The sequence below is a fragment of the Peromyscus eremicus genome, chromosome 8a, assembly GCF_949786415.1.
Source record: "Peromyscus eremicus chromosome 8a, PerEre_H2_v1, whole genome shotgun sequence".
Classification (NCBI taxonomy): domain Eukaryota; kingdom Metazoa; phylum Chordata; class Mammalia; order Rodentia; family Cricetidae; genus Peromyscus; species Peromyscus eremicus.
In genome coordinates this window covers 9581257-9653345 of record NC_081423.1, presented here as the reverse complement: position 1 = coordinate 9653345, position 72089 = coordinate 9581257, and positions in this window count along the sequence as shown.

The following is a 72089-nucleotide window of genomic DNA, read 5'->3' as shown; positions in this document are numbered from 1 at the left end:
GTGTCTTCTCAGCCTCATGTGCCTGCCACAGTCTGTGTAGCGCCTATGCACTTAACAGGTGATTGGTTGGTGCCGTCTCAGGCACAGGAGTTGCTGAAAGGTCACACAGTGAAGGGAAGGAGAAGCTGTGTGTGTTAGTGGTGAGGAGGAGCTCCTAGGAGAATGAGGGTCTCTTGTGGGCATTAACAGTATTTGTGGGAGATTGAATGTATTTGGCCCCGTTAAACTCATAGGGAGTGGCACTATTGGGAGGCGTGGCCTTGTTGAAGGAAGTGTGTCACTGTGGGGGCAGGCTTTGAGGTCTCTTGCTTAAGCTTTGCTCAGTGTCATAGACTACTTCCTGTTGCCTTCTGATCAAGATGTAGCCAGCACCATGTCTGCCTGCAGGCCACCATGCTCCCTTGCCATGATGATAATGAACTAAACCTCCGAACTTGTAAGCCACCCCAATTAAATGTTTTCCTTTATAAGAGTTTCTGTGGCTATGGTGTCTCTTCACAGCAACAGAAACCCCAGCTAAGACACAACACCCCAAGGATATGCACACATATACCTGCACACATATGCATCTGCACATGTCACATAGTCCTGCACACACACGTTCACTGTACACATGCACACCTATACACATGTGCACATATGTGTAAAAACTCACACACATACCCCTGCAGACATGCATGCTTGTACACATACCTGTGTGCACTCACATGCCTACACATACACATGCTCTCTCACACCTGCACGGTACCCACATAGGTACCCCCACACACCTGTATATACATATGGACTTCCACACACTCCCCCTTCCACACACTTACACACACACATAATAAAATGTCACATGATACACCATTCCAAAAAAAAAAAAATCAGACTTTTCAGTCTTTGGCTGGGTGCTATTTTAAATAATAAAAGCTAACATCTATTTAATGTGTGCTGTGATATAGAAAATAGAAACACTAAGAAATAAAGTTGAAAATAGAATTTATTTGCAGAAAACTTACGCCAAGTCCTTTAAGTGGTGTTCACCTTATCATGTACCTTACTGTGCACAGAAAGAAGTATTTCTCTCTGGAACCTGACACACTTACTCTTTGTAATGGCTTCATCTTTAAGTTTTGTTCTTCAGTGACATGGGGACTTTCACACACAAGCCAGGCTCAAAATGACAAATGTTGCATGACTTCTCTCATTTGTGGAACCTGAGGACTCTGCAGTCGGGGGAGTTGAGGACAGGAGTGGTGGCCAGGTAGGGGGGCCAGACACAGGTTGGTCAGCAGGTGCACAGCTGCACTGAGGTGGGCCACTTCTGCCACATGACTGCATGGGAGGGTGAGCTTGGCACGCGGCTTTGTGTTAGGTGCTAAACGCTTCTGACCCTGTGACTGAGCACTCACAGGGTGTGAGGTGGCTCTCAGGGTATGAGCGACTCTGACATCACCCATGGAGTGCTCTGCCCCTGCCTGTCTCCTCGGCTTGATGCTGACAACTCATGCTCTGTGGTGCAGGCACGTGGAGGTGGTGGGTCCCATCTGATACCCACATGACGTGTTTTCTCAATGTCACATGACTCTCCCTGTTTGCAGCACTTTTCTCCTGTCCACCCTCTTCCCTGCTTCTCCTAAGACTGTGAGCTCACCTCCAGGGCTTGCTGGAAGCCCCTCTCTCATCTGGATTGCTGTAAGGATAGGTTCCCAGGATCCCATCCTTCTCTTCCTTACAGGGTGCATTGTCCACATCCATTCTGACTTTGCTCTTTTCCCATTTCCTGGATGCCTTGATCACCTCTCACTGCAGGTCCAGCCCATCTCAGCGCTGAGTGTTTTAAGGCTGAGTGGGTGTCCATGTGGGTGGCCTGCTGCCCAGTCAGCACAGCCTGCCTTCCTGCCTGTGGCTCTCACATCACCCTTTCACCCTGAGATGGCCTTGTGTACTGTATCCAGTGTGTTCAACTTCATTTAAGTGATACAAATGATCAGTTTAATAAACACTGTCAATAAAATCTAATGATTCATCCATCCATGCAGCCAGCCAGCCACACAGCTATGCATCTAACTATCCCTTCATGCAGTCATGCATTTAGCCATTCATGAATCTATGTCTCTATGCATCTGATACCAGGCACCTACCACATTATCCATGCATACTTGCATGCATCCATCTGATATCAGGTGGCCATCACATATCCTGTGTGCCTGTTGAGGTGGTTATATGACCCATAATGCTTCTAAACTCACGCTCTTGGTGCCTTCAGCAAGCAGTAGTCATAAGTGGATTTCCCTGCTGGTGTATGTCTACACACATGCCCCACATGGTGGACGGTGACTCTGGAAAAGACGTATATTACATTGAAACCTGGCTCAGATGGTGGAGACATGTGAGCTTCTCCCAGTGGGAACACATGAGCCGAGCTCTGGAGTTACACAGAGGATTGGGCATGTGCAAAGACCCTGCACCCTTATTACTGGGGTCTTCTCAGAGAACAGTGAGAAGCCTGCCAGAGTGCTGGAGCTCAGAGAGGGAGGGAGGGTATTCTAAATGATGCCAGAGGGTCCGTAGGGCCAGGCCATTGTGAGAATGCCGCCTTTGTCCCACAGCACAAGAAGGGCTGCAGGCTGTGGGAGCGGTCATCTTGTTTACATTTTGCCTGAAGCTGGGTTAGGAGGACTGGGGCCCCGAGAAGGAAAACCCATCAGTGCAGGGGATGTCCTTCCAGGCCCAGGGTGCCAGTGCATCTATGCAGCTCTAAGTGTATAGCCTGGCATAAGCCTGATGACTTCTTTATGAGAATCCACGTGTGGGCTCCAGTGTCACCCCAGCTTGTCATGTGCACGCAGAGTCTCACACCCACTTTCACACCTACCCAGTGTATCCATTGCATCACACCTACCCAGTGTATCCACTGCATTAGGCCACAGTCCAGGTTGCTGAAGGTTGATGGTTTAAAGACAGCAGGAAAGTATTCCAGCACAAGGGGCAGTTTCCTCCCTCCATCCCTTCCTGAGTGTTTGTGTTCGTGTGTATGTGTGTGTGTGTGTGTGTGTGTGTGTGTGTGTGTATGGGTGTGCATGGATATGTATGATGGTATGATGGTATATGGAGGCCAGAGTTCAATCTCAAGCATCATCGTTTTTTGTTTTTTGGTGGTTTTTTTTGTTTGTTTTTTTTTGTTTTTTTTCAGAGAGGGTCTCTCAGATTTCTGGAACTTACCAAGTATTTCATCCCAGGGACCTGTCTGTTGTTGCTTCTCCAGGTCTAGGATTACATGTACATGCCACCATGTCTGGCCTTATGCATGGGTTCCAGGGAATCGAACTCAGGTCCTTTGTGTTTGCCTAGAGCACACCTTACTGACTTACCTCTCAGTTTTATAAGAGGCAATATCCATTTCTAGATGATAAGGAACCCAGGATATCAGGCCTAGCTCCACAGATGCCAGGCTGTGGTTGTGTGGCAGGTGTCTATTGGATACTTGAACCACACTGGGGTCATGTGCCTGGGCCTGGGTTCCATGCCCACTGGTGAGACCATCAGGCCTTCACACTCGGTTGCTTCCTTGCACATGTTAAAGTCTCTGACTCGTCTTTATTTTGCTCTCCAAATCTGGAAGATGGAGTCTTGTCTCCAGCCGGTATCAGATAGTGAGTTCCTTAGATGGGCACAAAGACTCTTCCCCATACTGCCCATCTCCATTCTCCTGCAGAAAGCCTTGGCCCCTGCACCCTGCTTCTACTTTCCAGGTTTAGGAGGGCATCTCCCTAGCTCACACTCAGGGGGCAGTAGGAGGGTGTCCCAGGCCTTTTCTTTTTAGAACTCCTCTTCACTCTTCCTGAGAAAGTGTATCTGTGGTATGCACCATGGTGCTTTTGGGTAAATACACAGGAGTAGCATAGCTGGGTCATATGATTGTATTTTTTAAATGTTAAAAATACCTTGTAATTTTTTGAGACAAGATTTCACACAGCCCATGTTGGCATTGGATCCCTGTTCTTCCTGTCTCTGCTTCACACACACCGTGGTTACAGGCAAATCCTGTCATGCCAAGTTACCGTGGTTGGGGTCTGGGATGAAACCCAGTGCTCTGTGTATGCCAGGCAAGCACTCCGCCCCCTGAGCTGTGTCCCCAGCCCTGTTTTTAATGTTGTAGGGAGCCCTTGCGCTGATGTCCACAGTGGCTGCGTCTGGTCACACACACAGCAGTGAGCTGGCCTCTTCTCACCCCACATCCTCCCAGAGAGCACTGGTTAGCTTTTCTCGAATGGCTCCCTTGGGTGGGAAAAATGCCCACCGACTCTCAGTTTACCCTCCTCTAAGACTCTGGTGGAGAAGTGGGGCTCGGATGTGGGAGGGGCGCCTGTTGGCTTCACACAATCTGCACAAGGTGCTTTTTTTGCTGGTTTGTTTTTTGTTTTTCTCAACAACTGGGACTGCAGACCTGTTGAATCCAGAAGAAAAAAATATCAACTTTGGCCATGAGTTCAAAAGCAAGTTCATATCCTTACAGATCATCCTTGGGGGTTGGGCAGGAAGCTCTGGGCATGTGGGAGGCTTTCCTGGGCAACTTTCATCTTTCTGGTGTTCCTCTCCAAGCCCTTGGAGGGTTCGGAAGCGTTGTGTTGCTCAATTTCAGTTCAATGGCACCGAGTCGTTCTGATATGTTCTAATTACTTAGACGTTTGAATGATTCTGGATGCGGCCTGTCTATCAGTCGGCCAGTGGAGAACTCCCGGGACTTTGATGTTGTACTTCATTGATTTCTTCTAAGGCTCTTCAGAGGTGTATTATCATCCATCAGCCATCTATCTCCCTGTTCATTTGCACCACGATTTCAAAACACTTTCACTTCCTCGTTGTCAGCATTCCAACCCCCAACCCCTGTGTGCATCCTGTACCGACAGCAAGAAGACACGTGTACAGTGTTTGCCGAATGCAGGTCCAGGTGCTGGATGCTATGGGTGAGTGGAGCTGCGCAGGTGTGGTTTAAAAGAACACATATTGCTGTCAATGGCACTGTTATTATTTAGACAGGGGATGGTGCCCACACGGAGGCCCATGTTGTGCTTGCCACAGAGAAGAATGATGCAGGGAAGCCATTGGAGTTCGGACCGTGAGCTGCAAGAGGAACTTACTTGGTGGAGAAAATGGATGGGAACCGGGCTTGGTGGTGGATGCCTGTAATCCCAGCACTTGAGAGGATGAGGCAAAGAATAGTGAGTTCAAAGGTAGCCTGGGTTATGTAGTGAGTCTAGACTACAGAAAGAGACCCTGTCAGGGAGAGAGACAGACAGGAGTGGACAAGGATGGAGATGGGTGGGGTCAGCACTTGGTACCCAGGTCTCTCAGATGATGGTGGTAAGGCAGGCCTGGTTGTCAACTGGTTTTCCTAACAGGATGAAGAAGGGTTGCCCATTTTGGCCGGTGAACTTGATCATCTGTTAGGTATCAAAGGCGAGTGGTGTCTTCTGATCAAGTCTTCAGACCCCGAAGAGAGTCTGTCTGTCTGGACAAATGCCTTCCTTTATGCCTTTAAAAATCTGTGCTTCCAGCCATGGTGATGGGGGTGGGAGTGTGTGGCACTGCCAGTTTGTCGCTTTGACCAGGCTGCCAGCTGCTGTCCTGGAACACAGAGGGAGCCCTAGTTGACCCCATGCTCACAGGTTACCTAAGGCTGTGCTGCCGCCTGGCTGGTGGGGCATTGTTGTCTTCATGTTTAAAGTACTGTGTCTGGGGGCCTCCTCTCCCCAGGCTTGTGTCTGAACCTTCAGAGAACTGATCTGCACCTGTTCCTGAGGCGAATCTGGCTGAGATGCCCAGCACCTCCCTCTCCTTGGCCTCATCTTTCTTTGCAGGGTGTCTGTTAGGCAAGCCCTGTAAAGGACAACATGGATGCCTTCCTGAGTCCATGTCCCCACAAGCTTCTCTGTGGTCCCTGCTGTTGTCTTCAGGTCTCCTCAGAGATGGGACCTTTCTCTCCTGAAGTCTCCAGCTTCAGTCTTTGGAAAGAACCTAAGGGAAGACAGGGAGCATTGCCACCTGGTGGTCATTCTCAGGAACTGCTGCTGCCTCCAAGAGGGAGCCGGGCACAGTGAGTCAAACAGGTCCTAATGCTGTTATTCTCTGGCAAAGCCTGGCTCTGCTCAGCATCGGGCTATGTTGGTACAGGAGTCAGTGCCTTGATGTTCCCTTCAACTTCTTTACCTGTGAACACACTCTCCAGCTCCTGGCACACCAAGCCTTGTCATTCTGGAAGCCTCAGGTCCTGTCCTGGTTTTCCTGCTTTCTCTGCACTCCCTAGCCAGGGCTGGGAGTGGGAACACAAGTCTCATTGCTTGAGGAGCTGTTACAGAGTCCAAGTTAGGTGACCTGCAGTCATAGGAGAGCGGCAAGGGAAGGGTAGGGTCTGTTTTCCTTGGCAACACTGCAAGGCTCAGCTGGGGTGGCATCATGGGAGGTCATGCTTTTCTCTGGCACCTGCCAAACTGCCAGCAATGAAGTGGGAGTGCCCAGCAGGTACTCAACAAACAGGTAACGGGTTTTAAAACTGAGATGCAATGTGCATACCATAAAATACATGCACTGGGGCCTGGAGGGAGCGCTCATTACTCTTCCAGATGACCTGGGTTTGGTTCCTAGTACCCACATGACAGCTTACAAACATTCCTACTCAAGTTCCAGGGGATCCAGTGCCTTCTTCAGGCCTCCACAGGTACCACCAGGCACATGCGTGATACATATATATATATACATATGTATATATGTAAAACACACACATAAAATAAAAAAAATTTAAAACAAAACAAAACAAACCCTAAACCACATACCTGCAGTACACAGCAGGATGGGTTTTGTGTCTTTACTCCTGGGTCTCCCAGGCCAGAAAGGCTCCCTGCTGTCCCTTTTGGTCAGGACCATCACCACAGCTCCCTGCTCAGTGTTCCTCCTCTGCAGCTCACTTTCATCTGTCTTTGAACTTTACATAAAGGAATCCCTGACTTGATGGTGCCCCGTGCTTGGATTTGTGGCTCCCTCAAGTCGATGCCTTTAAGAGCCACAGCCTCCTGCACATCAAGACCAAACAGCAAGCCTCACCCTGCAGGTTTTATGCCAAACAAAAAGGAAAAAGAATCCTTATCATTTCACTTGTTGCTGTGCCACAGAATGTCACTCACAGAATCAACTGGTGACAATTCCAACTCAGAGTCATAGCTCAGTCACTGATCGTTTTCACAGTCTTGGTTTGAGTCAAGTTGAAGGCAGCTTAGGAAGGTGAGTTGTGTTGTTTTTTGCTGAATAATTTACTTTTACATCACAGAGTGGCCTTTAATGCGGACCCTGCTGGTCTTGGATGTAAGTGCATGGTGGATCTACCGTTCAGCCTCTATGGTTGTTGGGAAGGGTCTTGGGAACAGGGGAATTCCACATATGTGTGCGCAGGGAGGGGGTGGGCTCTGGGCTGTGAAGGATGCAGCGGCTTCAGTTATTTGGTTTCAGGGAGGCCAGGCTGCTTGGACAGAGTCTAGCTGCCACCGCCCTGGACGGGACAAGATGCTGGCATGCCTCCAGCTTCTGTATTTCTCTCTCTCTCTCTCTCTCTCTCTCTCTCTCTCTCTCTCTCTCTTTCCTCATACCTCTATGTGTTTATGTGTGTGCATTTGCATGTGCACATGTGTGCATGTGGATGCCAGAAGTCACCCCCTGGCATCTTTTCTCAGAATGCCATCAGCCTTGTTCTTAGTGCCAGAGTCTCTCAGTTTTACCAGGACTCACCAATTAGGCTAGACTCCCTTCCTTTCTCTGCCTTCTCAGTCCTGGGATTATCACCGGCACATCCAGATTATTTTACATGAGTTCTGAGGATCACAGTCAGGTCTCCTGCTTGCCAAGCAAGCGCTTTACGGACTGAATTGTCTCCCCAGCCTTCTTGAGCGGCAACGGCACAAGAGTGACACACGGAAGCTGCCCAGTTTGTAAGCTGTCCAGAGAGGCCCCCGGTGAGACTGTGAGTCCTAGGCAATGTTTGTTATTGGAAATGGCCTTGGCCTCAGTGTCTCCCCACTGCAGAGTCTGCCGGACACTGACTGACAGGCTCCAGCCACTCCGGCTGCCCACAGCAGCATGGGGGTTGGCCCATTAAGGACAGATGGCCTAAATTCCTAGACAGCAAGTGTCTGGGGATGGGCATGTTCAGCACAAGATTAACAGGCTTGAGAGAAGGGCCCAAGAACACGGGGCTTGGACTAGATTGCTTTGCAAGGTAAGCTCTTGATTTGATGACCTCATCTCTGGCCCCAACCCCAGGACTTCACTCATAATCCAGCTAGTTAACAGGAAGCGATCTTATCCTGTTAGCCTCTTGCTCTAGAGGGATTGCATTGAACATCTCACAGTGCCGCCTCTGGATGGAGCTTTTCTATCAGCTGTGAGTGACCAAATTGCAGCGAGAACTGCCTTCCTTCACAGGCCATTAACCAGTGACAAAGAAGGGCTCCTTGCCTGTCTGGCAGCTGTCAGAAACTCACAGAGGACTTGGGCTAGGAGCTTGTGGTATGACCCGTGATAAGACCTGAGCAAGGCACTTTACTCTGTGTCCTCGGTCACCTCTGCGATGCATGGCATCATTTGCTGGAGTTTCCACAAAGACAGTCAGCCCTGGGCAAGTCCTTTAGAGACCTGGGCTCAAACATTTCTTGCAGGCTCAGGGCTTTAAGGAACATGCTTTAGCTGGGTGTAGTGGAGCACGTCTGAAATCTCGGCACTGGGAAAGGGGGGGGGAGGCTGAGGCAGGAGGGTGGCAAATTTGAGGCCATCCTGGGCTACCTAGTAAGACCCTATTTCAAAAACCAAAGGGAACATGCCTTTCTGCAGTCATGGTAAAGTGTGCCCCTGGCATTTCTTTCCAAGCCCTGTACAAGAGGGTTTAGGCATGTCAAAGCAACGACATCACTAAAAATGGGGGGCTGGGGAGACGGCTCAGTCAGTAAGTGCTTACCTTGCAAGCAGAAGAACCTGAGCTTGGTCCCCCAAATCCACATAAAAAGACAGGTGTGCTGGTGCCTGCTTGTATTCCTAACACTGGGAAGGCAGAGGCAGGAGGATCTCTGGGTGTGCTGGGTAGTTTTATGTCAGCTTGACACAAGTTAAAGTCATCTTGGAGGAGGGAGCCTCATTAATAAAAAGCCTCCACAAGGTCTGGCTGTAACAAAACCTGTAGGGTGTTTTACAGATAGAGCTGTCTGCCCAGTTCTCCTTCAATGTTTAAACATTTTTTTGTTCTTGTAATTTTTGGTACACATTTATGAATAAGTAGGAGAGGCTGGAAGCCCTCAAATGCCGAGCAGTGGTAAGATCTACGGCCCAGCTGCCCCGCTGCTGCCTGGGTTCCCTGCACATTGTTGTTGTCTAGGCCCTCCTGTGTTCCCACTAATAAGCTGAGCTCATCCCTGCCTCCCCCCACCTCCTGCTCTGAATCTGGTTCATAGCTGACTTCTAGCCCAAGATTGGCAATAGTGTCATAATTTGCACACTATGCAGCTTGCCCATCAGAAACTACAGATTCAGCTCATCCTAAATCGGGCAAACCCCATGGTGGACTTTGCAATCTTTACCTCGCAAGAAAGAAAGCCAGCACCAAGGTAATCGCCTGACTTGTGTAGCTTTTTCCTAAAGACCATCCTGCCTCCCTAGGAAGCTGGGCTCTTATTTCACATTGTGACAATCTGGTCATTGCCCAGGAGAGTTATTTCCTTGAAGTCCTGGGAGCCTTCCTTCTAGAAGGATAAGGACACACAGAAACACACTATTTAGTTTTGCTGTTGTTACTAGTTTTATTTACGACAATCTATGGCTCATCCTTGTCTCAGGTCAATTCCCTCCCCCAAACCCCAGCCTGGAATAGTCACTGATTTTCTCTCTGGGCTTCTCTCTCTCTCTCTCTCTCTCTCTCTCTCTCTCTCTCTCTCTCTCTCTCTCTCTTTCTCTCCATGGCTTCAGGTAACCTAGCCTCACAGTTGCTACATAGCCAAGGATGGCCTTGAACCTCTGTCTTCCTGCCTCCATGTCCCATGTGCTGGTATTACAGGATTGTACTACCATGCTGGTATTTGTGATTATGGGGATGGAAGCCAAAGCCTTATTCATACTAGGCAGAGTCCCACCCAGAGACTCTTAGAGTCCTTGTATAAGCTGGCAAAGGTCGTAGGAGCCTTTCATGTCCCTCACTCTCACTGGGAGGCACAGGGACAATCCATGGCTGAATTTCTGATGCCAGCCCCGTGCTGGGGACTCCTTTGGTTTTCCTTGCATGTGCATCAGCTTGGCTGATTGGAACAAAACTACCAACGTGGTTGAAAGGGTTTGAGGCTCACCTGTGGACCTCTTAGGCATCACTGTGCTCTAACAGGGGACAGGAGGTATAGGGAATCTTTTGTTCATGGCTCTGAGAGAAAAACTGAGCCATGGAGACTGACCAATGGCAGTTTTACCTGGTGCCAAATAGCAAAGTGAGCCATACGCAGGGACCCCACCCTGGTCTGGAGCAGCATGACCAGGGATGATGGGGTGCCAGAGAGCCTGGTATGGGGGGGTGTGAGCAACTACCTTTTATAGGTGACTCTGAGTTATCTTCAACATGGGATGGATCTAGGGAAATCACATGTGGCACCTGGAACTGGGTTGAGCACACCACCTTGTATTCAGTCACCTCTCCTTTTCTGTCTAGCATCATGTGACTTCCTTTTGGAAAAGAACCTGCGAGGTGGGGCAAGATGCTTTGCCCAAGTCCCTTGTCTAGATCAGCAAGAGGCACACAGGGAGCTGAGAGTATGCATTGAGTAGATGAAGCCAGATGGTGGTTCCTGGTGTCATTTGCCTTGACACTTACTGCAGGCCTCTGATGAGGACACTGAGGTACAGGGAGGCCAAGGAACAAGCTGGGAGGGGGATCACACTGCTTCCTGGGAGTCTTGTTGGGATTTGAACTTGCTGATAACTTTGACCAATGAACCATCCAAATTATGTAGAGCAGTTTGGATAAATGCTCTTTAAAATTTATTTGTTTGTTTGTTTGTTTATTTATTTATATGTGTTTGTGTGTGTGTGTGTGTGTGTGTGTGTGTGTGTGTGTGTGTGTGATGTGTGTAAATGTGTCTGTGGAGGCCAGAAAAGCACATTGGATCTCCTGGAGCTGGAGTTATAGGTGGTTTTGAGTTTCCTGATGTGGGTGCTGGAACTGACCCTGGGTCCTCTGCAAGAGCAACAAGCACTCTTGATCACTGATCCAGCTCTCCAGTCACTGGATTTGCTGTTTAATTGCTTAGTTCCAATGTCTCCATTGGAAGAATGGCGACTGAGATAATGGTGCCTTATTTGCTCCTGGAGGGGCAGGGAGCCTTGACAAAGAGCTCATCACAGACCCAGATCTCCTAGAACCACAATATAAGGGAAAGAGAAGCAGGAGATGCAGAGGGCTGGTTGAGACCTTACAGCGGTCCATTCTAGCCTCAGTGACAATGTGTCATTATCCATAGAAATGGACATCTCACATTCTGGACCTCAAGGGTTGGCAGGGCTGGTTCTGGGTGGCCATCCTCCTTGGCTTACCTATGACTAGCCTCTTGCTGTGTGTTCACGTGACCTTCTGTGTTGTCTCTGTTATTATCTCTTCTCCTGATAAGGGCAGTGTTAGTCTAATAATACAAATGTGTGTGAGTGTGTGAGTATGTGAATGTGTGTGAGTGTGTGTGTTTAGGTGTACGTAGGTGTTTAGGTGGGCATACATGTACGCATGTAGCTGTTTACATGGACATTATATATGCAGGACCACATAGATGCCATGGAACAACCTCAGACACTGCTCCTCAGGTGCTTTCTGTTTTAAATAATAAAGATTGCAGCCAGAAAGAGGGCTATGTTGGTAAAGGCACTTGCTACCAAGCCCAAAGACCTGAGTTTGGTCCCTGGGACACACATGGTGGAAGGAAAGAACACATCCCTGTAAATTGTCCTCTGTTACACACACACACACACACATACATATAAAAATGTAAAAGAATAAAGGAATAAAGATTTGGTTGAGATAGAAAGATGTGCAGAGATAAGTTTAGGTGAAGCATCCTTTTGTAATGATGGCCACCCGCAGCAGGGGAAGCTGGGTTAGGAGATCCTACAGCAATCCACAGTGCATAGGAAGTTCCCTTTGAAGATTCATTATTTTTAATACTTTCTTTCTTTCTTTTTTTTTAAAGACTTATTTATTTATTATGTATACAGTGTTCTGCCTGCACGCATCCCTGCAGGCCAGAAGAGGGCACCAGATCCCATTATGGGTGGTTGTGAGCCACCATATGGTTGCTGGGAACCGAACTCAGGACCTCGGGAAGAGCAGTCAGTGCTCTTAACCATTGAGCCATCTCTCCAGCCCTATTTTTAAATTTATGTGTATATGGGTGCACCTGTGTGAGTTTATGTGCCCCATATACACAAAGAGCCCATAGAGACCAGAAGAGGGCACCAGGTCCTCTGGAACTGGCATGGCAGGCAGTTGCGAGGTGCTATTTAGACATTGGGAACCAAATGTGGGTCCTCACAAGAGCAGTAAGCACTCTTAACTGCTGAGCCATCTCTCCAGACTCTAAAAATTTAGAGGAAAAAGATATCTCAGCATAGATAGGAGGGGTCTATAAGCCTAGTGGGAAGGGATCTCTGAGTTTAGAAGATTGGTGAAGGTACTAAATAGGGAATGAGGTAACTCAGGGTGACATTCTTATTGTCCGCCACTACCTTGAGCTATTCTAGGAGCATAGAGGTCGAAGGAACTAAATAAAATATCGGGTGGCTGGTAGCCTTGTAGGATCTAATATTTTAGATTTTAAAACAGGTAGCATGGAGTAGGCTGCTGGCCAGCAAGCCCAAGAGATCCTCCAGCCTCCATCTCCCCAGTGCTAGAATTACAAATGCATGTCACCACACATGGCTTTTCAGATGTGGAGTGTGAGAATCCCTGTGTCCATCCATGTGGAGTGTGTGTCCATCTGTGCGTGCAGGCCCAACTCTCTCATAACCTTGAGTACTCAGCCCTGGACTGGGGACTTCAATATATAGCCTTAGAAATGGGTGGGACTCACGACAGATCCTAAACCAACCCCCCCCCCCATGAGAGTTAGATGTCCTGTGTGTCCATGTGCTCCCATGCCCCCACACTTCCCTAGCTGTGAAGAGCTGATTGCACTAGATGGCCAAGCTAGAAACATGTCCTTTGTTCTCTTGTGAGAGCTCTCTTGGGACCTAGACTGAGGTTTGAACCCAGGTTAGCAGCAGCAGCAACACCAAACCCTCCTGTGTCACTGTCCTGGGTGTGCTTCTGAGCACGCGTGAGCATCTGTTTTCCCTGGCTCTTTTTTCCTCCATAAGAAGACTTGTCTAACTGGGCTCCTCCGCTTCTGTGTTCCCCTTAACAAGCAAGCGTCTCCATTTCTGCTGGGATTGAAAGCCCCAATCAGTTCAGATAAATCAGCTCCTTTAAACCACTGATCTTGGAGGGAATAATGATCTAACTTCCTTTTGGTTAATTACTTTTAGGTGAATTAGACATGCTGGCTTTGCTGTCTTCACTTTCCTCAGAAGTATTTAAGCCCTCAAATCTATTTAAACCTTTTCTTTTACTCAAATTAAGATGCCGAAAAATTCTGCTATTAGAAATAATTTACGTTTTTTTTTTCTTTTGTAAGTTCAGCTTCACGGCTGTGTAATTTTAATAATTTGAGTTGAAATTGATCCTGTCCTATCCCACACAATGGCACCAGACCGCCATTTTCCCTGTGACATTTTCTCACCTAATTGGTGCATCAGGCTTAGTAAACAAATAAAGGTAACAGAGAGGTGATGGGAGCTGCAAGAACAAGGCAGATTCTGTACCCCACCTGCTGGGTTAGTCTTCGATCACATGACAGAGCGCCAGCGATACCTATTGTGAAAGGAGAAAAGGCTGATCCAGGCTCACAGTTGCACAGTCTGGTCACATGGTCCTGGGGAATTGTTTGGGAGGCATGTGTGGCAGAGGAGGCTTGCACCTCATGGTGGTCAAGAAGCAGAGGGAGAGGGTGTGAGTGGCTGAGGACTTACTATCCCCTTATTTTTAACTCCATCAATTAGATCCCACCTCCTGAAGGCTGTGGAGGGGGCAGGGGGAGGTCTTCAAAGCTTTAACACATGGGCGGGACTTCCAGGACATTTGAGACTGACATGCTGGCGTCCATATATATGGATTATGTCCCTTACTTTTTTCAAAATTTATTTTCCTTTTTATTTGTGTGTGTGTGTGTGTGTGTGTGTGTGTGTGTGTGTGTGTGTGTGTGTAGGTAGGTAGGTGTATGTGAGTGCAGGCACCTATAGAGGCCACAAGGGGGTGTTGGATATCCTGAAGCTGGAGTTGCAGGTCAACTGCTGTGGGTGCTTAGAACCAAATTCAAGTTCTCGGAAAGAGCAGCAAATGCTCTTAACTGTGGAGCCATCTCTCTAGCACCCCCTTCAAAAATTACTTTTACTTTCCTGTGTGTGTGTTTGCAGGGATTATTGTTTTTAAACATAGGTATTATGACTCATGATGTGTGTGTGTGTGTGTGTGTGTGTCTGTGTGTGTGTCTCAACAAAGGGGAAAATAATCATTTATAAAGCTCTGAAAAGCTAGAGCTTTGAGCATGAAGCAATAGATCACAAAATAGCTATTTTGATAAAAATTCCTAATTTTCAGAAGTGAAGCAAAATGCCATAAATAACGACGTTGTTAAGAGGGGAACGAAGGGATGTGGACTGTAGCTCAGTTTGTAGAATGCTTGCCTATCACACATGTGCACTGGATCCCCTGACCCCAGCATCATGTGGTGGCTCATGCCTGTGGTTCTAGCACTTGGGAGGTGGATAAGGAGAATGAGTAGTTCATGGTCATCCTCTGCTACACAGAGTTGTCAGTGAGTCTGGGTTACATAATCCTGTCAGAAAAAAGGGGGTGATTAATATTCCCAAAGTGAAGTTCAGAGTTAAAACTCCAAAGAAGTGGCCAAAACAGTAATTTGGAGCATTTTCATAGCCTTAGGTGTTATCAAGGCTCTCTTAGTATCATCAGGGAAAAGAACCCCTTACGTTTTGAGTAATAAGGAAAGTGGTGTAAGAGGCTGATGGTTTTCCTGCCTCTGCCACCCCTCTGCTGACAGTGGGTAGGAACTGCTCAGAGCCTCAGTGTCTCACTGGATAGTGGCCTTCAATGTGCATGACAATGCAGTGCAGCCCGGTGGGCGAGTGAAGGACATGAGGGATGCAGGCTCTGGGAATGGGCAGGCTCTTGGTGGGAATGACCTTACCTGGGCCACCAACTCTTGTAGGCTACCTTTCTCTTGCTCTCTGTTTTATTTCTCTTCATTCCTGACCCCTGGGGGTCTGGGCACATCCCTATTAGGGTTCTAGTAAGAAGGGGCTCCAAGTTCTGGGGAAGAAGACCGGTTGATAGAGTTTGGGTTTCATTGACTTGGACTGAGGAAAAACAAAGCCTTTTAGGTTTGTCAAGCAGAATTTAAACCCTACAGATGTTCCTGGATCTGAAGCCTTGGATGCCCTTGAGGTGCTGCTCAGTTTTTATCTTCAGTGGGAGTAGAGCCCCCTACTCACCATGCGAAAGGACCTTCATCAGAGAGAACCGGCAGAGAGTGGCAAGGGAGACCTTGTCGTTACAGTCCTCAATGCCAAGTCAGGGTTCCTGCCTGCCAAGCTCTATAGAAGGGTTGTATATTCTCTGAAAATACTGAGTAAAAGCAACCTCCCAGGGGTTAAGAGTCGCATGGGCCCTCACAATCTTTTGCAAACTTGATGAGTCCTCATTCCTGTCAGTCAGTAGAACAGCCCTTGCCACAACTTCCATAGTCATAGTGTGTCCTGTATTCCATGGAGGACTGCTGTATTGTCCCTGCCCTTCAAGACTTCAGCTGCAAATTCTCAGAAGACTCCCACAGTGGTAGCTTGAATGAGAATGATCCCTATGGCTTCATATATTTGAATACTTGGTTCCCAGTTGGTGGAAATGTTTGAGAAGGATTAGAAGGTGTGGCCTTGTTGGGGAAGGTATGATCCTGGGTGATAGGCTTTGAAGCCTCAAAAGGTCCTTGCCATTCTCAGCCAGCTCTCTCTTCCTATGCTTGTGAATCAGATGTGAGCTCTCAAAGGCTGCTCTAGCACCATGCCAGCCTGCCTGCTTCCACACTCCCCAGCACGATGATCATGGACTCTAACCCTCTGGAACTGTGAGCCCCAAATTAAATGCTTTCTTTTGTAAGTTGGTCATGGTGTTTTGTCACAGCAATAGAAAAGGAACTAAGATACTGACAGTCTCTATAGACTCCAAGCCACTCCACAAAGGGATTCATGACTATCTAAGGGCCAGCAAGCTCAGTTATGGAAGAACATGGTCCAGCATCAGAATACATGAGAGGAGCTGGTCCCACTGAGGACCAGAGCCATGGTCATGGCCTCCTTGTACAGATGCCAGGGCCAGTTCTCAATTTCAGCAGAGACACCCAAGCTCAGTGTCCAGGCCTCTGTGACAAGATACCTACAAGAAGCAGGGTTATTGGGACTCTGGTTTCAGTCCATCATGATGTCCCCATTACACAGTGGTGGAAGCATGTGGTGGAGACAGATTTACAAGGTGTAGACCAAGAGGCAGAGAGCTCAGGCCAGAATCAGACCCAAGGGAGTCAAATCTTCCAGGTCCCACCCCTAGTGATCTACTTCTGTCTGCCAGGCCCTACTTCCTGAAGGCTCCAAAGTCCCCAAATTGGCACTACAGCAGGGTACTGAGAGTTTGAAATCTGAGCCTGTTGGAGAAGGTGAGGAGGGGGCATTCGAACTCACTGAGACTGGGCCTGGGTCCTGACCTTGGTTCCTTACTTTAAATCCTGGTAAAGTGAAAGAGCCTGAGAGATGAGATCTTAAGGAGGTCCCAGGAGTGACTGCTGACCAGCCCTGACTCGACAGCCAGCACCATGCCTTACTCATGTGGTTGCAGGGTGGGTCCCCTAAGTCCTAGGGAATCTGCCTTGTAGGAAGCTGATGAGGTTCCATCCCAGGGCCCTCTGTTCATCTATGCTTAATACTTTTCCTGTTGTTGTGACCACAAGATTAACAAGAAGCCACTTGAGGAAGAGTTAATTCATTTTCTTTCTTTCTTTACACTTTATTTATGTGTGTGTGTGTGTGTGTGTGTGTGTGTGTGTGTGTGTGCATGTGCACAAGTGTATGTGTGTGTACATGTGTCATGGCACACATGTGGAGGTCAGAGGACAATTTGTAAAAGGTGATTCTCTCCTTGCCTTATGTGGGTCTCAGGGACTGAACTGAGGTCGTTGGCCTTGATGTCAACGCCTTTACCCACTGAGCCATCTTTGTGACCCACAACTGTGATACGATTCATATGCAGTGTCCCCAGGCTTCATTTACTACTCATCTCGGGACTGTCAGCAACCCAAGAGGTGGCACATGTGACATTCCTCAGCGGTCGTACTTGGTCTCTATCTTGTTCAGCCTTGTTTCCAAGACAAATGCATCCATACTGAGTTTCCTATCCTGCTATACATCATGGGATGTCACATATGCTCAGACAGGGTCCAACCAGGCCCCGACTCTCACCCTGTCCCATCAGTTGTTGGAGGAAAAGTCAGGAGGGAAGTAGAGCACATGGACAAAGCGGTCCTTGCTGAGAGGGGTGCCTTGAACTTTAGAGGCTTTTTTTTTTTTTTTTTTTTTTTTTTTGCTTGTTGATGTTTAATGACTAAATGTGGTTTTTAGTTAGTTCCTGATGTTATTTTTCTACACCTGTTGAAAAATAGTAGCAGAATGGCGGCGATACTTGACATTTAAGATAGGGAAAGGAGGGTGGTGGAGTTATTTTGCTTAGAAAGGTCACATTTTCGTCTAGAGCTTGCCCATGACAAATGGCCAAGCCAGCTTCCAAAACTGTGTCCAGTAGCACTTGGGCACACTGCAAGTGTGTTTTAAACAAGGGAGAGGGGAAAAAGAAACAGAAGGAAACACCTCTGCAAAGCCAGACATCATGTCTCACACCTGTAACTTCAGCACTTGGGAGACTGAGGTAGGAGGATCTCTGTGAGTTCGTGGCTGGCCTGGGCTACAGAGTGAGGCTTGTAGTGTATACAGAGCAAATGATATGTAACAAAAGTCAAAAGCTGAAGAAGGTGGGGGGGCTGGTGCGATGCGTCAGTGTGGAAAGGTGTCACACTAGGTGTGTGGAGCTCAGAAGACAACTGCCAGTACTTGGCTGTCCCCTTCGACTGTGTGGGTCCCACAGAGTGGATTTGGGTGTCAGACTTGGTGGCAAGCTCCTTCATACAGCGAGCCGTCTCGCCAGCCCGCTCTTCTCCAGCTCTTGACTTCTGTTACATCACGTGCACTGTGTGCTCCTTTTGTTCTTTCGTGGTTCTCACTTTGCAGTGGGGGGCTCATTCTAGAGTGGCCCCTTTCCACCTTTGAATCCAGGTTCTGGCTTTAGCTTTTAGCACACTGTGGGCACGTGGTAGGCACGTTTTTAAATGCATTAGAGTTTGGTGAAAGGAAGTTGAGCACCACCAGGGTGAACTCTTTTTTTGAGGACCCAGAGCTTCTCCCTGTTTCCTGAAATGGACATAGTGAACCCTTAGGGACCGGTCAGTGACAAGAGCAATAGCCAGGGTCTATGCATTTCTTCAGAACAACAGCGGCTTAAGCTCTACTCTGCCTAGGACTCCCAATCAGGAACTCCAGCTGACTGCCTCAGTGAGACTTCCCTGTTGATTTCTGCTGGATGTTGTAAGCTCCTGATTTGATGATGGTACCTTTTCCTGGCTTTCTCAATTGGCGTACTCCAGTCACCTTGGCTGGATGTGGTGAACATTTGATGCTTTCTATCAGCTGCTGTTCTCTATTGTGTGTGTGTGTGTGTGTGTGTGTGTGTGTGTGTGTGTGTGTGTGTGTCAGTCCTAGAGGACTGAACTCAGGTCTTCCTGCTTGCACCACAAACCCTTCACAGACTGAGCACCTCCCTGGGCTCCCAGGCCTGCACTCTCAATGACTCCTTTATTTCTGTGTAAGTTTCTTCTCCCCAGAACTACACACTTGGGTATCTTTTCTCACCCTGTGAGTATAGATGGGCACACTGTTTTTAATTGCCAGTTCCTTACCGGGTGCAAACCTGCCTCTGGATGCCATGGGAAGTGTCCTGTTGGCTGCCCCGATGGCAGGAACTGAAATGATCGACCTCAGCTGCAGCTTCTGAGGTCTCACCTCCAAAGTGCCCTTGTTCTTTATGTCTTACAGATGCTCACTTCCTTGAGCCGAGTAAATTCAGACTTAATATACATTAGTTGGCAAATTGACACCGGATGATTGCATGCTGGTTTTGCCTGCCAGCTACTGGCTCAATTCTGGCGAAGCCTGTAATCTCGTCCTCACTGCAATGCTCAAGCAATTACTGGACCATTTTATTCCACTTTCTCTCTTAATATTTTATAAAGAGGGGAATACGGGCAAATTAAAGTCCTGATACAAGTGATAAAAAGCAAGGGTCTCAGATACAAGTGAGACAAAAATAGGGACTATCTGGCTTTAATTGGATCCGTTTTAAATTTAAGCTAATTAATCATTTTAAGCAGCAAAGGGAGAAACACAAAATTAAGGAACTTGTACAAAATGCTAAACATATCCAATCGAACAGCTAAGTGTGATTAAAGATATATACCTGTGCTTCCTGGAGGAGAGCCATCGCAGGCCGGGATGCCTTCAGTGGCAGTGGGGGACTTCAGATTAGTCACACCAAGGGAAACCTGTTTGGTCCCAGAGTTGCAAAGGATCATGGGTCATTCATAGGGGAAAGATGAGCTTTACAGATCAGGGAGCTGGAAGATGGAGCTGCCAGCATACACTTGTTTATTTCTTGTTTCTGATTGGCTCCATTTTTCAGATTCTACCCAGACAGTGTAGGTGGCATTATAATCTCATATACTGAGCAATGTCTCTAGACAGAAAATCTTTTTCGTATGCATGTGTGTGTCTTTATGTGTGTCTGGGTGCACATGTACATGAGCATGCATTATGTGGAGGAGAGTGTTATTTCTCATGTCATCCATCTTTGTTTTTGAGACAGGCTCTCTCACTGGCCTAAAACTCGCAAAGTAGGCTGGGCTGGCTGGCCAGGGAGCCCCAGTATTTGGCTGGTTCTGTGTCCTCCATGCTGGGATTACAAGTGCATGCCACCATGCCTGGCTTCTTTTACACAGCCCTGGATAGTTTGAAGTTAGGTCTTTCTGCTTACAAGGGAAGCACTGTATGGCCGAGGCTTTCTCTCCAGTCCTGAGAATCTCTTGCTATATTCACGTAGGTATCTCAGGAAAGATCCTGATGGGCTTTCTTTGGATCCTTCACTTTTCTCCACCAATTACTGTGTTACTGTGATTGCTCAGGAATGGGTCACATGATCATCTATGTGGTCAGGACAACCTACAGTCTGTTACTAGAAAAAAAGGAAAACAGAGGGGAAATGGACCAGGCATCCTGAACTGTGATGGTCACAGTCCACTGCTGAGCCTCACTTCCTTCTCACCTTTCTGAAGAAGGAGCTAAAATGAAAAAAACTATACAAGAGCCAATGATCCCTGGCTCTTGTGTAGTTTCCTTTTATTTTAAAGAGGATGTTTGCCTGGGTGGGCAGCCCCTGGATGAAAGTCTCACACTACTCTACGGTATCAACCTCACTGCGTACATTGACTAAGTGATTGATTGATGTTCTGGGCATGGTCTGTACAAGTACTTTTGGCATGGCGGGAGTATGCATTTTCTTAGCTCTTCTGTCTCTGAAGAGATCTCCCCAGGCAGCAGGGTCATGGCACATGTTTGAAATTCCTGGCAGCCTCTGTCTTGCAAAGAGTTAATCTGAGAACTAAAGAGGGTGCAGGGACTCTGCAGAGCTGGGCCTTCTGGCTTTGATTGACAAATGTGTTGAGATGTGAAGGAAAGAAATATGCATCCCATACTGATTTGTTTTTCATGTAAATGAGTGTTTTAGCCCCAGACTTTCTGGTATCTTATTATGCAGGTGACTTGTCATTGACACTCATGCCATTTGCATGGACTTCTTCCTTGGCCAGAAACTCAGACTGTCACTTGGCCACATGACATGCTTTGGTGCAAAGGAGAACCTGATATTGCACATGTTTGTGCATAATATGGAGTGGATCTTGCCTGGGCAAGACCCAGGTTCTGTGGGTTTGTAGTATTAAATACTTCGAGATGTTCTGTTAATCTCAAAGATGTGAGAAGAAACACCACTGACCCAAATCACCATGGCCAAATTAATTAAAGCAAGCATTTTTGTTTGTGTACACGGGCTACCTCCCCTTAAGGTGGGGTTCAAGAGGTCAGTCTTGGATGTGAAGAAGACAAAGTTTTTATAGCTCAGGGGTAGGTGGTTTGCAAATGGGGTTTTGGCAGGCAAAATAGGCAGGGTTGCCGGGGCAGAACATAAACATAACAAGTTAGTCATAATGACCTCCTGAAACAAAGACATGTTGTAAGGGGGTCATAGCAAGGCAGTCATAACAACAGGTAGTCATAGCAATAGGTAGTTATAGGTGGTCATAATAACCTTTTGAAACAAAGATGTTGCGCCATTTCCTGGAACAGGCAGTACAGAACCATTTGTAATTAAGGTTTCAGGTGGGACATAACACAATCCCTGAAAAACAGAGGTTTAATCGTAAACCTAAATGAACCTAGTTGTCTTTACTATAAGATGGCTTTCAAGCTCAAGATGGAGGCAGGTTCAACAGTTCCTAGAGGATTCTTTTTGTTTGATCTTTAGCATGTGGCTCATTTGTTTCTCTGGTCTGTGGATACAGAGGTGATATTAGAACTGACAACCAGAGAGATGGCTCAGGAGGTTTGCTGCACAAGCATTAGGACTTGAGTTCAGATCACCAACACCCAAGGTTGGTGTGGTGGCATGAGCCTGTAATCATAATGTTGGAGAGGTGATTATAGGAAGACTTGTTGAGACTTTCTGGCTAGTCAGGTGTGATAGTTTGAATGTAATTGGCCCCCATAAATTCATAGGGAATGGCACTATTGGAAGGTGTGGCTTTGTTGGAGTACGTATGGCCTTGTTGGGGGAAGTATGTCACTGTGGATGTGAGCTTTGAGGTCTCACATATGCTCAAGCCATGCCCAGTATCTCAGTCCATTTCCCGTTGCCTTCTGATCAAGATGTAGCCAGCACCACATCTGTTTGCATGCTGTCATGTCCTGCCATGATGATAATGGACTAAACCTCTGAAAATGTAAGTGAGCCACCCAATTAAGTATTTTTTCTTTTTAGAATTGCCGTGGTCATGGTGTCTCATCACAGCAGTAGAAACCCTAGGACACCAGTCTAGCTGAAATCGTGAGCTCCAGGTTTGGTGAGAGATCCTGTCCCAGAATATTAGGTGGAGGGCTACAGAGGAAGACATTTGATGTTGACCTGTGGCCTCCATATGCTCACACATGCCCACTGGTGCAATAATGGTACAAATGTCATGGGAGTAACCAACCACTTTCTGATTAGATTTATGACCTGCTTCACAAGCTGAAACCCATACCTGACACTGATCATCAGGGCCAAGAACCTGGGATTGGGAGGTTGTAGGCCTCATGGTAGAAACTACCACCATTACTCTGCTAAGTGAGCACAGTATTATAACAACTTCTAATGAGTTATCATTATATCCATAGATTAGTGCATCTTGCAATCCTCATTACAGAATTTTTTTCTTCTTAGTAGCTGGTGATTAACACAGAGGCCCACAACTTGTCAAGGTGCAGCTAATAATAGACTGAGGAATGCTTAACCCTAAGTCAGACAAATTTGTATCACATTCCTCTTCCCAACACTAAGAGATTATTGTAGATGAGGGGGCAGAAGGATGATAGGGTCTGGAAAGGTGGTGGATGCCTACAGGGCAACAGGGTTTCCCAGACACATCAGGGCAGGCACATATATGAACTCACAGTGGTGTGACAGTATGCACAAGACTTTCACAAGAGAGTGGGGAGGTAGACACAATGTCCCAACCTTAGTTACAAAGTGCTTGACAATTGATAGCTGCTGGTAGAGGGAGAATTGGTTTTTTTTAAGGGTATGACCTCTGGTGGGTTGACCACACTCCTCCGGTGGAAGAGCACACATTCAAGGACATATCAGCAGCACAAATTACACTCCATGGGCTTAAAATAGAGCAAAGGAGACACACAGTTGGGTGGGAAGATGTGATAGTTGCTTTTCTGTTGCTGGGATGAAACACCGTGACCAAAAGCAGCTTATGGAAAGAAAGAGTTTGTTTTGGCCCATAGTTCTGGAGGGGTAAGAGTCCATCGTGACTCTAGGGAGGCAGAGCAGCAAGTGGCAGGTGTGACAACAGGAGCTGGAAGCTGAGAGATCCCCTCTTGAACTGTGAACACAAGGCAGAGAGTACAAACTGGAAGTTGGGTGAGGCTATAGGTTTTCAAAGCTCACTGCCAGTGGCATGCTCCCTCCAGCAAGGCTGTTCATCCGCAGGGTTCCAGAACATTACCAAAGCAGCACCATTAGCTGGGGACCAAGTGTTCAAATGCCCAAACCTATTGGGGACATTCAAACCACCTGAGTAGGGAAGAGGGGCCGGGGGGGAGGGAGAAATTGGGGGAGGGGATGAATATGCTCAAAATACACTGTATCAAGTTCCCAACTAATAAAAACAGAAAAAGAAAGCTTAGTGATTTACCAATAGAAGATGCCACTCACACAGGCGGTGGCAGCTTCCATTTCTTGTCTGCACACAGGCAAGGTTGTGGGCAGCCTCTTGATGGTACCCAGTAAGAGCTGTCTGAGGATGTCTGAGCTGGGGACCAGGTTAGGTTGTGAGGTCCCTTCTAGCTCTGTTCTTGCTGGTTTCCAGGCTCTTTACCTCCTTTTTTTTCTCTCCCTCTCTCACTGTGTGTGTGTGTGTGGGAGGGGGGCATTTATATATGTGTGTGTATGTGTAGATATGTGTGCATGTGTGGATATGTGTTGTAGTCAAGTGGGAAAGGATCGAGGCCAGAGATTGACATCAAATGACTTCTCTGATTGCTCTCCACCTCACTTTTTCAGACAAGGTCAGTCACTGAACCTGGAACTCTATGATTCAGCTAGACTATCCGGCCAGTGGTCTCTGGGGATCCATATGTCTCTCTCTCCCCACCGCGGGGATTACAGGCTTGTGCTGCCATGCACAGCTTCTTAACATGGGTGCTAGGGATCTCAATTCGGTTCCTCTGGCTTGTGTGGCAAACACTTTACCATATCCTCAAATCTTGTTTTTGTTTTCAAAAGGGAATTTGATTTAGGACCAGGCTTTCTTCTAGACCGGGGAAGTAAACATTTTTCATTCTCAAAGCCCACAAATTAATCATTTTTTTTTTGCATATCAGAGCCAAGTGCTGAGCCTCTGACCAGGAGGCCCTGAGCCTGCTGCCCCTGGAGCAGGATCTGCAAGTGTACCAGCTGATGCATATGCATGTCTCTTGCTGTGGAAGCTTGGGGCCGTGGGCATCCAGGGGGTAAAGCTGTGCTCACTAATCATAGCGCAGCATCGGTGTTTGCTGCAAATCCCCTATTATCTCGGCATCATTAGTGGTTCCTAAGCTGCCGACAACTAATTTCACAGTGAATCTTATTTCTCCCCGATATTTTAAATAAGCCATCACACTGGGACCCAGCTGACATGCTGCTGAGAAAAAAGGAACCTCCCTCCATCAGGCCCTGGGTGGGAATCTGAGGTGGCAGGTTTCTTCCCCACTCTTCCCCACCCTGATTAAATCAAACATGCCTTAGTAGTAGGGGGAGCTTGGGGGTTGAGGGTCTTGTTGCGGCTCAACTTTTCCCTCCAGTTACCCTGAGTATGAATGAATGTCTCAGATCCTCAGAAAAGAAAAAAACAAGTTAACACAGGCCTGGTAGTTCAGGCCCGACATTCCAGCTACCCAGGAGGCTGAGGCAGGAGGATTGCAGATTCAAAGCTTGCCTGGAAAACTTAATGAGACCCTATCTCAAAATATAAAGTAAAAATGGGTCTGGGGGTTATATAGCCCAGTGGCAGGGCACCTGCCTAGTGTGGATGAGGTCCTGGGTTCTGTCTAGAGTACCAGTGCTTCTCACAGGAGCATCACAAGCTCAGGTCTAGAGTGATAGAATGCACCTGCTGTGTAGAGAGTCTAATGTGTGCTCAATACATTTACCTTTCATTATTTTCCCTTCAGGATGCTTTTTAACAAGTGGCTCATTTGTGTCTCAAACCGTAAGTGGCATTGCCACCATCCGGTCCCTCTCCATTTCTGGTAATCTCGGTGGTTCACTGTGGAAATGCACTGGGAATGATAGCCTTTGGAAGGCGGAGCAATGAGAGCATGCAGGGGCCTCTGGCACATCGCCTTGGCCCTGTAGAGCAGAAAAGTCGGAGAGTAGCTGGCCTCTGAGGAGATTCCACCCCTGAGCTGTGGCCAGTTCTTGTCCCCTGTGGGGCCTGGCACAGTTCCCCTGGATGAGTGCTGAGCCTTTTGGGGCAGTGCCCAGGTGCTTGTCTGTATATCGTGGTCCCTCTGAGACATTCGGAGACCTGTATCCATTCTGTCCTTTGAGCACAGGGGACAGAATTAGTTATGTCTCCAATTGCCATGGCTAAGTAACTGACAACCAGCAAACTCGGGGAGGAGGAAGGGCTTATTTTGACTTCAGCCTGAGTCCATCATGGCGACAGGAGCGGGAGGTGACAGACTGATCACATTGGATCTGTAAGAGGAAACCAGAAAGTGAACAGGAAGTTAGGCTGGGCTATAAAACTTCAAAGCCTGGGCCCAGAGACCCCCAGAGACTCTGTCTCCTAAAGGGATAAACCTTCCCAAACAATGTCAGCAGCTACAGACCAAATGTTCAAACACATTGCGCCAATGGGGAATATGTCACATCCACACCATAATAGTCTCCCACATGGGAACTCCTTTTTCTGGTAACTGAAGGGATTAGAGTGAGGTTACAGAGGAGTCCCCGTCCCTGCATGTAACGCTAGGTGTGAGCATATATGCTTATTTAATACCCACTGTAGCCCACTGGGTCTGGGTCAGCTCCTGCTGCATGCTCTAGCTGAGGAGAGAGCAAGGCTTGGCAGAGGCAGAGCCCTATCTCCCAGGCCCGTTACGAGCAATTTTCTGCTAACACACAATGCTGTGGTCAAGTAGAGGAAGCTTTACTCCTCTGCTCTGCACAGAGACCTTGCCTCTTCCTCATCCCCTTGGGTGCTCAGCCTCTTCAAAACAGATCCATAGGGCTACTCTTTGCAGCCTGTACAGCCCAGTGAAGGAGGAGTATCGTGAGTGAGTGACTGTCATCCAAATCAAACAACCACCGTCTTGGGGGCTATCCACATGTAGCTGTTGATAGTTTACACTGCCACATAGGGACAGGCAGTAGGGCAGGGGATTCTCTCCTCAGTATCCAGCTGCTTCCACCTGAAAATGTTGCCTATGGCCTGGGGGAGGGGCTAGAGTACCTAGAGGCCAGGGAAGACTGGAGCAGGGGCTCCTCTCTGTGCTGATAGGGGAAGAAGCCCTTGTTGGTGTTGAGTAAGGCTTCCCAGGTGCAGCTGGTTGGGAGAGGAGTACCCACACCTCTGTAAGTAACTTCTCACTTAGGCTCAAAATAAATTTATTGGCTTCTCATTGTAAACTTTTGCCAATTGAATCATGCCTTGGTTTGCCTTGGAACCTTGGGAGGAGGGGTAGACTTTGCTTTGTGTCTTCCCCAGGGAAGGAATTTTAGCAGCAAGGGGGAAGAGAGCAGAGGAATCTGTAGTGTTTGATGGGGAGAGATGACCACTTCTCAGGTGAGCTTGACCGCGCTGGGCTCACTGGAAGGCTTCTCATCTCTGAGGCACCCAGGAACCTACAAAACCAAGAGTGTTGTTCTCTTTTGCTGTCTGTTGCTGGGATAAACACTGTCTCCAAAAACAGCTTGGGGAGGAAAAGATTTCTTCAAGCTTACACACTATAGTCCATCATGGAGGGAAGCCGTGGTGGAATGCAAGCAGGAACTGAAACAGAAACCATGCAGGCATGCTGCTTGCTGCCTCTCCCTCTAGCTTGTTCTCAGCTACACTTCCAACACAACCCAGAACCACCTGCCCAGGGAGGGCACAGTGGCCTGGGCCCTCACACGCTGATCAGCAATCAAGGTAGTTCACCAGACATGGCCAAAGGCTAATCTCATCTGGGAAATCCCTCGACAGAGATTTCCTCTTCATCAGTGACTCTTTGCTGTTTCAAACTGACGACAAGAAACACCTGGACAGGTGCTGTGCAGACAAATGCGCTTCCCCCTTTGCCCCAACTTGTGGTGAAACAGAGTGGAGAGAGAACGCCTAACCTCCCCCATGCCCACATGCATGTGCACACCCAGCCAGATGCTAGCACATTCCTGTGTGCACACACATGCTTATTGTTAAGTGTGTACTGTCATTGGTTGGGTTCTGTTCTGGGCCAGCCATACAGTCAGGGAGAGATGATGTGTGTGCTGAATCTGACAGGGAATGGAGTGGATTCCAGTGTTTCAAGATGGGCAATAACCCAGTAGAAAACTCAGATATGATGTTGTGGTGAGTAGGAAGAGTCATGGAACAAAGGATGGGGAGGGAGCTGTGGGAGCTGTGAGCCTACATAACTTGAACAGCAAGGCTTCTTCCCAGAGTGGTCCTTATGTAGGCCACTGCATAGGGCCCTGGTGCTACCAGACTCCTGGGGACACAATTCACATCATAGACTCTGGGGATTCCTTCTAAGAGCTTTGCTGGTGAGCTCCCCACCTGAGGGTGTGTTACACATCCACAGGCCTATGCATGGCTCAGGAGCATGCTTGCTGCCTAGAGGCTAAGTATCACATTCTCTTTAACTGCCAAGATGATGTAGCATGGAGTCATAGAAGAGAATCTCAAATAAGGAATTGATTAGATCAGATTGGCCTATTGGCCTATAAGGCCAGTCTGTGCAGCATTGTCTTGATTGTTAATTGATGAAGGGGGATGCAGAAAACTGCAGGTGGCACCATTCCCTAGGTCTTGGACTGTATAAGAAAGCCAGCTAAGTGTGAGCTGGCTAGCCAGCCAGTAAGCACTGTTTCTCCATGGTTTCTGCTTCAAACTCTTGCTTGCATTCCTGCCGTGACTTTCCTTAGTGGTGGGCTGTGACCTGGGAGTGTAAGTCAAGTAAACTCCTTCCTACCCAAGTTGCTTTCTTTCAGAGAGACTTATCATAGCAACAGAGAGGAAGCCAGAATATACACTGTGCCTGGAAACCAGCAAGATGGAGAGTGGTAGGGAGGAAGGGGGACACGTGCTGCCCAGAGCTGTGCAGAGACAGTTCCCAGAGAGCCTTGCAGATGGCTGACCGTAAACTTTTCTGTGTCCGTGGACTGTTACAGTGAAGACTATTCTTGCAGTCTGCAACGGGCTTCAGCATCTTGGGTTACCTCTGGACCACACCACCAGGAGCAAAGCTGGAGCTGTGGGGCTGTGGTCGGGCTCCTAGAAAATCCTGGAGGGTCTGTAGTAGGAAGGTCTTGTTGTTTTCCTTCGTGCTGGCTTAATCTCATGATCCTGCCTTCTCAGCCTCCCAAATGCCGGGGTTACAGACGTGGGGTGCCACGCCCTGGCTTTGGAGCTCAGCTTATCTTCCTGGCTGAAGAATGATTTGCTCTGGAGTCCTCTGAGTGCTCCTCAAAGCTTTGGTGAGGAGTTCTTTGATTCCTCTGCCTGCCTGGGCAGCAGAGGGAGGCTGCTCAGGGAGATAAGGGAGGCTTTATTTGTGTAGCTACTCGAACTTGGGGCTGTTTAGAGTTGATGTATATCTGTCTTTAAGCAACTGTGTGAATGATCAGAAATACATGAAAGTAATCCACTGGAGATCAAAATCCTTGGTTCCAGACCTTTCCAGGTTGGTGTGTCTTAAGAGAGAGAGGTTTGGTCACATGGTGGCACATTAATTAGGTAACGCTTGTATGCGTGGACTTAGACGGATGAAAAGCCTCCTTCGGGTGTCAGGCCCGGAGCTGGGAAATGGCACAATTCAGGGCTGGGATTGAAGTGAAAATACCACATAAGCAAGTGTGTGTCCCAGGCAGGTGCAGTGATTGGCGATTGTGTGAAGCTGAATGTACCAGCCACCCCCTCCTGGGCCAGGCAGCCTCAAGTCCTGGCTGAATTGAAGCTGGCAAACACATGAATGGGGGAATTAACTAGAGGTAATTACAGGGGAGGGAGGGAGGTGGGAGGGAGGCTCCCTGTGCTCCTGGGAGGGGTCTCTCTTTTTCCTTGGCACAAAGGACTCTCTTCCTCTGGTGCTGTTCTGTTTTCATACATGCTGCCCTGGAATGGGTGAAGGACCTAGGTACCAGGTACTTGTGTGGCCTCCAGAGGAGAGGGGACAGTGTTTGTCCCCAAGCTTAGTCACTTGGCCTGTATACCTATTGACACCCACTCACACACCTGGGCTTCCTTTTTACTTCTTCTGGGACTTGTCTCATCCAAATGGCAGTGTGATGGAGCCCAGAAAACAGGCTCCTGAGCTGCCCTGAGGCTCGGTACCTGTTAGGCAAGACCCTCCTGAAATACCATTCTTCCCTGGAGTGTCCCCCAGGGTTCACTGTGAGAGCATTTGGGATCCCTGGAAGGAAGCAAAGCCATGAGAGCCTTGCCTTAATATTTGCTGTCCCCACATCAGTAGGCACCACTTCACTCCCTGAACCCCAAACTTCACTCCCTGAACCCCAGGCTTCACTCCCTGAACCCGAACAGTACGTCTGGGGCAGAGGCCAGGTGTGGTCCACTGTACACTTGAAAATAAATAAAATCAGATGACATCAGAGGAGTCCATAGAGTAGACTTCCTCTAAATCACGTGATGAGACATGTGGCAAGTGGTGGCTGGTGTAAGCATTGAGACCACCTTGTTATAGTGCTGATCCCTGTTGGCCACTGTCCATCATTCTTTTCCAGGACATGGTTGGTCTCTGTCCCTCTTCTTCAGCAGCTTAGGAAGGGGTATGACGCCAGACGGCGTTTCATTCTCAGTGCTGCTGGGCTTGTGAACTTAGTCTCATGGGCCCTGTGGGTACCGAGATGTCTGTCTGACTTCTCAAACAGCCTGGAGCCCACATGAGTGCTTCAGAGTTCAAGGTCACAAGGACCAGAGTTGTTTGTTGATCCCCAGTCCCACCCCTTTTTCTGAAAGTGTCGAGATTTCATTCTTCTTTATGACTGAATAAAACCTGTGTGTGCATGGACTGCCTTTTCTTTATCCACCTCTCTGTTGGTGGGCAGCTAGCTGGCTCCACACCTCGGCCATTGTGAATAGTGCAGCAAGAAACATGGACATGCTGGGACCTCTGCATGTGCAGACTTAAACTCATGCTTTAAAAAAAAAGATACTTTCATATAGGGAGTGTGCCCTGTTTCATTCATTTATCGCCTCACTTTCTCTAGCCTCCCCAGTGAGGCTTCTACATATCAAAGGAAAGCATTGGATCAGCTGGAGCTGGAGTTACAGAAGGTTTTGAGTTACCTGATGTGGGTGCTGGGACTCAGGTCCTCTGGAAGAGCAGCAAGTGCTTGTAGTCTGAGCCATCTCTCCATCTCCAAATTCCTTTATGTTAAAACATCTTAAACCAGACTCAGAAAGACAATATTGCATGCTTTCTCTCTTATAATGAGTCTATATTTAAGTGTGTGTGTGTGTGTGTGTGTGTGTGTGTGTGTGTGTGTGTGTGAAAAATATTAAGTGGGCCATGAAAGGAAGGAAGAGGTCTCCGGGGGAGAGAGAAAGGGACCTGGAAATAGGAGAGGGTAATGGAACACAAGTGATGTCAAAACAGAAGGGAGATTGTCTGGGGGTGGGGAGGGGGTCAGTAGAAGGTGGAGAAAGAGAGTGATTAAGAACAAAGTTTAATGATACATACACACACACACACACACACACACACACACACACACACGGATGAAATGAAACTCACCATTTTCTGTTCTATCTAAAATATTAATAATAAAGATGACCTTGAAGATTGGGGCATGTCTCACTCAGTTAAATACTTGCTATGTAATCATGAGCATCTGAGTTTGATCCCCAGCATCCACTCAAAAAGCTGAATGTGTGGGTGCACGTGCCTGCAAACCCAGCTTTGTGAGGCAGAGACAGGGGGATTCCTGTGGTTTACTCTCCAGCAAATCTAGCTGAATCTGTGTCTCAAAAAATAAGGTGGACCTGGTTGAGAAAGGAGCTTGAGGTTGACTTCACACACACCCCAAACCCCAAATCACATGATGTGTTCTCAGGTGCAGATCCCACCGTAGCATCTGAATATGCTTCCTTGGTTTCCTGGTTAGTCACACCTGGAGTCTCCTCTCACATAGAGAATGGTGCTCTCTGCTTCATTATTTATCTTCCCACTGACTCTAGCCTCCCCAGCCCCCGGTTTCAGAACCTTTCCAGTCACTCTTGTCCCCTGATCACAGATGAACCAAACAGCATGCTGGGCATGAGAAAGGATTCCCACAGAACAGAACTCAGCTTACACGCACATAAACAATATGAATGAAAATTAACTTAAAGATCCTTTCTCCCCCCTTAACCGCGACATTATACCGATGGGCCTGCTTGATTTCCTACATGGCTACCTTTACAAAAGGGCCCGCTGTTTTACGATGTCAGATGTGACCTTTCCGACAAAACGTGCACACTGCGCCACACACAGAGGACTCTTCGAAGCTAGTAATTTTCATGATGCAAATTTCGGAGCAGAACGAGCCCATTAACCAAATTAGCAATTCATAAACGCAAAAGTTCATGGCCAGGAAGCAGCCACGTCTTTCTAGAAGGTATAATTTCAGCCCATTGTAGAGTTAAAGTGTGGTTTCTCCCCTTTAAATGTACTTTTTTTTAAAAAGTAGATGAGGGTTCTAATTAAACAGGTGAAAGCCATGTATGAAAGGAAATCAGGCAGTAAGGTGAACGCCTAACAAGGAGACGGAGGTCCCCTGTTGGGCAGCAGGGCACTGCCCTGGCTGTGCATGTGTGATACAGGCCACACGGGAGGCATACGCCTTCTGAAAGGGGCCGACTGCAAACTGGGCGAGCGTGCTCGGCACACTTTGGAGGTGACGTCCCACTTGATGTGTGGTCCCTATCCCAGGGGCGGGAGACACTGAAGGAGCAGTGGGTAACCTTCCAGAAACTCAGCATGTGTCTAGTTTTGAAGCAGACCATACTAAAAGACACGAGACTGGCAGTGTCTCAGCTTAATGTGATTCTTCAAAAAAATTAGAGCTACAAAGCCAGGCATGGCGGCTTCTGCCTATGGCCCCAGCACTCGGGAGGCCGGGTGGATTAATAACTTTCCTCATTACTATGACAAAACACCTGACTGAAGCCACTGAAGGGCAATAGTAGGAGGGTTCAGTTCATCATGGCAGGGAAGCATGGTGGCAGGAGCGTGAGGCAGCTGGTCATATGACATCTACAGTCAGGAAGCAGAGAGAGGTCAATGCTGTCTTGGATTGATTTATCTTTTTTATTTGGTCCAGGACTCCACCCCAGGGAATAGCACTACCCACATTAAGGGTAGGTCTCCCCATATTACTTAACCCAAAATAGAAAATTACTCAAAAACGTGCCATGAGCCTTGTTTTCTAGGTGTTTCTAGAGACAGTCAGGTCGGCAATCAGCATTAGCCATCACACTGAGGTAGGAGGATCACTGTGAGTTTAAGGCTAGCCTGAGCTACATAGACCCTGTCTCAAACAAACAAACAAACAAACAACATAATGTTATAAGCATAAGAATACTGTGCATTCCATAGCCTTGTTCTGATAACTGGCCAGAACCCTTCCATGTGATTTTGTACACAGCTGCATGCTATAGCAGTGTGTGAATTCACCACGTTTTGTCTCTGCTCTCAGTGGATGGACATTTGGGTTGTTCCTACTCCTGGCAATTGTATTGATGATACTCTGAATATTCATGAGCACATTTTTGTTTGAAAACCTTTTTAAAATTGTTTGGAGTCTATACCCAAAATCAGAGTGAAACACCGATGCTTCAGAGTGGGAAACTTGGAAAACAAGATGCTGTCTGAAAGAATCCAGGTGCAGAAGGCTAAGGCTTGGCAGCTGCTCGGACCTTTCAGGTGATACAGCTGGGGTCAAATGCAATCAGCAACTAGGTGAACGTTTTTATTTCTTTATCTGTTGTTGTGATAAAAGCAAAAGCAACTTAAGGAGGAAAGAATTTGTTGTAGCTCACGGTTCAAGGGTGTGAGCCATCAAGGTGGGGCAGTGAAGCAAGAGGACTGTGAAGCAGCTGGTCACACGGTATTCACGACCAGGAAGCAGAGAGCGGTGACCGCATGCTGCTGCTCACTTCCTCTTTTCCACCTACACAGTTCAGGATCTTAGCCAGGGAACGGTCTCACCCATAGTGGGTGGGTTTTCCCACCTAAATTAATGTAGTCATGATAATCCCCCACAGGCATGCCCAGCAGTCTGTTTCTCATGTGATTCTATTTCAAAAACATCTGTTTGTGTGTACAAATGTATGTACGTATGTGTGTACACATATGTAGAGTGTTTGTGTGCAGGTGTCCAAGGAGGTCTGAAGGGAACATTGAATCTCTTAGAGCTGGTGTAATAGGGTTTGTGAGGTGCCCAATGTAGGTGCTGGGATCCACGCCATCCTTTGATACATCAGTGAACACTCAAGTCCAGCTCCAGCCAAGTGATTGCAGTTTCTGTAAAGTTGATAACCAACTTTACCATCACAGGGGTAGAGATCCTAAATGCCCCTGGGGGGTCCTACTCTATAAAACATGGCTTCCCTATAAGTTACCCCACCCAGAGTGTCAATACCACCATGTTGAGAAACCCACCTAGAAGCCGGATGAAATCACAGGAGGCCATAAGTGGGACCTCAAACCCCTGAGGGCACAACACATGGCTGTTTTCGGACTGACTATCCCCTCTTTTTATCTGAATCTTTGTAATCATCTCATTATTTAAAAGCACATCCAAGTACGTGTAATATTGGTCAGGTGACATGGCTCTGTGGGTAAAGGTAGTTCAGTCCCTGAGACCTACACCATGGAAGGGAAGAACTGCCTCCTGGAAGTTATCCTCTGACTTCCATAGGTGTGCCGTGACACATGTGAGCACTCACACACAGAATAAATCCATAAAAATAATTTTAAAGTGCAGATAATATTAAAATGTGCTGATTGGGGGTGGTTCTGCATGTCTAATATTTTCAATAAAAGATGAGAGAGAGAAAGAGAGAGAGAGAGAGAGAGAGAGAGAGAGAGAGAGAGAGAGAGAGAGAGAGAGAGAGAGAGAGAGAAACTCTCTTCCTCCCTGCTGAGGCAGTGGAGAAGTGTTCCTTGGCCTCTTAGTCCACGCTTGGGCACTTTGTAAATGCCAACATCCACAGACTGCTGGGGGGTTTTGCATGCTGCCTTGGCCAAATGCAGAGGAAAGAAAAATCCTTTTGGAATGTGCAGACAGTCTCCTAGCTCCCACTGACTCAAGTGGTATCTGAGGACTACAGCAGTGATCTCCCTACTTTGTTTTAACATGATGTTCCCATATGATGTGTGTGTGTGTGTGTGTGTGTGTGTGTGTGTGTGTGTGTGTGTGTGTAGGCTACATGAAAAGTTCTCTTGCTGTTCCCCAGGAGCTGTCAGTCTTGTTTTCATTTTACAATAATGTCTCTTACAGGGCACAGGGCTTGTGGAGCTGACTAGACAGGCCGGCCAGCAAGCCCAGCTGTCTCTCCCTCCCCAGTCCCAGTGTGGGATTACAAGTGAACGCACCTCTCCTAGCTTTTTTTTTTTGAAATGTGCATTTGAGGAATCAAACTCAGGCACTTCTAGTTGCAAACTGCTTTATCAACTGAGCCATCTCCTCAGCCTTTATCAATGTGTTTTTAAAGTACCGTGATTTATGATTTTCTTTATTCTGTTACTATAGAAACTTCATGAAGCCATTACCGTATCGGAACATGATACTCTGTGTTCCTGGACCATGGTCGCTCATACTTGACTTGTGTTGGCACGGCGTGGGAAGAGGGTCACCCCTTCCTCTAAGAGAATAATACTTAGGCTGGGAGGCTGACTGTGATAGCCGGAGAGATGTGAGGTGACCCCGTGCACTGTCAGTCCCAGGAGGTCACACTTCTCGTGACCTTCAGCGGCAGCCACAGCCCATCTTGGCGGTTGTGGTGGAGAGGGCCGGAGCTCTGCTGAGTGGCCCTTTCATCATCCCACATCCTGCCCCAGGTGGGGAGATAGGAAGCAGCCTGGCTGCCCAGTCTGCATTTTTCTTTTCATTTCTTTCTTTCTTTTTTCTTTCTTTCTTTCTTTTTTTTTTTTTAGCTGCAGAGATGGAGAATAAAGCTGTGGCTTCCTGCTATTAAGCGGGAGTGTGATTAGTTATAGGAAAGTCGATTCATTCTCTGGCTTTGGGGAAGGCTTTTAAGTGTGAAAGGGGATGCTAATCCCCTGGGAAATGATTTTTAAGCAAAACTGCCTGAGTTGTGCCAGCTGCTTAGATAAACACAGAGGGGAGGGATGCTTGGCTGCCTGTTCACTGTGCACCAGGCTTCCAGGAGTCGGTCTGTTTCTCTCATTCTCCCTTCCCTCCCCCTCCCTTCTTCCTTCCTTCCCTCCCTCCCTCCCTCCTTCCTCCCTTTCCTCCCTCCTTCCTCCCTTCCCTTCCTTCCTTTCTTCCCTTCCCTTCCCTTTCCTTCCTTTCCTCTCTCCCTCCCTCCTTCTTCCCTTCCTCCCTTCCTTCCTTCCTCTTCTTCCTCCTCCCTCGATCCCCCTTTCCCTCCCTCCTTACCCATTCCCGTCCTTCCTTTCCTCCCTCCTTCCTCTCCCTTCTCTTGTCTCTTTCTCTCCCCTATATCTTTTCTCTTTCACCCTTTCTTTTTTCTTCTCTCCTTCCTTCCTTTTTTTCTTGGACTCCCAAGGAAATGGACACTTACCCGACTTCCGTCCTTTTTACTTTTTATCCCCCCCTTATTTCCCTTTTTCTTCCCTGTTCCTCCCCCGCCCCAACGTATTCTCAGCCTTCTTTCCCTGGAGAATACAATACAGTCCTTGAAGTTCGGAGTGGCCTTCAGACTCTGTCAAAGGCCAAGATGTTCATGCCGTCTTGAAGAACCACAGGACCCGAAGCACAGATTCCTTTTCAAAGCTCTGTCAGCTTCCACCTGCCCAGGTTGTCAGCAGCAGCCCTTGTCCTGTCCTGTATGTGACCTTGTTGGCCACACTGAGCCTTGGACCTCCAACCATGGTGCTCCTTCCAGTCACCGCATCCATGCTGATCCCTATCTGTACTGTGTTTTCCTTTCTGGATACATAGGGCCTTCTTATTTCAGAGTTCCTCTCAGAGGGTTGTTAGCCAAACAGAACACCCACTTACACACCAGACACAGGGCATCACGTTAACAGTGACACTCAGTCATGATGATGGTGACGGCGTAGTCACACAGCTGGCGTAGCCTGGAGGTCACCAGTTACCAGAGACGTGGGTGGTACTTTATGTTTGATCTCATTCAGTATGCAGAGTGATCTCATAAGGTAACTGCTGTCTTACAGACAGGGAAACTGAGGCTCTGAGGCTCACTAATGGGCCAGATGATCAGACTGGAGAGGTGGATGTGGGCTTGTTCGATTCCTAGCTTTCCTTCCTCATTGGCACACTGGGATGCAGGAAGGATGCAGATGTGGCAGAGACCAACGTTGAGTTATTATTACTTCATGTTAGTGTAGTCTTCCCTCAGCAAGCCAGGCTTGTGTAGACAGTCTGTGGTTGGCCCAGAAGGTACCACACATCTTTACTTACATCTCAGAAGGCTTTGCACATCTTGTCCTGGTTCTACCCAGCCAGCCAACATGCAGATGCTTATCTAAGAGGCAGAGTAGTTATCCACAATGGGCTGAGCTTATTGAGCAAGTTGAGTGAACTTATCCAGAGTGGGGTGAACTTACATAGGAAATGGGGTCAACTTTTACAGGAAGTGGGCAAATTTATCTAGGAAGTGAAGTGAGTTTGTCAAGGAAGTGAGATGTTGATATCCAGGAAATAGGATGAGCTGATCCAGGAAGTGGAGCAAGTTTATCTAGGAAGTAAGATGATTATCTAGGAAGTGGGTAAGCTTATCCAGGAAGTAGGATGAATCTATTCAGGAGTTAGGTGTAACTCTCTACACTGTGTCCATTTCTGGGTAGTACAAAGACTTGCACATCAGTGTTGGAAGGAGATAGGCTTGAAGCTAAACTCAAGGCCTGATACTTCCCAGCTGTGAGTTTTTGGGTAGGTTATGGATTTCCTCTGCCCCTGCTCAGCCACTTCATCTGTGTGATGTCCAAGCTGCAGGGTATTACCTGCAGGGTACACTCATGTGCACCACCTGTGGAAGAATGCACTGAGCACTGAGGTGGTAACTGGTGCTGGGCCTGTCCTTCAAGTCAGGCTGATGGAAGGCTCCCATTGGCCGTTTTCTGCCCCAACCTTTGCACACATGTGAATGTGCCAGGCTTCTGTGGGGATCAGAGTAAAGTGAGTCGCACTGTGGCACAGTGAGAACCAGATCTGACCTGGATGTGTCCCACTGCAGTCTCGCCAGCAAACAGGGATCAGAGTCCCAACATCAGGCACACCAACAGAAAGTTACCACCAGCTGGGCTCCTACACGCCCACCCTGCTATGTGAATAGCTAGCTAGACAGGCTCTCATGATATGCACAAAGTGAGAAGAAGATGGGTTAGCAGATACCAGCTTTATCCTCTCCTTTTTTAGGGCCTGAGTGAAGTCCCCCTACCACCTAGTCTTGGCTGAGCTGGGCGCAGACCTTAAATTCAACCCCAGTATACAGAAGGCACATATGCCCTGGCCTAGGGACTGCAGGTGAGCCACTGGGACTGGGGTCCCATCTGTCTTAGTTAGGGTTTCTATTTCTGTGGAGAGACACCATAACCAGACTGGGGTCCCATCTGTCTTAGTTAGGGTGGAGAGACACCATAACCATGGCAAGTCTTATAAAGGAAAGCATTTAATTGGGTTGGCTTATAGTTCAAAGGTTTAGTTCATTATTGTCATGGCAGGAAGCATAGCGACACACAGGCAGACATGGTGCTGGAGAGGTAGCTGAGAGTTCTACGTCTGGATCAGCAGGCAGCAGGAAGAGAGAGTGACACTGGGCCTGCTTGAGCTTCTGAAACCTCACAAAGTCCACCCCCCACCTTCCCCCCATTCCTGTGACACACTTCTCCCAACAGAGCCACACCTATTCCGACAAGGCCGCATCTCCAATAATGCCACTCCCTATGAGTGTGTGGGGCCCATTTTCACTCAAACCACCACCATTTCAACCCCCACTGCGAGAAAGAACAGTTCTAAGCACTCCTGGGAAACAGATCAGTGTCAACATCTGGCCCAGATCGTGCCTTGCAGAGAGGGGAGTGATTGCTAATATAGCAGAAGAATCTTTGGTTCTGTGAGGTGAAGGAATCCACAAAGGGAGGCAGTGGGAGGTAGCCATCCCAAGCCCAGTACACATCCAGTATCTTGACTTCCCCACACATCTCACATGCAAGTATATGTGAATCACCGCGCGCGCGCGCGCGCACACACACACACACACACACACACAGAGGAACAAAAAACAAAACAAAAGGAAAATACCATTTTCTAACACTGCACCACGTGCAATGAATATACACAGTGGAATTATTTAAAAAGAACAACAAATCTCAATTTGTTTAAGACATTTACTGCCAAATGCTACTCATCAGAGTAGATAATCTTTCCATAAGACATGACGCAAATATGACATGTGGCAAGGAGCTACTCTTTCATGGAGTGCTGTTTTGTATTGAGCTTGGTGTCAAGAGTTCTTTATGGATATTATTTTAATTTTGTGATACCATGTAGCAGGCATTGCCAGTCTCCTTTTGCACAATGAGAGGCTGAGGTTCAGGGAAGTGAGCTAAACTGAGGCAGAAGCACGGCCAGTGGGTGTGCACTGAGGCTGGGCTTTTCACTGATATGCTGTCTTGCTCTTGACCATCTTAAAGACATTATTAATCAACCATAAAAACAAATCTGTTTAGGGGAGACAGAGACAGCTCTGTGGGTAAAGTGCTTGCCACTTGAGCATGAGGACCCCTACATAAGAAGCCAGACACAAGGGCTAGAGAGATGGCTTAGTGCTTAAGAGCACTTACTGCTCTTCTAGAGGATCCAAGTTCAGTTCCCAGCAGCCATATTGGTTGGCTCACAGCAACATGTAACTCTTGCTCCAGGGGACTCAACACCATCTTCTGGCCTCTGTGGTCACTGCACATACCTGTGCATACCCACACACATATACACACACACACACATACACATAAATGAAAATAAGCAAAAAAAGAAAAAAAAGTGAGTGACCACTTAGTTTATTAGCCTTTTGGGAAAATCTAAGCCCCTAGAGTTTTAATAGCGTGCCCATCACTATGCAGCCCAAAGAGTCAAGAGTCGGGATATTTGTGAGCAGATCAACCTGCAATATTTGGTATTTTTTTCCAATCTAAGAATGTCCTCCAATTACGTGCTGTTGGGAAGGTTCAAACACAAGGTTAGGAACAGCAACAATGTAGATAATGTGATAAATAAGCATTAAATTCACAGGACTAAGTAAAGAGAAATTGATTATATTTCTGTATGTACTTTATTCTCATATTTTTCTTTGAGGTGATTTGTCTGATATAGTAACATGTGACATAAAATACAAACGATAACTTGTTTGAATTTCTAGTCATACATAAGTATATCCAGAACAATAAAAAAACATAAAATGGGAAATACATTTTTTAAGTTAATAAAATCAAAGTGCCTTGGCTAGCACCAATGTAAATTTATGATAGTTTCTTTTTCTTTTAATTTAGCTTACAAGGCACGAGGTTTCCTTACGGCATTTTCATACTTCCTTAGTTTTGGTTGGCCTTCCTCGACAATCCCTTTCTTCCCTCAAATATATTTTCACTCATTGTCGAGTGCTATGTGTGAAAGTGTGTTGGTGAACTCACTCTGTTTCTGAAAGGTGTCTTACTTTTATTTCTGTTGCTGTGATAAAATATCTGGACAGAAAGAATCTTAAGGGAGAAAGCATTAATTTGGCTCATCGTCATTGTGAAGAAGTCAAGGAAGAACCTGAGTAGGCTGGTACCTCCACATCTACGGCCAAGAAGTGGATGTGTGCATGTTTACTTTCTTGCTCACTTGTGCTCAGCTCATGTTCTCCACTTGTATACAGTTCAGTATCCCCTGCATAGGAAATGGTGCCACCCACAGTGGACTGAGTCTTCTCATATTAATTAAGGCAATCAAGACAACCCCTCAGAAATGTCTATAGGCCAACTAAGTTAGTAGTGTTCCTACATGGTTGATGCATGAGTTCCTGCTCTGAAAGCCCTCAGTGATGGACCATGACCTGGGAATATAAGCCAAATACACTGCCCCCTTTTTTTAAAATGATGTTTGTCACAGCAAAAGAAAACAAACTAGAACAGATATGAACAGTTAAATATCTGCAGTTCCTATGGCCACAGTTAAATTTTCCTGTAAGTAGATCTCTTCAAATGTGTGTGGTTTGTGTTTTGATTGAGGCTCTGTTTACTAATTTTCCTTTGAGAATGACCTGACTGAGTTGTCAACTTCTGATTTCACCAAATTCCAACCAAGCTCTTTGTGGTCTTACAATCATGGGTTCCTGGCAGTAGCAATGACAGCACTAATAGTGGCTAACCTGGAAACTCTTAAGGTAGACACATTTCAATGTTTCTCATGCTTCATCTATGTAACCAGACAGGTGGTTGGTTTTACTGCCACCATCTCACAATGGATGGAACAGGAGCTGGAGTTGAATGAAATAAGTCTTTGAAGTCTTAAACCAGTTAGTGATACAGTAAGCATGCACATCTAGAATCAAGCTGTAGGTTCCATTATGTTGGTTCTTCTCTCACCACTGTGGTAGCTCTGACTTTTCTCTCATGATCTGTTTGTTGAAGGAGGGACCTAAGTCCTTCAAGACTTGATCTTATTCCAAGTTCTAGACTCTTGGGCTCCCAGTCAGCCATGTCTAGAAGTGTTGCTTAGATGATTCCAGTCAGTGGGTAAAGAGAAAATGAAGAGGCACCAGGAAACATGGGGCATTTTATTTCATTGGCTGCTTGAGAACTTAGGAAAGCAATCCTTTAGAAAGACCAGACTCTAAGACCAAGGCACCACTCAGGGTTGAAAGAGTCCCTGATACAAGCAGAGCAAAACTCTCATTACAATTCAAGATTGGGGCTAAATCAAACCAAGACGAACTAGGCCACACTGCATAGCATGACCTTGAACTGTCTTCCAAGGTCACAGTGATCATCAAATTAGCACATTTGGTTTAGTTAAGGAAATGTTCCTGACCTTGGATATGTGACAAGTTTCCTCTTCAATTCAGTCATTGACTATATCTTTTGTTCTTATTTTTTTTTCTCTAGAAGGGATTTTGACCTGAGGGTGTTGTGTGGAGGATCATCAGGGCTCCAGTACCAAATTGGCTATTAGTTGGTTGACCAAGGTATATCTTAGGCTAGTCTAGTGCATATAAAGTATCTAAACATCAATGTGTCTATTCATTTCTCCATTCATACATTCATCTACCCATCCATGCACCCATCCATGCATTCATGCATCCATACATCTATCTGATCTTTCAAGTGGTATCTTTCCATACAAATATTCATCCATCCACCTACCCATCCTTCCATCCATCCATCCATCCAACAACTACTTACCATTAATATAGTCAACATGCTAAGCTCTGGGGTTCACTGTAAACATAAAGAAAATTTAGTCTTAGGAAAAGAAGATCTGTAATTTCTGATGTTTGGACACTCTGTCCTTTATATTCCAATTTCGCAGGCTTGAAACTCCCATGTCATGCAGTAGGTACCCAACAGATGTGTTGGATAAATCCATGAATAAATCACATAGAAATGCTTGAATGAATGCAAGGTCAAAAGAAGAAGCCACGCCCATCATGGAGACAGGATGTGAGGGCAGGATGGAGGAAAGGGCAGCTGATGGGGCTTGCAAGACAGCCTGCAGCAGTGCTGGTGTCTTATTCCACCCGTCTGTAGCTCATGTGTTAACTGCTGTACGGATTTCTGGTCTACACTTTTTAAACTGGGGTTCATAGAGAGGACTCAAAGACAGGGACAGTGCAAACTCAAATGCGGGGGGAAAAAAAGGCAGGAGTTTTCCTTCATCATAAACGAATGACAGTGGCTTCTAGTAGGATCTGTGACTTTGTCACCAATCAAATACTAGCTATTTTCATAACATGTTGCAGTTGTTGCAAATTTCCAAACATATTATTTCTGCTCATCACCACTGTGAAATTGTGGTGGTCACTAAGTCCACAGCTCGATCTGCTATTGAAAGTATTAATAAAGAAACATGTACTGCTAAATTACTAGTTTGTCTTTAAAATACTTTGATAACTATGTTGCCATATTTACGATGTCTTTTATGTGCCTTGTACTCTGTCCTCTTAAGCACTGGAACTCTTAGAAGGACTTGACGGTCTTCATTACTCAAAGGGCTTCAAGGCACTCACTAAAAGTTAGGACTCTGAGGTTTAGACACAGAGGCCTTTGTCTGCATGCAGATGTAGGAACAGGTGGACTAGGGGATCTGGGGAATCAAGGTAAGGACATGCCACATGGCTCAGTGAGTAAAGAAGCTTGCTGCCAGGCCTGATGACCTGAGTTTGATACTCTCCCTACCCCCATGTGAACATGTGCACCCGTGAGCACGCATAGACACACACAAACACACACACACACACACACACACACACACATACACACACATACACACACACACACACACACACACACACACAATGTAAAAAGATTTTAAAATGAGAATCAAAGTCAGTAAAATGATAGTAGATCCAGGGTCATTTGACCAGGTTGTTGGTGTTGAATGGTATTTCCATGTGCCATGTTGAGGGGATGATTGGCAGTAAGCCCTTGACTCCTTGTGGAATCTATCTCCTTGATGTAATTACTGCAGTCCCCTGTGGGCTTCCCATTGCCTACAAGGGAATCTGGTTGGTTAATTCGTTCCTGCGTCCCAGGGAGAGACCCTACCTACTGGATGCTGTCACAGGACTTTTCATCCCATCATCACTCTCATGAAAGTAACAGGCTGCTGTGTGCTATAGTCTGTCGGGCTTATTAACATGCCTTGCTGGGTACTATGGCCGTTGAGTGTTCTCATTATCTCCTGAAGGGATATGGCTCTACTTAGATAATTTTGGTATTCCTTCCCCTGCCTGGTTCATTATTTTTTTTTATTTGCCAAAGAGATCAAGTACTTAAAATAACCACTTTAGAGCTAAGCTGATAACCCTAACAGATCTGCAAAGTGGGACATGAATGATCCTTTAAGATGCCACTGTGCCTGAGAGGTGAGCAGAGGCAGGCAGAGAGCTGGGTGGGCCAGGCAGGGCGATGCATTGCAGTGTCCAGCAGGGCCTGGGGGAATTGCTGTGGCATCTGTATGTGCAGACTGAATCTAGAAAAACCAGAACATGTGGAAGAGGGGTGCTGACCCAAGAGGCCCGAGGATGGGGTGGGTGCCATTTAGGAGGGAGGCCCCAGGTTGGGTCAGCCTGGCGCTTTCCTCTGACAAAGTCAAGGGGACAGATGTGATGAAGGGTCCCTCTACTCACCTGCTCACATTACCCCTGCCCTTTCCTACTGAGGTTTACAAAAAAGAGAGCCTAAGGCTCTGTCTTCTCTAACTGTGGATCTGTCTCTTCATAACTCAAGGATGTATTGGCTCCAGTTCACTTTCTTTTTCTTGTGTAGCCCAGGCTGGCCTCCAATTCACTATGTAGCACAAGATGACCCTGAACTCCTGATTCTCTTGCCTCCACTTCATGAGTACTGGGATTACAAGTGTGTTACCACATTTGGCTTTATTTTTTCTAATTTACAATTTTTTCAACTTAAAAAAAAGTTAAGCATACTTAGAACTTAAAATGAGTAATAATGAATGAATAATATAAAGTATGTATACCAACCACCCAGAGCTAGGCACTGTGAATATTCTGCCTCTGATGTCTCATCTACAGATGTCTTTTAGAATGCACCATGAATCCATGAGTGTGTGCATATATGTGTTACACCTGGCATGCTTGAACTCCGAAAACTTCATCTGTAGCTTGTACAAAAACTGTGCCCTTTATCATCACAGAATCCACACGCCTCCTACAATAAAGGCTAGTTCATTAATATACTGGTGCTAGGGATGTGGATTGGTCCAGTCCCACTGGGATCAGTAGGGGTGGTGGTGGTGCTCATAAAACTGATAATAGTTACATTATGACCAGTGACCACATGAGTTCCACTCCTGGAAGTATACCCAAAGGACTCTAAGTCAGCATAGAAAAGATTTACTTCAGTACTCTGTGTGTGTGTGTGTGTGTGTGTGTGTGTGTGTGTGTGTGTGTGTGCAGGTGCCTGCAGAGGCCAGAAGATAGGAGTGAATCCCTAGAACTGGAATTCCACACAGTCTGAAGCTGCTTGATGTAGGTGCTGGGAATTAAACTCCAGTCCTGTACAAGAACAGCCAGAGCTCTCAGACACCAAACCACCTCATGTTCACTGCTGTGCTATTCACAATAACTAGGAAATGAAGCTGGTGTAGATACCACCTGCTTCCACTCCCAGAATGCTGTGCTTCACCACAGTCGCATTGCAATGGAGCCAGCCAAAAGTGGGCCCAAACCTCTGAAGCCATGAACCAAAATAAAACGTTTCTCTTTAAAGTGTTTGTTTCTCTTAGGTATTTGTCATGGTGACAGGAATCTGACTGATATGAGGAGTGATTAGATCATCAGGAATGTCACCTTTGAGAGAGACTAAGCTGCATCATAATTCTAGTTACTTCATACCCAATTCATCCCCCATCTAATATCAGAATCATGAAGCAGAACAAACCTCTTTTCTTAGGTATTCCATTACAGTAACTACCACTTATGGGTAACTTATGGGCTAACCTACTCACATTTACACTGTGATGACACTCACCGTGAAGCGATGTATCCAGAAGGCCTTAGGTACTTCATTACAGTAATAAATGGGCTAGCCTACACACACTACACCATGAGGACACTCACCGTGAAGCGATGTATCCAGAAGGCCTTAGGTACTCTATTACAGTAGCGGTAAATGGGCTAACCTACACACACTACACCATGAAGACACTCACTGTGAAGGGATGCATCCAGAAGGCCTTAGGTACTTCATTACAGTAATAAATGGGCTAACCTACACACACTATACCATGAGGACACTCACCATGAAGGGATGTATCCAGAAGGCCTTAGGTACTCTATTACAGTAGCGGTAAATGGGCTAGCCTACAGACACTACACCATGAGGACACTCACTGTGAAGAGATGTATCCAGAAGGCCTTAGGTATTCTATTACAGTAGCGGTAAATGGGCTAACTAACCTATACACATTTACACGGTTGACGACACTCACTGTGAAGAGATGCATCCAGAAGACCCCTCTCCCCAGAGATAATCAGATGCTGGCACCATGATTTTGAACCTCAAGAACTAAGTGATAAGTAAACCTTTTTTCTTTCTAAAAAACCCAGCCTCAAAGTGTTCTGTTCTAACAACATGAAATGGGCTGTGAACCCTCCTTAAGTGCCAGTCTTTACCTACAGCTTATCTGACAGACCCCCTCTGGCCTCCCTCCTGCTAAAGCAGCTCCATTTGTTACTTTATTATTACATTGATTTATTTTAAGGTGCCATTTATTTTATTATGCCATGGTGTACATGTGGGGGTAAGTTCTCTTCTTCCACCACGTGGGTTCCAGGGATTGAATTCAGGTCATCAAGCTTGGTGACAAGCCCCTTTCTCTACTGAGCTCTCTTACCAGGCACTGTCTTGTTTCTAGAAAGAGTCACAGTTGGTGAAATATGCGGAGTTGGTGTGCTTGCTGTATCTCTGACCAGCTAATTCTCAGGAGCAGTGAAACACAGGAGAACCAGAGTCTGGCTCAGTGTTCAATCTGGTTGGCACTAGTAAATATTTTGTAGATAGATGGGTGGGTTGATGGGTAGGTAGATGAGTTGATGGATGGATGGATAGGTGTATATAAATATGCAAAGGAGGATGGATGGGTAGGTTTTTTGTATGTATATGTAGGTATGCATATATATATGCATGCATATATAGATGGATGAATGGAAGCACATATGTATATGTAGGTGGATGGATGGATGCACATAAACATACTAGGTCAGTGGATGGATACATGCATGCATATGTGGGCATATGTATATATGTATGTATGTACATATCAGTGGATGGATAGATGTAGCAGGCTTTCTTTTAGGCCACCAACCAGCTCCCAAATCATGACAGGAGACTTCTTATTAGTTATGAATCCTTGGCCTTATCTTATGCTTGTTCCACTAGCTCTTGTAACTTAACCTGTTTCTATTCATCTACATTTTGCCTTGGGGCTTTTTACCTTTCTTCTTCTGTATATCTTATTTTCACTGCTTCTCCTGTCTGTCTGTCTGGCTTCCGGCCCCGGGCATGTCCCTTTCTTTCTCCCTCATTCCTTCCTCCTTCTCTCCTAAGTCTAGATTTCTCTTCCTATTTATATTCTCTCTGCCTGCCAGCCCCACCTATCCTTTGTCTGCCTAGCTATTGGACATTCAACTTTTTATTAGACCAATTAAGTGCCTTAGGCAGCCAAGGTCAAACAAATGCAACACATCTTTACATAATTAAACAAATGCAGCAAAAACAAATGTAACTCATCTTTGCATTGTTAACAAAGGCAGCAGAAACAAACATATCACACCTTTACAGTTAAAGTAATATTCTGCAGCATAAACAAATGTAACACATCTTTATATAGTTAAACATCCCACAAGAGATGGGTGCTTATTTGTATATGTAGGAGGATGACCATACATACATATGCTGTTGAATGGATGGGTGGATGTGTGGGTGCATGCAAGGCTCAAATTCTTCCAACTGTGTCCCCATTTTACAATAGGTCCTGAAAATCTCAAGAACCCACAGGCTACCTCGGTTTCCCTGTGCAGCACTCACAGTGGGTCCTGGGCTTGACTGCGTTTGGAAGCCTCATGCCGTTTGCCTGCCAGGGCCAGGTAGACCTCCACCAGGCCTGCAGAGTCCTCAGAGCCTGCAGAAGTGGGGGCTGGTGTCAGCATGCTTCATCTCTCAGAGGCATGTTCGGAAAGCCCTTGTTGGTCGGAGTGTCAACAGTGAATTTGAACTGTTGAAATGTCAAGGGCGTGCTGCTCAAGCCATGTCTGTCAAAACTGCCACCCACTTGGGCCTGTCAGACTCTACAAGAGAGATCTTTAAGCCATGTCAGCTGCGGAGCTTGTCTCACAGAGAGAACAAGGGCGTGCTTGAGGGAGGCTCGTGGGCAGGTCTGATTGACCAGAGTTCCTCATGAGCTGGTCAGGCACATTCAGTATTGAGTGGTGGTGGCTGGAGAAGGGCAGGGCCTTCTCCAGGGTGCGCTGCTTCAGCACAGGTGCCCTGTGTGCCTGGGTGGAGCCCCCGTCACCCTGTTTCCATGTCCCTCCTCTCTGTACCGTGCTGGTGCTCACCAGACAAAGGCAACTTCCTGCCACACCATGGCTCAGTTCACAGAGCTAAGGGAGGCTTCTGAGTTTGCAGGCTCCTTCCCATCCCACAAGGCACTTGCTCCATCAACTGTGTTCACATTATTTTGGATTTCTCTAATACTGGATGGTTAATATCGACTCTTCTCTTGACAGGGCTTAGACTTACTCAGGTGTTAAGTCTCTGGGCATGTCTGTGAGGGAGATTCTAGACTGGGTTAACTGAGTGGGAAGAACCACTGTTACTATGGGCAATACCGTCCCACGGAGTACAAAGCTCAAGAAAAGGAGAAAGCGAGCTGAGCACCAGCTTTCATTTCTCTCTGCTTCCTGATTGTGGATACACTATGACCGGCTGCTTCCCGCTCCCGCCACCATGCCTTCCCAGTCATGATGGACTATGCCCTAGAACTGTGACCCAAAATAAACCCTTCCTTCCTTAATCTGCTCTGGTCAGGTGGTCTGTCACACCAGTTAGAAGAGTCACTCACGCAGGTCCCGTGTACTGTAGGTATAGAGTAAACCGTGCAGCCCTGACGGACCAGTCTGTCCCTTTATGGGTGGGGAGATGACACAGCAGGGAACAGACAAGGATCTGAGGCATATGCATGTGATACATGGATGGGTTGCATGATTGCATGAAAGGAGGAAGTAGGTGAAGTGACAATGTCCTGGGGTGGGTGTCTACTTTTTCTTTTTCTTTGACATTCTTTTTCTTTCTGATCTGGGACATAACCCCTTTTATAGAGTGTACCCTGAACTCATAAGTCTCTTACTTGGGTCCCTGGGCTTAGACCCTCTGCGTCTTCCTCTCCCAACTGATGTTTTTTTTTTTTTTTTTTTTTTTTTTCAATGCCTCTTTTCTATGTGGTGCCTCTGCTGGGGAATTGCATTTCAATTAGTTTTTCTTCTTGCCTAGCTCTGTCACCAAGCCAGGATTTCAAAAGGAAAACAAGAAGAAAAAGGCACAGCCCCATTCTTCCCTCCCTGGGTTGGTCAAGGGCCTGTGTCTGCTAACGAGATGATCCACTGTTCCAGAGGAGCCAGACTGGGTTTATTGATGCTGAGAAACTGCCCATGGCAAGGACAGCCCTGCACAGACTGAGCAATCGGCCTCTGGAACGCTTTCAGCGAATGGTGGTGGGGGTGTTGGTTGCCTTCCTAATGAGGCATTTCTAGAAATACAGCACTTTGTCCAGCAGGAGAAAAACTCCAGTAACTGTTTCATAAAGCCGCACGCTTTGAAAAGAACTTTATAAAAGGACCCAGAAATACAAAATTAGGATCATTCTGAGATCTTTGAGCTGAGTAAACGTTAAGGCAAAGATCATGTCTGTTTCCAAAGATTCACACACAGCCTTGGGGATGAAGCCCACATAGGTGGTTCAGCTAACCACAAGGGCTGCTGGGAAGTACTCAAAGGAACTCACCACATGTCTCCAGGAAGCCACCATCTCTCATCCCCAGGAAGCCACCCATGTCTCATCCGAGAGTCTAAACAGGGTGGATCGTTTTCCTCTCCAGGTGGAAGTGCAGCTTTGGAAGGCTTTGCAGAACTGACAGGTGGGTGGGCTCCACGCAGCTCTTCATTTAGTGGAACCAGCTCTCTCCCTCTTCTTGCCGCTGCTACAAAGCTGTCACTGTTCTTCCTGTGTGTGTGACAGGCTGCTGACGGCGGGCTCCTCCTCGCCTTCCTCCCTTCTGGGTTTCATGTGCCTGGCTTAACATACAGGATTATTCACTATTATCTTGGTGGCCTGATGTAGTTGGACAGGTGGACCTGTTCACCTTCCTGACATTTGATGCTACAGGGATTCCTTTTAAACTAAGGAAGTGTGCATGTGTGTGCACATGCGTGTGTGCGTGCGTGCATGCGTGCGTGCATGGGTGTGTGTGTGTGTGTGTGTGTGTGTGTGTGTGTGTGTGCACCTGCATGAAGGTTGAAAGAGAATCTGGTATATCATCTTCAGGAAAGATGTCGACCTTCTTGGAAACCAGGTCTCTCTGAATCCAGACCTCACAATTTAGCTACACAGCAAGCCCTGGGAATCTACATATCTCTGTCTTCCCGGTGCTAGGATTGTGAATGCACACCACCACACTCACAATTTTTATATGGTTTCTGGGAACCAAACTTTTGTGTTTGCGAAGCAAGAGCTTCACCGACCGAGCCATCTCTCCACATCTCCAGGTCCTCTTCAGCTTCTCATGCCACTGCTCTGGATGGGGATGTCCATGGTCTGGTCAGAAATAGCACTGGTTGCATTCATGGTTATAAATTTATATTGAAACAGTCCTTCCCCAATCACTGTGTCCGTTGGTATTGTCTGAGCATCTACATAGTAGCAGTTGAATAACAACAGCAGGGCTGTCAACTAAAACTAGCTTAAACACCTCCAAAATGTGGCCCAGTGTCACCGATCAGAAGTGATAGGCCAGGGTGCAGGCCTCCTCACCCAGCGCCAGGGAAGCTGGACACAGTGATGACACCAGAGGCATGGGTCCACATAGTCCTTATGCCACGTCTGACTTTGCCCTCAGGCAGGCACTCTTGTCTCTTCAGGAGAGGACAGTCACCAGCTGTGACCTTTGATTTGAAACCCTAGCCTCTACCAGCTAGAGAGTGGGTTCTTACAGAACACAGGGCTTGGCCCGCTGGGCCACTCATCCTGTTCTTAAGCCCGTCCATGAACTCACTTATAGAAGTCAAATCTCAGGGGAAAAGCATGCTGGAGGTATGGCTCCTGAGTGCCAAAGTAAGCAATGAAGGCCCAGGCGTGGTGACATATGCCTGTGGTCCCAGCACTTGGGAGGCTGAGGCAGGAGGATTATGAGTTCAAGCCTGGACTACACATGGAGACTTTGTGTCAAATAGCAAAGCGAATGAAAAGACGAGGAAAGAGAGTCATGTATCAAGACCAGACGGAGCCCACAGAGCTGCCTGTGACCCCACTTCTTCCCTGGGTACAGGACTTGTACATGCTGTGTCTCTTTTGGAGGTGATGAGAATGCTCTGGAATGAGATGGTAATGATAATCAATTACTATTTGAATACATCACCTGTCACTGGTGGTTAATTCTATATAATATCTACTTTACCTCAATAGACGGAGTATTAATTTCCAATTTAGATTTTTTTCATATCTTTAGTTTTTAGTTAACACATATGTGTGTGTGTGTCTGTGTGTGTGTATGCCACATGTGTGCAGGTGCTCTTGGAGGACAGAGGAAGTTTTAATTGAAAAAGATGAGAAGGGAGCAAGAACCATAAAGCTGAGTGGGCAAAACCATACTTCAGCCATGCCCATAGGGAACTAAACACTGACTAAGAGAGTAAATAAAAGTTTGAGTGTGATGGTGTGCACTTGTGACTACAACTCCCAGCAAGCTGAGGCAGGAGGATCATGTTTGAGGCCATCTTGTGCTCTAGCGTGAGAGCCTGTCTCAGTAAAAAGATGAGACACAGGCCTAGGGCCACTTGTACGTGTTCCCTTTTAAAGCCACAGGGTCTGATTTGGTTTGTAGGTTTCTGTTTTAGTGTACTTGGTGCTGGGGATGGAACTCAGGGACTGGTGCATGCTGGGCCAGGATCTACCACTGTGCCATGTCCCTAGCCTCTCACTAATGGGTTCTAGGCAAGTGGTCTACTGCAGAGCTTTATCTCCAGCTCTTGGCTTTTTATTTTGGGGACAGGGGAACCTTCAGCTACTCAAGAAGTCCTTTTTCTTCAGATTTCCTCACCTGGACCACCACATCCTAAGTAGCTGGGCTGAAAGGCCTGTAGCCCTGGGTACAGCTATGGGTCTGTTGTTTTGTATTGCTCCGACTTAGGTCATACTGTTGCAGTGTTGGTCCTGAACTGCCGTGTGCTGCTCTCCTACGGACCACACACTCCATTTCATTTGTTTAACAGCCCAGCTTAGAGTGATTGTAATCTATAGCTCATGACCTTAGACATGCCACTCAAACAGGGATGGGAGTTAATTGTGCCTACGGACTAGATTAAGTCAGCACTTACTCCGTGCTGAAGCCCACGGTAACACGTGATTTTCTCGTGGCGTTACGGTCAACCTTGTCAATCTTTATTGCTGTCATACACACTACAGCAGAAAAAAAGTCTGGCTCAGAGGGCCCAAGGAAGGGACCCAGCAGCTAGGTGGAAGACAATGATCCTATCCTACTTAGGCCCTGGTACTCTGTTCCCTGTTGGACACAACCCAAGGAAGTAAACAAGGCCATCTGCATGCAGATGCTGGCTGCTGTCACTCCACAGCCACCAGAGAGGCTTCCTTTCTGAAGCAGCTGTGGGGGTGGTCCTTCTCTTCACTGGACTCCCTGTTTATAACGTACCCAGTGGTGGCCATTCCTCGTGGACATCGGAAGGTCTGTTTGGGAAGTTTTGACTGAAATTTGAAAGCAAAGCATGAGAAGAAAGGAGCCCAGAGTGCACTTCCCCCAAAGGTGCTGGAATCTTCCGTAGAGCGCTAGGAAAGAGAAGCTGGTATGACGCTCTGCTGCTGTGGGAGGAGGGGGGCCATCAGGAGAGGACCTTTCTTCTGCAGAGGAATCAGAGCCCTTTCTGCATCTTTCGTGGAAGTGTTAGCATCCATTTGTGCGAGAGATGAACGCTGATGTTATTTCCCTTAATGTCTGTTTTTAGTCTATGCCCTGCATGTTGGTGTTCAGGGAATTCAGCCAGAGGAGAGAAACAATAGTATTAATTAGGAACGTCAGTCATGGGTGGGATGGAATTCAAAACTGCCAAGTTTCTGGAGCATTTAGTGGTAATTACACTAGACTGTGGAGACAAGCTGTTCCCCAGTTCCTCACAGAAACACACGCTTTGACGGGCAAGCCGTCAGCTTGCCGTGCTGGCCTCCAGGAATCGGAGGAGCACCTCCCTGGCCCAGCTCTGTGGAGCACCTCATGCTTCCCAGAGAGGAGGCCTGCTAATGACCAGGATGTCTCTTGTTGTTCTGTAGTTTACAGTGACCTTTCTACTTACATCCTGGCTTAAGCTGGAGTATGAGGGAGAACCACGAGTGAGCAGGCCATCAGCCTGTTTAGCCTCAAGTTGGAGCCACAATCTTTCTAGGTAAAGCCACCGAGGGAATCACTTCTCTCTCAGCTACTACTAGTAAATGTAGGTACCTGTTCTCTGCATAGTCCAGGACTGAGAGATTTGCATCTTCGAGAATTGCCATACGAGGGGGACATTCCTGCTACTGTATTTCTTTGTCTTGAAGTTACTGAATCACCATAGGGCTAGCACAGGGAATGGACCACACTGAATCACAAGGCTGTAAGGGACTTTACAAAATGTACCTTTAAGGACTCTGAATTAGTTCTATGTCTTGTTGCTAAGGTAAAAATACCAACGAGACCAACTTAAGGGAGAGAGGGTTTGGCCTGGCTCACAGTTCCAGGGGTGCATTCCATCAAATGGAATATGGAGAGGTCCCCTGGACAGGAGCTTGAGGCAGCTGGTCCAGCACTCATTCTCCTTTTTATTCGGACTAAAGGTTAATGTGGGTCTTCCTGCCTCAGTTAACCTAATGTAGAACGTCCCTCACAGAGGTGCCCAGAGATTTGTCTCCCTGGGCGGTGATTCCAGAGCCGGTCAGGTTGACGATGGAGATTAAGCATCCAGACTCCCAGGCAGATGCCCTGCCCACCTATTGGGGAAAGCCAGTTCAGGAGCTAGAGAAACTTGTTCAAAGTTGTTTGAGTGGTTTATGTGATGGAAATTCCAGACTTAGTGCTTGGGGAGCTGTCTGAGGCATTCTGTGGCTTCCTGCTACCTCTGGACACATCAGTGGTCTTCTAACCCAAGGTCTTTGCAAGGTACCATTCTCTACATCTTCTACTCTGAAGGTCATAACGCTGAGTTTAGGTACATCTGATGTTTGAACATAAGCTCCGAGTTGTAGGAAACAGTCTGCCTACCACACTTCCCATAAGCCCGATGTTTTATCTGATTACAAGAAAATGGAACTCAACAAAGAAGTCTCATTTTCCTAGGCAGGCACGCAGCAGTGGGGGAGTCGCAGCCATTCATCCCTGATGTTCTCTTTCATATCCTCAGCTTCTCAAAGCTGGCTACAGGGAACATAAGCCAAGAGAGAGGCACCTGGTAGGTGATTTTGTGGCTAACAGCCCCTGCTTAACTCAATGGTGGTGGATGATCCTCAGAAATAAAAGGAATGCTCCCAGCTCCTTGGCCCTGGGCTTTCATGTTAAATAATTAATAGCGGTTCCTTCTTCATCCTGAACTTTTTCAAAAAAATAATTGGGAAGCTTGGGGCTGGAGTAGTAATTGCTCAGAAGTGTGAAGTGAAGGAGGCTCCACTCCCGGCCGCCGCGAGTCAGCAACATATCCTGCCCTCCAGTGCTTTGGAAGCCTGTGTGCCCGTATCTCTACATCCTTTGGAAAAGCAGGGCACGTTTTCCTGCTGACACACACAAGCCTGGTCATTTAGCATGGGAAAAGAAAAATGGTTTAGAACAAGAAAATATATTTAGAACTCATTATTCACGTGGGAGTCACAGAAAAGGGGCAGGAACGGAGCTGTCAGAAAGAACCAGCGCTTGGTAGGGGCTGGAGGAAGCAAGCCTGGCACTCAGAGGCAGCTTCCAAGGTCAACAGAGTCACAGTCAAGGTCACACATCAGTGAAGTAGTTGCAGGAGGTGGCGTCTTCCTGAGCCTCCTACCTGGAATCATGACCTTGAGTGAGGCCAAGGTCAGCCCAAAGTTAATTTCCATGTGCAAGCCAAGCAAGCTCTGCATGACATCCAGGTGTTCCTGCTGCGTAGATGAGGAACTGGGTTTTCTGTCACTTAGAAGCAGTTGTGGGGGGGAACTGTCCTGTTCAGAGAAGTTCAAGTTTACCTTTGTATAAAAGGTTAGACATACATTTTTATTTTTTTAAACTATTCAATCAGTAAATTCTTTTTATGCATATATAAGCAGGTGTGTTTGTACATGTGCAGATCCTTCTTGGTGTGTGTGGGGGCATGAGTGGGTGTGCACACACATGCATAAATATGTGTGGGACAGAAATCAGTGTCTATCTTGTTTTTGAGTCAGACTCTCTCACTGAGATCTGGGGCTAGGTTGGTGGGCCAGTGAACAGCAGAAATCTGCCTCCCCAACACTGGGATTGTGAGTAAGTACACACCACCAGACGTGGCTTTTTTCCATGTTGGCTCTGGAGATTGAACTCAGGGCTTACTGTTTGCAAAGCAAGCATTTTACAGAGACGGAACTGTTGCCCTAGTCCACAGCACGGATTTCATAATAAACGTCTGTTTTGTAAATAGAAGGATGTACTTTAAGACAGCAACAACAGTACAGCACAGTGACTGGAAAGCAGCTGAGTGCTTGCTGCCATTCCCAGGGATCAGCTACTGGGCATGTGCTCTATTGCCGTGGCCGGAAGGGCAGGAGCTTTGTTTATAGAAGCACCTGTCCTCCAACACACACACACACACACACACATACACACACACAGTTGTTGTAGAATATTATTTAAGGTGGGTTACTTTTGTTTATGTTGCATTTGTTTAACTCTGTGAAGCTGTGCTGCTTTGCCTGTCTAAAACACCTGATGGTCTAATAAAGAGAGGAATGACTAGTAGCAAGGAAGGAGAAAGAATAGGTGGGGCTGGCAGGCAGAGAGGATAAGTAGAAGGAGAAATCTGGGAGGGGGAGAGAAGTAGCCAGAGAAGGAGGAGGCACCAGGGGCCAACCACTGAGCTACATAGTGAGCCACGGAGTAAGAAACAAAGAAAAGTATATAGAAGTAAGAAAAGGAAAAAAGGTAGACAGGATAATTTAAGAAAAGCTGGATAGCAACAAGCCAAGCTGAGGCCAAGCATTTATAATGAAGAATAAGCCTCCATGTGTGATTTGTTTGGGAGCTGGGTAGTGGGCCCCCACAAAAGGGCAAAAACAACACACAGTGAGGTGCTGTGTTGTGACATCAGTATCTTCTAGGTTCTCAGAACCACTTAACTCTTGCTGTGTTCTTTCTGTAACTTGTGCTTTTTATTTGGCATATGATGTTCTTTTTATTAGACATATGATGTTTATACTTACTTAGAGTACATTATATACATATAATTAAATATACATGATGGTCGTTCCATATATATATATATAAGTTATAAACATCCATTTTCTAGTACTTGTTAGAGCTTTGAAACATCACACACACACACACACACACACACACACACATACACACACACACATACACGTTGTATATATAGCTATATATGTAAGAACATCACCACTATATACACAACCCATCAAGGTGGACTGAAAGGTTAAGAGGCACATGACTCTATTAGGTTCTGTGTGAATGTCCACAAGGTATGAAAATCTTTAAAGATAACTGAATCTCACTGGTCACAACAATGTTATGGAGACAGAGTTCACTCTTGGGTGTGTGTGACTTCAGAACAGATACCCCTGTCTTCTTCCAGGCTCTTGTTCTTCCCAGAGCTCCCTGGCATACAAAAGAGTTGTGACAGAGGCTTTAAGCTCAGAGGTGCGTGTGTGTAGGAGTGTTTCTGCTGTGTCTCTCTTTGGAGCTGGAAGCATCTATGCTACACAGACAATGAACCATATTTCCCAAACGTGGACTTTGCAGAAAGGTTCAGGTCCAGTCTTGTTGGGTGACGTACAGTCCTTGGGTTCCACAGAGCCATTTCTTCATGTGTGTTCTTAAAGTCTGCTGTAGAGGTTCCTAAGTTTGATATGTGCTTGCCCTGGTCCACAACTGGTTCAAAGAAGGAAGGAAAAGAGGCCCTACACATTTATAAGAGGTCACTCCCTGCAGAAATCTCTGAACTTTGGGCTAGATTGTTGGTGTGGGGAAGAGAGAGAGGAGCCTTGGGTCACCAGCAGGCAGCCACAGTTGTAAATGGTGGTGAACACAGCTCATGTTTTGGCAGGAAACAGACAATCATGGCTCCCTGTTTGCGCACGCCGGTAGGATTTGCTGAAGGAGGCGGAGGCAGGAGGATCACGAGTTCGAGGCCAGCCTTGCCTGTTTGCCCTACCAGTGCAGCCGCCTCACATGCACCTGGATCTCACTTTATCAGATAATGGGAACACAGAACAAGACATCCAAAGATGAGCTGTTTATGCTTAATCATGACAAGGGAGTCTCATAATCAAGCATTCTTGGATGTCACCTACATGTTATGTCACAGCTGTGAGGCTGCTAGGCCTAGTCAGTGTATTTTCATGGATGTGCTGGGAGCTCATGTGTCAGGCAGAGATGTGCAATTAATGTCATCTTCTGTGATGCCTCCTTCTTTGTGGACAGTGCCTGTGGAGACCCTCTGTCCTTGCCTATGTTCACCCAGCAGTTCCTGGGAGTGTCACACATTGCTTGAAAATAAATAAGGGGCCAGGGAGTCTTGTTAGTTTTGGGGAGAAAAATTCATGTCTCTGATTAGAGAGGCTTTATGGGGAAAGGTTTTGGTGTAATTAGTGTATGAAGGGTCATTTAAAGAATAAAGCCATATTCATTCATCCATCTGCCCATGCATCCATCCATCTTCCCCACGCATTTACCCATTCATCATCTGTCCATCTGTCCATTCACCCACTCACTTACCCACCCACCCATCCATCCATCCATCCATCCATCCATCCTTCTGCTGGTACATCTGCTCATCTGTCCATACAGTAGCCATCCATCCATCCTTCTTCTGTTACATCTGCTGATCTGTCCATACAGTAGCCATCCATCCATCCTTCTTCTGTTACATCTGTTGATCTGTCCATACAGTAGCCATCCATCCATCCTTCTGCTGGCACATCTGCTCCCCTGTCCATACAGGCATCCATCCATCTATTATGTACCAGAATAATATTTAAGGTAGTTGTTTGCTTGGGCACATACTATTTAGAGTATTATTTTGAGATTAGACTTTGAGCCCTAAGATCTTCATCTTCCTAGCTGTGTGACCTTTTGCAAATTGCTCAATCTCTCTGGTATTCAGTTTCCTCACAAACAAGACACAGATAACAATAAAGCAAACTCACAGAATTTTGAAGATAGAGTGATTTATGAGTGTAAAATGTTCAGAACAGGGCTTGGCTCCATAACGTGTCCACAGAATATTAGTAATTATTTATTTCAAACAGTACATTGATGGGCAAAGTTGAGGGAGCAGACATGAATGACTGTCCACTACAGTTAGGAAGCTATAACTCAAATTTTATTTGCTTATTAAAAATCATCCTAAGGTATTGAAAAATACCACCATCCCTCCATCCTGCCAAGATGGTGGGCAAGTCTAGCTGTGCCATTATGGAGAATCAGGTCAGCAGTCAGCAGAGGGAGACCCAGAGGCTGAACTGGACCAGTTGCTTGTCTTGGACAAACAGTAACTATACTTTGTGTTATTCTGTCTTCTGAAGGGCAGGCATGCTGGCAACCTCACGCATTGTTGAATTCAGAACACTTGAGGCTGTGAACAGCATTTGTGCTTTGGGGAAACTGAGTCTGTGGTTTGAGCAGCAAGGGCTGGTTAGTAAGAGGGGGCTATGGAGTTCTTAGGGGTGCAGCCAAATTCAGCATGATTTCTCTCATATGAGGAACTTAGATTTAAATTTATGTACAGATTTGTAGCTACGTGTGTGTGTGTGTGTGTGTGTGTGTGTGTGTGTGTGTGTATGTGTGTGTGTGTGTGTGACATGAAAGTGGAAAGAAGGGTAATGAAATACATATGGCATGAAATTAGAAAGATGGACTATTAGCATGGAGAAGGAGACCAATATAATATGAAGGGGGAGGGGAGGCACCGCGGTGCCTGAATAACAACAAAGTAAAATGATGAATACGTACTAGGCCAGTGAGATGCTCATTGGTTAAAGCACTTGCTGCACAAGACTGAAGACCTGAGTTCCATCCCAGAATCCCACAGTGGAAGGAGGGAACCGATCCCGGAGAGTTGCCCTCTGCCTTCTGCACCTGTGCAGTAAAATGCACCCCACCCCCATCACACACATGGTGGGGACTACTGAATTCCTTTGGGGGAACCCTCATTCTGGCATTATTATATCTGCTGCTCAAAGCTCCCTCTTCACATTCTGATTTGCAAACCCATCTCACGAGTGAGGGTGGACAGATTCCTGGGAAGAACGATGGCTTAATTAATGGTAATGCCGAGGCTGTGGGTGCCTCGGTGATTGGGGCTGCGTGAATGTGGAATTGGATGGAAAGCCGAGATGCAAAATGGGATAATTGAACTGTTAGCTGAACTGGAATTTAGCAGTTAATCACTTTTATGAAACCTGCATCTCAATTCATTACTGCATTTATGCCTTGTTGCAGTACAGCGCTGCTCAGATAATTGGTAAACAGGAGGCAGGCGGAATGCCCTGGAAAGGGCAAGGCTGTTGGAGGTGCTATGATATTTGCTAGGTCCCCATCCAATCCAGCCGAGGCTTGCCTGTTAGTCTGTGCGCACGCTGCTTCTCAGGTGGGAACGAGGCAGCATGCTGGTACATCCCAAACAGCACGACTGTCATCAATTCTCTGCTGCTGTCTGCCATGCGATGAATTCCAGATAAGAAATGCTTTAGTGGGTGATCAAGATCATGGGCTCCGGCAGCAGAGTGATCCAAATTTGAACTTGAACTCCATTGCCAAACTCCTGTGTGACATTGATAAAGTGTATCCCATCTCTGAATTCCTTTCTCTGTTCACTTTCCTCGAAGGAGGTGGAGTCAGGATCTAGTAAGGAAAGCAGCATGGCCAGAGAAGTGCCTGGCTTTAAAAGTCTGTGCTCAATCACTGCTGAATACCGGGATCTTTCACTTCAGGGTCATTTGCTATTTCAAGATGAGGAGGAGAAGGCTCATCTCCTCATGTGTTGGCTCCATCACAGAGAAAAGCTGAAGGACAGATCCCGGGAAGGACTGGTGTGAACCAAGCCAGATGGGAGGGATTGCTGCCCAGGAAGGCTTAAGCAGGATGATGCCGCAGACAAGGCTAGCCTGGGCTATAGAGAAAGTTCAAAGCTAAGTCTGTGACAGGGGATGTAGCTCAGTGGTAGAGTGCTTGCTTAGTGTGAGGGAGGCCCTGATTTGAAATCCCAGTCCTACAAAAAACAACAAACAAAAAAACGAAAACCAAAAAACAACAACGAAAATCTGGTTGAGTTCATGAGGATATTATCGATAGACTCTTGAAGAATAGGGCCCTCATGAAGGTGGGGTAAAGGAGGTAGGGCCAAGGAGAATTCAGAAGTACTAAAGCCTTGACTGGCAGGCATGGATATAAACTACTGGCCAGGAGCTGAGCTGGGCTTGTTGGTAATGGTCCCTCCACCGACTGCAGATTGTGTTTGGTTCAGTGAATGATAGGGAGAAGGAGGCCTCATCTGCAGAGGTCTTCCCTTTGAGTCTCTAACTATCAACTTCCTCTTCCCATTTACCTTTACAACTGTTTTCAGCCCTTCCTAGTTCTGGGTGCGTGGGCACTGAAGGAGGACTGTCACTGGATTTCCTCCCAGAATGGTCATTCTGTTTCTGTGTGAGGCTTTCTCTTGGGCTTCTGGTTCCCACACACTTGGAGTCTGAGCACATTCCTGTGTGAGTCTCACCTTTGAAGACACTACCATTGGGAGCACAACATACAAATCACCTTCAGGGTGGTCACTAAAGTCACACGAGTGGGATGGAGAGTTCATAAAGCAGGTGTGAAATGCAAGCACAAATACCCAAGTTCACTCCTCATCACCCATGTAAACAACCAGACGTGGTAGTGTGCTCTGCTAATCCAGTACTGGGTGGGGAGGGGCACAGATGGGTAGAATCCTGGTATTTATTGGCCAGCCAGCCTAGCTGAATCAGTGAGCTCAAGATGAAGGTCAGGGACCCTGTCTCACACGAAAGTAGGGTGAGGATGGAGGCTGAGGAGCAACACTCCAGGTTCCTCTGTGATCTTCATATGCACACGCACACACACACACACACACACACACACACACACACACACACAGACACACACACACGCAGATAGACAGACATACACACAGAGACACACAGACATACCAGATACCAGACACACACATATACACACCCACAGAGGGAGAAAAATATGCCGTAGGAATGAGTGAGAAAGGAAGCTGAAGACAGAACTTTTAAGAATGCCAAATCTTGGGAGCCAGCCAAGGCACAGGCTCTGCCCTGGCTTAGTTAATTGTTGGTTCTCACACCCCGCAGCTGTGTGCCAAGACCCTGCTATTTGAGAACCTCAGTGATGCCAGACAGAGCAATGGACAGAAAGTACAAGATCCTGGTCTGTAGCTCGTGTGTGTGTGTGTGTGTGTGTGTGTGTGTGTGTGTGTGTGTGTACAAAGGACCATGACAACATTCAAAGCCATGGGAAAGATAAGCATGATGTCCTGTATGAACAGGATAAGATGGCAGGCTTGGAGGGAAGGGGTGTGTGTGTGTGTGTGTGTGTGTGTGTGTGTGTATGTACATGTGCCGTGGCACACAGGTGGAAGTCAGAAGACAACCTGCACGCTTACTTCTCTGCTTCCATCATTTATGTCCTGGGGATCAAATCTAAGTTGTGAGGCTTGGTGACAAGTGCCTTTACCCACTGAGCCATCTCACTGGTAATTTTATTGATTGTTTTTCACTTTTTAGTGAATTGTTTAAGTTTGCATGCAAAGTGGTGGTTTTCCTGGGGGCATTCTCGTACATATATGTCATTATACTTTAGTTCTTATTCACCCTCACCCCATTCTCCCCTATATCTCGTTTCCCTCTCTTTTAGTTAAGGTCATAGAAAAGACTTTTCTGGAAAGGGTAAGATTGATCTAAGACCTGCGGGATGAAAATAGTCCAGTTGTACAAAGAATAGAGGCCGAGGGAATATCCAGGCATCTTTACCAGCACATGCACAGACCCTGGGATAGAAACAAGTCTTGGGAGTCTGAAGAACTACAGCAGCCTCATCGGGCTGAGGCAGGGACTGAGGCTTGTCTGACCCCTTCCTGGGTCTGAATACTTTCTCCTGTGCTCAGGATCCACGAGTGTCTTCCCCTTCCCTGTGCTGATGTGTGCAAGAGCTGCTACTCAGCCCGGCCCTCCTGGGTCTCAGGGGCTGTGAGACAACCATTTGTGTAAGAAAATTTGAGCATTGGGCATCAGATTGCCCTTCCTGTCATCAGTCACAGGGATTCTCGTGAATGAATGATTGCCCCCGTGGGCTTCGATGCCATTTACTTCAATGAGGGATTAGTAAATGCAGCATGGCTTTCAAATTTGCATGCATTAAAAACATTACCATTGTGGGGGTACCCAGTGTCCCATATTGGGGACCATCTACGAATAGGACAAGAAAAAGACAACCCTGATCTATCTTGCAGCCATGGCTGCTAGTATTTAACATAAACTGGCTTAAATGAGGTGATCAATGGGTGTGTGTGTGTGTGTGTGTGTGTGTGTGTGTGCTTTGAAAAAGAGCCTCTCTCTATAATTTATCAGGCAGTGCTGGGGGTAAGAATGATATAATTGGACAGTTGAAGGCTGGGTACTTATGCTATGTGTGGGAGAGCTTACCATGAGTTAACCACTGGCTCATGCCAGTCACGCTAGTCCATGGGATAAGTCAGAGCCCTCTTATGCTGGGGAGGCAGGTAGCAGCCCCGTTTGACAGTTCATGCACCCACGTGGCATGGTAGGGGAGTGATCAGCCTAGTGTCCTGGCCGTGAACAAGGGACCACCTGGGCTTTACTCAAGGCTTTTCCATCTTAAAGTTCTCTCTTGAGATCAAGCTGTCCTAAGTCATGACGGCCACACACAGGTGATGGGACGCTCTGAGGGGCCCTTGAATTCCAGTCCTCAGATCTGAAATATGTTACTTTTCTGTCTTTGAAAGATGAAAGAACATCATAGCTGTTCAGTGGCTGCTGTCAACCTGGGAGCCTGGGGACCTGGGAATCCTCTGTGGGTCCTGCTCATGTGTGGGCAAGGTGTGTGTGTGGGGTCACATACTTGACCAGTTTGCAGGTCTCTGTAAGGATTTACTGAGATAAAGCCTGATGTATAAGCTGCTACTAAAAGCAATCTGATATTTTTACTTTCCTAGAAAAAAATTTAAACATCATGTAGAGATGTCAGAATGTGTATCTAGGTCTGTAATGTAGCCAATGTGAACTCAAGTTCCGGGGACTTATATTAAATGCGGCTGATTGACTTATTTGAACTTTCTGAGAATGGAGAGTTGGAATGATGCAGTTCCAGAGCCAAATTACTTCTGGGCTTTGTCTTTTTCCTTTTGGCAGTCCAGTTGTACAAAGAATAGAGGCCAAGGAAATACCCAGGCATCTTTACCAGCACATGCACAGACCCTGGGATAGAAACAAATCTCGGGAGTCTGAAGAATTATAGCAGCCTTCCTCCGTCCCTCCCTATATTCACTGTGTGGAGTGATGGGTTTCCTTAAGCCATTTTAATGTAATTATATCAGTTCTCTAACTAGCCACTTCCTGGTTGATCTGACGTCCTTGTGACTGACAGATGGACTGTTTGGAGTGTGTTAATATCACTAAGCTAAGAGTGTCATCCGATAGTTTTGGGATCCATAGCAGAGGCTTCCATGCTTTTCATTGCTCTGTGGCCTGACTGTGGTTCCATCAACATACTTAAAAAAATGTTTTGTTTAGATAAAGATGTTATTTTATTTTTAATTATGTATATGTTGTGTGCTCACAAGTATGCCTATGTGTGCAGGTGTCCTTAGAGGCCAAAAGAGGGCATCAGGTCCCCCAGAGCTGGAGTTACAGGTGGCTGGGAACTGAATAAGTCCTCTACAAGAGCTTGTAAGCACTGAGCCATCTCTCCCGCCAACCCACCACCACCACCACCACCAAGTGCTTTGATTTGTGACTCTTTTGCTCCATGACTGTAAATGCTCAGCTAACCACCTCCACTTTAGAAAGTGTTCTTCGGGGGCAGGTTGGACTTGGTGTTCCTGGCTCGTGGATATTCAATCGGTTCAGAGCAAATGCTCTCTTATTCCTCCTAAGCTGACTCCTGACTTTTGCATCAATGCCAGCTGCCACTTTATTAGATGAAGCGAGACCATGGTTGCTTTTGTTCTGCTGTTGCTTGTAAAGTAGGAGATTCTTTGGTTCTTGGGGCAGAAACTCTCGTCCCTGGTCACCAAGATAAAACACTTGGGGAGGTTTGGAAAGACATGATGCATGAGGCTCACACTTACCTTCTGCCTCAGTTTTTCTTAGGCCACCCAGAGTGCTGTCATCTTTGGAGGCATCTCAGGCTGAGAACCACTGTCTCTGATTGGCTATGGGGTTGGGTATGGGGTACCTTCCTCTACCCCACCAGGCTTGACTTCACTGAGGCAGATGAATCTCACAGAATGCTCTGCAATTCTCATGTGGCACCACCGGCCTCTTCTATAGCTAATAATGCTTACTACTGTGTAAGTATGAGTGTGAGTGCAAGTGTGTGTGTGTGTGTGTGTGTGTGTGTGTGTGTGTGTGTGTTTCTGAGTTAGTTCTATGAATGAGAGTTTCTGGAAAGAATGGCTGCTCCCACTGAGCCTTCTGCAAGGCTGGTGAAATCATTAGGACTTCAGTGATGGAGATGTTGGAATGTTGCAAATCAAGAGTCACGTTATTTTGGGCCATCTTGAGCCCCTTCATAGCCGTTTATTGTCCCCCTCTGTATGTGATCAAATGTATTTATGACCATTAGGTAATGTTTTGGAATACACAAACAGACATATAGCCTCCACCAGCCAAAAGTCTGAGGATGACGTCAGTCAGACGGATCCCTCCTACCAGATGTTTGCTCCAATTTCTTTACGTAGTGTCTTCATTTATGATTTTCTTTGTCCTGTCACTATAACTCTTCATGGAACTATACGTCATTGGAACATGATATTTGAGTAACCTCAATGTGTGTTCCCAGGTCATTGCCATTTGTATTTGGCTCTAGAATTAGCTACCTCTGAACCCTTTGGAGGTGAGAGCCATGTCTTCATGCAGACAGCTCCACATAAGCATCTACTCTCCACTGTCCTTGGTTTTCTCCAGCATTCCCAGGAAGGACACCTGTTTACAAGTATGAGGTCATTGTCTAGTGAAGTGACCTCTAGGCATTTTTAAAATGGAACAGTTGAAAGTGTGAGCTGGGGGTGTCATGGAGCACTGGCTTACCTGGGTTGTGACTTTCATGGGTCCCGAGGATGTTTGGGGGTCTGGGGATGCTCAACAGGTAAAATGCTTGCTTTGGAAACAAAAAGACTTGGTTTTGATCCCCAAACATAGATTAACAAAATAAAGCTGAGTATGTGGGCCAGTAAATTGGCTTGACAGGCAAAAGTGTTTGCCACCAAGTTTGGGGAGTTTGATCTCCAAAGCTACATGGTGGAAGGAGAGAACTGACTTCTGCAAGTTGTCCTTTGACCCCCACATGTGTACTGTGACATGCACATGCCCACCCTTTATACACATTCAATCATTAAAAACGTAAAAAAAAAACCAAAACCACCTCTGAGTGCGGTGGTACACAATCCCAATCCCAGTGCTGCAGAGGTGGGAATAGACAGATCACTGGGGCTCACTGACCAGCCAGCCTGGCCTGCTTGGCCAGTTTCAGCCTGGTCTCAAGAAAATAGATGGATGACACTTGAGGACCCATATGCCAGGATTTCAGACCTGGAATGACCCAGTCTGAAGTACCAGGGTGGGCTTTGGTAGGGCCCATTGTACAGCAATGGAGACAGAAGCAGTCATGACCCTCCCACCATGTGAGATGGACTGGCGGCAAAACAAACATGGAGCAAGGAGGAAAGAGGCAGAGGGGGCATTGGCTTCAGCAAGATCAAGGTCTGTTGGAATAGTGCATGTCAGCTAACGATCTATTACAGTCCCGAGAAGCAGATATGGCCGACCTATTAAGAACATCATGGGCTTTTTGATAGGGGAACCCAGAAATTGATGTACTGCCTTGGGTTCTATTATGTTTTCAAAGTTTAATTAAGTTGAAACCGCTCCCACCTGGACCTCGTGAATCGCCTCCAAGTCTGTCATTTGTCATGGAGGGGCGCTTATGAGTAGATTCGTCTTCTAAACAACACTGTTATTGCCTGAGGTCTCGCCTTAAATCCATCAGCCCATACGAGCGTGAGTGCCTGGCTTGATTTTGATGTATTATCCCAACAGTTCAGTTCTTAAGGACGAGTGGCTAATTCATTAACTCATCAGAAGATGGGAGAATAGAGATGCATCGTTAGCTTTCAAAATGATGCTGCTTCAAGGAGAGAATTGAATTGAACTGTGTTCTCTCTCTCCTCCCCCTGTATGTATGTATGTATGTATATATGTATATATATATATATTGATATATATTGATATAAATGTATAGATAGATAGGTTTAAGTGCAGGTTTATACTTAGTGGATAAACAGATGTGCTTTTAGTCTATAGAGAGGGCATCTTAGCCTATATCTGAAGAAGACTTCTCTGAAGGTAGGAGAAGACTGTCTTCCTTGTGGGCTGCTGGGATTGTGGGTTGACACAGCCTCTTTGTGGAAGTACGGAGCAGAGTCTAACACATTTAAAGATGTATATTTGTGGGACACAGCAATTTCACCTTTAATCATGAACCTTGGACAAAGTGGTTTCTCTGCTCACAGAGAGATGTGTTCGAGGGCATTTGCTGTAGTGATTTTTGTGAGACTGGGCATTTTCAAATAGCCTGAGTGTCCATTAGTGGAGAGCTGGGTAAGGAAAACGTGTTGTGTTTATGTGCTGGGAGGCTCTGCAGCTGTTAAAAGGTGTCTAAGTGGGTCTCCTTAGTGTGACGTTGTGCCTATATCCCTTGTGTGGATATAGACAGGCTCAGAAATAGTGCTGGGTGAAGAAAACAAGAGAAAATGCATTTTACAGTGTGGTGATTCTTGCTTGGGGATTTGTGCCCACATGCAAGGCATCATGGGACACAGGAACCTATCTGTGGAAGGTACATTTTGAGGTAGCTCTGGTTTATTTTTGAGGTACAGTCTCATGTAGCCTAGGCTGGCCTTGAACTTGCTGTGTAGCTAAGAATAACCTTGAATTTGTGATATGAATTTCTTCACCTCCCCATTGCTGGTATTACCGTGGAGCACTACCACACCTGGTTTATATGGTGCTGGGAGAGAACCTAGGACTTGATGTGTGCTAGGCAAACAGTTTATCAACTGAGCTGCACCCTCAGCCTCGTGTTGGGGTGCTTGATATGGCTGCCTGGGAGGGACATTAAGTGAGGGGTGCATTAGGTAATGGAGTTAGACCTGGGCTCCATGACACTAAGCAAGACAGCGATACCTATGAGCATTTTTCTTGTAGTGTAAAGACTAGAAACGCCAGTGATAATATACAAATACTTGTACTTCAGGAAGGTAGGAAGGAGACTATGCATTGTTTCCTCTTCTTGGCCAATTTGGCTGAATTTAGAACCACCTAGGAGACACACCTCTGGGCCTGTCTGTGAGGATGTTTTCAGAGAGAGATTAAGCTGAGGAGGAAAAATTCAACCTGAAGCAGGTCATACCACCCTATGGGCTAGGGATCCAGACCAAATAAATGGAGTCAGGATGAGTGAGAAAGACACAAAACTACTAGCCCTCATTTCTCTCTACTTCTGATCCCTTGAAATGTGAGGGGTCCAAGCTGTACACTCACATCACCACAGCCTTGTGACACCCCAGTCACCACACCTTCCCTACCATGCATCCCCTCAAGCTTGAGCCCAAACCAACCCTTCTTCCTTTAAGTTATTTCTGTCAGAAATTCTGCCCCTGGGATGAGGAAGGAGCTAACGCAGGCTGCTGGCTCCATTAGCTTTTGAGAATAAAATGAAGACATCCTGGGAATGAAAGTGGGTGTGGTCAGAGCCATAGCCCACTCCAAGTCTGTAAGGTCCTTCATTGTCCATGTCTCTCAGAATCATCTCAGCTTTGTCTCTGCAGGACTTCAGTGGTGGGATCATTGTTCTATTCTTTCTTGACTTCTGATTACTCACTAAGGACTTGGTTCTAGTGTCTTCCCTTGAAGGCTGTGGTAGTTTGAATGTAACTGGCCCCCATAATCTCAAAGAGAGTGGCACTATTAGGAGGTGTGGCTTTGTTGGAGTGGGTGTGGCCTTGTTGGAGGACATGTGTCACTGTGAGGGTGAGATTTTAGGTTTCCTATGCTCAGGATGCTGCCCAGTGTTTGAAATCATTGCCTATTGCCTGCAAGATGTAGAACTCTCAGCTGCTTCTCCAGCACCATGTCTGCCTGCACACTACCGTGTCCCACCATGATGATAGTGGCCTGTACCTCTGAGCTGTAAGGAAGCCACCCCAGTGAAATGTTTTCCTTTATAAGAGTTGCTGTGGTCACGGTGTCTCTTCACAGCAATAGAAGCCCTAACTAAGACAAAGGCCATATGAAATCACTTTTTTTCCCCTATTGACTTGATCATCACACTCCATTTCTGCTACTCCATGTGCCAGCATAAGAAGCATAAGAAGATTTATGAAGTTTGATTGAAACAAAGTGTGTAATCATAGGAGAAAAAAAGTGAGTCGATTATAGGTAGGTGGCTGTCTGATGAACCTTCTGGCTTCTCCTCTGTTGCTATGGAGTCACAGATGTTGTGGAATGGATGCCCCACTCCCCAAAGCTGGCTGAGGGTGGTAAACCAGAGCTTTGTTCTTTCTGATGAGGTCATATCTGTATTTTATGTTCCAGTTTTAGAAACATGATAGAATTATGTGTTCACCCAAAGCGTGTGAACAAGGAGTCTTCAATGCAAATGAAGGGCTGGGAAGACAGCGTTAGAGTGCAAGCAGGGCAGGCTGGGTAAGCTGCTGCCTTGCAACACTCCTGGAATAGTAGTAACTCTTCCTGGTGTTGTGCAGAATGACCGACAAAAGCAATGGAAGAGAGGGAGGCTTTGTCTTGGCTCACAGTTTGAGGGGGGCAGTCTATTGTGGCAAAGGGGTCTTGGTGGCATGAGTGTGAGGCAGCTGGTCACAACGTCTGCATTGAGGAAGCAGAGAGAGAGAGAGAGAGAGACAGAGACAGAGACAGAGACAGAGAGGCAGAGAGAGAGAGAGAGAAAGAAAAAGATATATATATATATATATATATATATATATATATATATATATATATATATATAGAGAGAGAGAGAGAGAGAGAGAGAGAGAGAGAGAGAGAGAGAGTTGAATGCTGTCTTAACTCATTTTCTTCTTCCTATGCATTCCGGGCCCCCAGCCCATGAATGGTGTTGCCCACATTTGCCGTGATTCTTCCCATTAATTAACCCATTAATTAATTCCCATTAATTATCTAGATAATCCTTCACAGACATACCTAGGCTTGTCTCCTAGGCGATTCTAGATCCTGTCAAGTTGTCAATCAATAGTAATTCTCATCGGAGCCAGAGAGACACCTTACACCAAGAATGCTGGAAGCTTCTAAGAGATCAGACCACACTGGTGCTGTCAGGTTCTCTCACTTTCTTAGAACCAGTGACAAGTCTTCGTTGTTTGATACTTGGACCACTATCTCAGACTTATTTCCTAGAATCCCTTGGCTTTAAAGTTAGATACTACTTCTTATCAGTTATTAGTCAGAACTGATTACCCTTGACTAGTTAGCAGTCCTTGAACTAGTTGATTAGACAAAAATGGTGTGCCAAAAAATCCCCAAACCTTTTATCTAAATGTGTTCCTAGTAAAGTAGGAAGGAGAGAGGGAAAGAGGCAAGCTGGGTTGAGTGACCAGTGCTCAGGAGGGTTGGCTGTGTAGGGGTGGAAACCTTAGGATAGAGGCTCAGGGGCTCTGTGACACTTCTGGGGTTTGGCCTGGGGGATTAGAGACTAAGAGAACAGTGTGATTATAATCCAGTTCTCAGTTGTTGGCAGTATGGTCTTTGTCCAGTCATTAAACTTCTTGGCTATTTTCCTATAATACTGGATGCATTGATGTACACTGACACTCATTGCTTATGACTGAACAGTTTCAATAGAGCAAAAGAAATGAAAAGCTGTTTTGAAAACTACCTCAGCTGCTCTGGTGCAGTGATACACGTGAATGTTGAGTTGACATAAGCATTACCCCAAAGCATGAGAGTCAACTTTAACTTCTGTAAACATCACTTCAGGAACAGTAATTGTAATGTCACATTCAAATCAGTGTCCTCCAAGAAAAATCATCCATCTCGCTTTGCTTGGTATTGTCCTGGCTTTAGCCCTGAGGACACCAGACCAATTGGACATTCTAATCTCTGCATATAGCTCTCCTCTCTCAGCTATAGTTTCAGACCTCTATTGTCTCACTGCTGAATACACATTTTATATTTAAAAAATTATGTGGAAGTTCCAATGAGATATCTCAGTAGGTAACTGTGCTTGCTGCTACGCTTGACCACCTTAATTCAACTCTAGAACTTGTGTGGTGGAAGAAAAGAGCTGACTTCCTAATTCTGTGCCCTGACCTCTACATGTGCACTATAGCAATGCGTGCATCCACATACTACATAATAAATAAAATATATAAGTGTGAAAATGTTAGAGAGCTAGTGAGATGCACCACAGGTGTGGGGACCTGAGTTCAATCCTCAGTGCCCACATTGAAAGCAAGGCATGGTGGCCAACACTTATATTTCCAGTGTTGGGGAGGCGGAGACAAGAGGATCTCTGGGGCTTACTGGCTAGCCAGCCTAGCTGAAATGTTTAGTCCTAGCCCAATGAGAAACCCCATCTGAAAGAGCAAGCTGGGCAGAAACAGAGGAATGATAGCCAAGATTGACCTCTGGCCTCCACACTTTCACATATATGTGTATAGATACTTACATGCACATGTTCATCAGTACACATGAACACACACATACCTGCACATAGGCACCAAATGATGTTGAATTGTTATTGGTACTCTCTGTCCACTGGCTTCTTAGATAGACTCTTTAGATCTCTACTCTCCAATTGCTTCGGACCTAAATCCACGGTTCTGTCCTTATCTTCTTGTTCTCTGAAGGGACTACATTCTTGTGGAAAAAATATTTTGAGAAATCCATGCCAAATTTGGTCTAACCAGGTCAAGTTGTCCAGCTGACCTAATCTTAAAGCTTTGTGCAAAAGCATTTCCATTCATTCAACTCTTGGAAGGTTAAGCAAATGCTGCAAGATATGGTGTTTTGGGATGAAAGAGCCAGAGAGCTCAGAGGGCTAAATTTAGATAACACCTGAGTTGCTTTGCTGCTAAGTAGAGTTTAATAGGCTCATCGTCACAATCTTTGTATGCATGTGGCACGATGGTTTATTTTGTTTGTCAGAAATGAATGCTTAAGGGGAAAAAAAGCTTTTTTTGAATTACAGCAAGAATTTCATATCATTGAGCCATTTTCACTTAAAGGTGGCTCATTTCCCATAGGTGGGGGGATTTCTTTCTGGGGTGGAGCTGGTGTTCTCGTACACTAAGAATTTCCATGTATGATTTGGCCTCATGAAATATGGATGTGTAAAGAACGAGAAAATAGTTCATAAGTGGTGTAGCTTGAGTATAGCTCACATGTTTGAACACTTGGTCCTCAGCTGTGGTGCTGCTTGGCAAGATTGTGGAACATTTTAGAGGTGGAGTTTCCCTGGAGGAAATGAGTCAAGGGGGTGGGCCTTCAGGCTTTATAGCTCCATCTCACTTCCTGTTGCCTCTCTGCTTCCTGACTATGGATGCAGTGTGACCCGCCTCCGGACACCAGATATTCCTGCTGGTCTGCCTTCCTCACCATGATGGGCTGAATCCTTCTGGAACTGTAAGCCAGAGCCGACCCTTCCTTAAGCTGCTCTCGTCAGGTATTTGGTCACAATAATGACAAAAGTGAGAAATACAATGTGTATCCCCAATACTCAAATTTCTATGAGGCTCTGACACATCCAAGCATGAACTCAGCAAATACTTCTCCAGTATCTCACACACAGGAAGTAAGACCTATTAAAGACAGTTCAGGAGAAAATGGGGAATCTGCTGAATGCCTCAGAGTGACCTGATATATTGGAATGAAGCATGCTGATCTTATGGAAGTACATATAAAAAACAGGGAACTGGGGAGATGGCTCACTTGATAAAGTGCCTGAGCATGA